The following is a 72,089-nucleotide window of genomic DNA, read 5'->3' as shown; positions in this document are numbered from 1 at the left end:
GATGTTTATCGAGATAACATTTCAATGTCTTTGTTTTATTGTAGAATGCTGTTCGGAGATGAGCTGGAACAATTGTTGAAGATGCTGTGTTCGAGACATGTTCTAGATATTGTTTTGATTTTATTTCTTTTATGTATTTGTGATATGAATGGTTATAAAATTCTAGTATCGACTTCATTTGGATATTGTAATTTTTTATTTGCTTGTTATAATATGGACTTCATTTTCCTTTTTTTAATTATGTGAATCTTTATTTGGTTTAATATGTTTTACACGTTTTCAGATCAAATTTTAAAAAATTACAAACGATATATTAAATTTTAATACTCCATACTTATATAGTATCTCCCGACATATAGAACAACCGCCGGGAGTTCGAGATCTCCCAACGCACTTTAAAACGGCATCGGGAGTTATGGGGGAACTCCCGACGCACAAACAGTGTCGGGAGTTATGGGCGAACTCCCGACGCACAAACAGCGTCGGGAGTTATGGGGGAACTCCCGACGCCTCGTCGGGAAAGGCTCTCCCGACGAATTTTCCATACTTTTCCGACGAAATGTGATGTCGGGAGAAGTCAGATTTCTTGTAGTGACATGCATATCCACAATTTGACCAAAAAATTATCTTCCTTTAGGCCGATAATTATCCGCATAAATTCATGAATATGCACATCTTATATTTTAAAATTAAATTAATCTAGATAACAGAGGTTACTTTGGTAACATACTATTTCGACCAACTCAATCTAAAATATAAGAGACAATAATATAATAATATTATTGTACAAAAATAAAGAGGAACACCAAATAGTGTTTACCAATATTCATTTAATAATTGCATACACATAATACAATTAAAGCAACAAAACATGTGAATATCGCTAAATATTATCCATCAAATTTAAATTTAAATTCACTAAAATATCAATCAAATTTAAATTTAAAGTTACCACATTATCGATCATATTTAAATTTAAACTATAGTATGATCAATTAATCTTGAATCCACAATGTGATTATTCAAATCTTGACTTAAATCACTAGTAAAACTTTAGATTCAAATTCACAAACCTTATTAATTTAAAAGCTAGATTTAAATTCACTCAATTATCAATAATCAAGATCAAGAACCACCGGCAAGATCAAACAAGATCATATAAGAACCGCCAGAAAAACCAAACGGATTGATTAATAAACTAAGAACATCAATGAAAATTCCTCCAAGAATAGTCTTTTCTATTATAAACATGTTTTTTTTTATTCTTTAAACTTCTTTACCCAAAAATTGAATCAAGATCCATGACAAACAAATATGAATCAACAATTCAACATGAAATCCATGCTCTGATATCACTTGTTAGCATAAATTCTTTATATCTATATTGAATAGATAAACCCTAGGATCATTCATGTCAAATAGTCAAGGATAATATATTGGATTCTATTGCAAAATTGATGATAGCTTCAAGATGATGATGGATGACTATGGTCTTCCTCAACCAAAACTCCAAATGCCCTTAGTAGGGTCTCTCTCTAGATGGGATTCAAGAAAGACTGAATGTTTATTGTTTTGGTATATTGGGAACCATAGCCCTGGTCTCTTTATATACTAGTTCAATTAGTGTTCCCATTAAACCCTAATTATCTAGGAATAGGCTTCTACCATTAAGTTCATACTCAATTAGAAATCTAGGGCCTTAATTAATTAGATCACATAATAGGGCCCAATCTAATAAGATAAATTATTAATCCACATCCATAGCCCATACTTTAATTAACATATTATTATTTAAATATGTCTAACAATGGGATGATGTTTCAATATGTTTTTTGCACAAAACACACAAACAATCAAATTGGACACCTTTCGAGGCCAAAATAGACCTAGTAGGGATAATATTATTAATTATTCTCCCAAATCTTGGTCTTAGGAGGGGCCTTAGCTTTCCAAAAAGCTTTCCAAAGTTGCTTATAAGAACTATCATTGGAAGAACTAGCAGCAAGCACACTGTCAAGACAATTTAAACTGAGAAAATAAGCACTTTTAACAGAGAAAACTCACTTTCTGTCAAAGATTCAGATGATCTCGTCATACCCAGAAAATCTGAGTATGACCTCAGCCTCCTCTTGAAGAAAACTTGACTAAATCGCAACTTCTCATTCCAACGCCCTAGTTCAGCAATTAATGCAACAATAGAACACTTGTAAGGCTGAGGGGGCATAAGAATAGGAGTGCAACTTTCGATAGCCATGCATGAATAATTTCCTCCCCCACAGGATACTTCGCTACCCATAAGACAGGTTACTGCCTAAACCTGCACTAAGAAAATTACTAGTTGTATTAGTATTGAACCAAAGTATGAGTTCAATTCAAATACTGGGCTTACCTCATTGCTAGGATCACGGATAAGACCCTTTTATAGCTATTTTTCTTCTTCAGCATGTGTGCTATGTTTGTGCATGCTCATTACTTTTGTCTCAACACAATCAGCTACTTTAAATTTTGAGATTTATTATACATATTATAATATACGTGTAATATAGATACTCATGCTTAATGTCTAAAGATCAAATGCCCTTCTCCCACTATCCTATGTGTATTAGTACATATTGATATGTATCCAAATGTGTCACATCCTACTTGTCAAAATTCCTATAAATAATGGTCATATTTTGAAAATGAGAGAAAAATTAAAGAGAAATTTCTATCTTCATTATTTTACTTACTTAATTAATAATATCTATATATATATATATAAATAAATTATTTTAAAAAATTTGACAAATATTTTTAAAGTGTATTTTAAATTCCATAGATTTTTCATATTAACATTTTATTACAGTTTGAAAATATTTTCTGACCATTTATGACAATTTCCCTTTGATGTTATATATATAGTATTTAGGCGTAGAGTTTCGGACTGATGAGCGAATATCAAGGGCAGGCCTTCGCCGGATCGCGCTGAACTTGGGAGAGCAAAGCAACGGCGGAAGCGAGCAACGATGACGGTGTTCCATTTCTTCAACTGTGCGATTCTCACTTTCGGTCCTCATGCTGTCTACTACTCTGCGACGCCCTTGTAAGGATCTCCGTCTTCTCTTCTCCTATCGTTTCATCTTTCTTGCATCTCCTTCTACTTCTTTAGATCTCCTCTTCCCAATACTGCCTTTTCAGGTTCACATTGATTCCTTCTCTTGAAATTCTGCTCTCTTTGCTTTGTTTGAATCCGAATTCGTTTTGAACTATATATCAGAGTCTCCTTTTTGCCGGAGTGATTCTTTCTGTTGAAATTCCCTTCTCTTTGCTTTGTTGTAAATGATTTCTTGATAGTTTGTTTGGGCTGTTTAATTTTTTAGTTCCCATTCGTATGGAACTGTATATCAGAGTCAGATTAGAGAATCAGTTTAAAAAGAAGTCTCAAATCTTGTAAACCACGGAAATGGATTCAAGATTTGAGCCGGATGGCCAATTCTATTTTTTTGATGACATGAAATTGCAGTGATTAATTAGAGTAGTAAAACGGTTTGTATTGAAAGTGCAACATTCTGATTTCTCCCATGTCCGAATTGGGCGCCATAGCTTCCAAAATAAGCAATATACGTCAGTTAAGACAGCTTCATGGGCATCTTGTTCTCAATTCCCTCCATTCTCACAACTACTGGGTTTCTCTGCTTCTCATTAACTGTACCCGTCTTCACGCTCATCCTGCCTATGTAGCTTCTATTTTTACCTCCTCGCCATCCCCCAATGGTTCTGTTTACAGTTGTATGCTCAAATATTACTCCCGCATGGGTGCGCACAATGAGGTAGTTTCCCTCTTCAGATGTATGCAGTCTTTAGATCTCAGGCCTCAGCCCTTTGTTTACATATACTTGATCAAGTTAGCTGGGAAATCGGGCAATTTGTTCCATGCTTATGTTCTGAAGTTGGGTCATGTCGACGACCAATTCATCCGTAATGCTATCTTGGATATGTATGCAAAATATGGCCAAGTCGATCTTGCCAGGAAGCTGTTTGCGCAAATGGCTGAAAGAACTTTAGCAGACTGGAATTCAATGATTTCTGGCTGTTGGAAATCAGGAAATGAAACTGATGCGGTCATGCTTTTTAATGAGATGCCTGATAGGAATATTATTACATGGACTGCCATGGTTACTGGGTATGCCAAGATGGGGGACTTGGAGACTGCTAGAAGGTATTTTGATGAGATGCCAGAAAGAAGTGTAGTCTCATGGAATGCAATACTATCAGCTTATGCTCAAAATGGATGTGCAGAAGAGGCTTTGAAATTGTTCCATCGAATGCTGAAAGAAGGGATCACTCCTGATGATACAACATGGGTTGCTACAATTTCATCATGCTCTTCCATCAGCAATCCTACCCTTGCTGATTCAATTCTAAGAAAGATCAACCAACAGCATAACATTTTGAATAGTTTTGTCAAGACGGCTTTACTTGACATGCATGCAAAATTTGGTAACCTTGAAATTGCCAGAAATATCTTTGATGAATTGGGAGGTCAGAGGAATGTTGTTACTTGGAATGTCATGATCTCAGCATATATGAGGGTAGGAAAACTTTCATTAGCTCAAGAGTTGTTTGATAATATGCCAAAAAGAGATGTCGTTTCGTGGAATTCAATGATAGTTGGTTATGCACAAAATGGAGAGTCAGCCAAGTCAATTGAGCTCTTTAAAGAAATGATTTCTTGTAACGACATACAGCCAGATGAGGTTACCATAGCTAGTGTTTTGTCTGCCTGTGGACATATTGGGGCTCTAAAATTGAGTTACTGGGTTCTAGATATCGTTCGAGAGAAAAACATTAAGCTGGGGTTATCAGGATTCAATTCTTTGATATTCATGTACTCTAAATGTGGAAGTGTGGCGGATGCCCATAGGATATTCCAAACTATGGAGACAAGAGATGTTGTTTCCTTCAATACGCTGATTTCAGGATTTGCAGCCAATGGCCATGGGAAGGAAGCTATCAAGTTAGTACTAACAATGGAGGAAGAAGGCATTGAACCAGACCATGTTACATATATTGGTGTTTTGACTGCATGTAGCCATGCGGGGCTGCTAAAAGAAGGTAAAAACGTCTTTAAGTCAATTAAAGCACCTACTGTGGATCATTATGCTTGTATGGTTGATTTGTTAGGAAGAGCGGGTGAATTAGATGAAGCCAAACTATTGATGCAATTAATGCCGATGGAACCTCATGCTGGTGTTTTTGGCTCTTTGTTAAATGCCAGTCGAATTCACAAAAGAGTTGAGTTAGGAGAACTTGCTGCTAGCAAACTCTTTGAGCTTGAACCTCAAAACCCCGGAAATTATGTTCTACTTTCTAATATATATGCCTCAGCTGGAAGATGGGAAGATGTTAAAAAGATTAGAGAGAAGATGAGGGAGGGAGGTGTGAAGAAATCGGTTGGGATGAGTTGGGTGGAATACAAGGGTCAAGTGCATAAGTTCATTGTAGGCGATAGATCACATGAACGATCAAAAGATATTTATAGATTATTGGCTGAACTTGAAAGGAAGATGAAGACGTTTGGCTTTGTAACTGATAAAAGTTGTGCACTTCGAGATGTTGAGGAGGAAGAGAAGGAAGAGATGCTGGGAACTCACAGTGAGAAGTTGGCCATTTGTTTTGCTCTCCTTATAAGTGAAGTGGGAACACCAATTAGAGTGGTAAAGAATTTGAGGATTTGTTTGGACTGCCATACAGCTATTAAAATGATCTCGAAACTGGAGGAAAGAGAGATTGTAGTCCGTGATAATAATAGGTTCCATTGTTTTAGTGATGGGATATGTTCTTGTCGTGATTACTGGTAAATCAGCAAAGAGCAATTTTATGGATAAAGTATATTTTCATAAAGAGAGATTGTAAGCCCAACCTGACCTCCAGGCCCTATGGTAATGCATGAGGATTGTCATACTTGTCTCCACCTTCACTTTTTAGCTGAAAAATATTTCTTAATTAGGTGAGCGAGGATCAATATCAAAGAGCAGTCATCTTTGTGACGTACCTACAAGAGTTGTACATTAGGAGTTTTATATTTTTGTTTTTAATTGTGTTATTTTGCACTTATCCATTCATAATGCAATGGAGCCGACCAGTTTTATCAGTGCATAATAATAATAATAATATAGTAATAATAATAATGATAATAATAACATAAGATATTGACCAGTAGGAATCTTTAAAGACTTTTGGATGAAGTATATAAGATACAATTGTATATTGCCTTGTTCATGGAATTGATGAAGGCTTATGCTAATGTATCTGGTTCCGTCAATTTTAGATTTATCTAAAAGACACAATTTCATTTTCACTAAGAACTCTAGCCATGCAGATCTGAGTATGATACACTCGGAACATCAGTCAAAGCTGCACTTGTTTATCTTGGAACTGCCTTAGTAAAGGTTGGTGATTTCTGAACACTCCCAAGTCCAAAGTGGATTTGAGACCTTGATTTTCTTTTCCTTATTGTTTTGGTATATTATTGTTATTACTAATGATACTTCTTCGTGAATCTAACTGATTTCTTTCTCTGCATGCTCATCAGCTTGTATGCCTTGCAACCTTTCTTAACGTGTCAGAGAATGACTCCTTTGACCTGTATCAGGTATTGACATTCTTTTCACTTTTACTTGGTGAAAGATCATCAGTATTATATTGCAGTATACATTTTGATTCCATCAATTATATTGCCTATTCCTGAAAAAGCAAAAAAGTTGCAATGCCTATTATCTTATAATTACAATGATGCTCTTAAACTATTTATGATCATCTACATGCGTGTGTGCGCACATATATCTATCTATATTATATATATATATATATATATATAAATGGCTACTACAACATCATTATACATAAAATTGATATAAAACTTCATAGCTCAAAGATATGTATTTTGGCTCCTTTTGCTCGTTTAAATTCTACGAGTAGAAGGATTGAGTTAGTCTATTGTTAAATTGTTATTTACTATCATGTATATGGAATTTCTGTTTGTATAGAACATGAGTTAATGTCATGTCATTGGAATGAAAAGAGTAATGCATCCCGTTTCTGGTATTCAGAATTTGACAACTCAAATCAAAATAGTATTACAGAACTGTTCTTAGTGTCGAACTGAAAAGGGATTATTTGGAAAGTAGTGGCATGGCTCTGTTTGGTGAACTAGCCTTGTTTCTTCCTCTTTTCCTATCTTCCATCCAACGGTCATATAGCCAAACTAAATGGTATCGTTTTTTAATTAGATTCCCATATCAAACGTACTAATACTTTCAAGTTTCAACTTAATCCACCCTATTTGTAGGAAATTTCATTAGAAAGTCTCTGCATGTGCTTATAACTTTAGTGATTGTTAACAAGGTATAATTCTTTTACCTCAGGAACTGTTGAAAGCGCTCATCGGTTTTATTGATGTTGCTGGACTTTACTTTGCTTTGACCCAGTTGACTTACCGGAACATATCTCAGAACCATAAGTTTCAGGCAGTTGGACTGGGTGAGTTCATAGAGTCAATTGTTTTTTTTTTTTGAAGAATTTATAGAGTCAATTAATTAAGGCTCTTTTAGTCTGAATGTAAATGTAGACTGCATGACCGGTTTATGCTTGTTTATTTCCATCATTCAATATTTTTCCCAATCTTTAATCATCGCATGGCCTTGTTACTCTATTCTACTTGTGTGCAGGTTGGGCATTTGCTGATTCTGTTTTGCATAGATTGGCACCACTTTGGGTCGGGGCCAGAGGACTGGAGTTTACTTGGGATTACATTTTGCAGGGCCTTGAAGCTAATGCAAATCTGGTTTCCATCTTTCTTCTTCTTTACTTCTAAATATTCTTAATTTGGTTAGTTTAAGGAGGCATTCAACCGTTGATATGATCCTATTTCATTTACAAGAAATTCTTGGGTTCTTATATCTTGCATTCTGGTTGAAGTATCCCTCAACTGGGCTGTTGCTTCTCTAATTTCTGCTCCTCCGCACTTAAATTCAGGTGTTGAGTATATCTCTTGCTGCATTGGGATCTTTGATGTGGCTTAGGAAGAACAAGCCCAAGACTCTAATTCCCATGATATATGTCTGTGCATTGATCGTAGCTACCATGCCATCCATCACAAGGTATGCAACCTCAAATTTACAAGAAAATTTGCCACATCAACTTATCTACCTACCTGCTTTTAACTATCTGAGCATCAATAGGGCAGTAAAATAATAAAAGTTGTAGATTAGATTCAAAACTTGCAATAAAATAATTGTGTTTGCAATTCCAGCTACTTAAGGCGAGGAATGGGTTGGCACTTCCCAAAGGTGGTGGGATTTGAGCTCTTCACCTCTCTGGTGATGGCTTTTATTAGTTGGCAGCTTTTCTCTGCTTGTCAGAGACCCTCTGTTTAAGGGTGAGACTCTACTCTACTGAGGATATGTTAAGAGGCTGGACGTGAATTTTGGACGTGAACCCTTCTGCCTAATTTTGTTATCAATTGCAATATTTTAGTGTTGTTTAGTTTCAGATTTCAGATTTTAGATTTGGAATGAAATGGAAGTAAAACTTAGCTTGCTCTGAGACAATGTAATCTTCTATGTTTTTCTCCCTCCAGATTTTTTAACAAAGGAATATTTTGGTCTTTTTCAATTCTTCTACTAAGGAAAAAGGATTTAAAGCAGCTAGAGATGTTCACGAGCGGGACCGGGGATGTCATTTCCCATCTCCGTCTCCGTTCCCCATTTCATTTCCCATCTCCGTGGAATTTCCACGAGGATTGGGGCGGGGATTCCCCATAGAGAATTCGCGGGGATCGGGTTTCCCGCGGGAAATTTTTCCTTTTTTTTTTTTTTTTTTGTAAAAAGTTAACTAATTTAAATAAATAATATGAGCAAATTTTAATCAAGTAATTAACTTTATCACTAAATTGTTTATTATGGTTTGTTTTGAATGATAATTTGAATTTAAAGATAAATTACTCAAAGTTTGGCCTAAAAAAGCTAATTAATTTTTTTTAGTAAAAAGAAATAAATATAAATCAAATTATTTACGTATACAATCTAAATTTAAACATATTCATTATCTTTCTCGATAAATAATCAATTTTGAAATTTAAATGTAATATTTATATAATAATAATAATAAGATTAGATAATTATACAATACTAAATAAATATGTAAATGCTAATTGGGGCAAGGTCAAGGTCGGGGCTGGGTCCCCGTCCCTGTTTGGTTCAAGGGGAATTTTTTCCTCCATTCTCCATCCCGACGGGGCGGGGCCCCATGGAGCTCCCGATAATTTTAGCAAACGGCTACCTTATATCATGTCCCGCGTCTTATGATTTAACCTTTTATAATTTTATTTTATTTTATTTTATTAACTTTTGGGGAAAATATAATCTAATTGTGATATTATGTTTATTTCATATTTTTACTGTTTTACTCTTTGAGTTTGGCACTTGGAGTAGAAAACCCAACCATCTAAAGTACAAGTATCGAGAATGTTTTAACCTATTAATTTGTTTAAGATAATATGTTTAAAAAGTCATTGAAATAATATTTAACATATCAAATCATTTAAAAAAAAAAGTATTTTAAAAATGTCATCGTTGTTTTGATAGTATTCAATAGAGTTTTAAGATATAATAGAAATATTGTGAAAATAAGATAGAATTAGAATTTGCTATTTCAGCCCTTCTTTCGGAGCTGTTGGAATGTGGAGCTTTTCATTAGAGCTCAAAATAGCGAAATAAAATTAGTTGTACCTAACCAATTGTAACTATTAGGTCGCTATTAATAATCTCCTACTTAAAATTTGTAGTACACAGAAAAATGTGAACATTTTCATTTTCTTAACATTGAATAAAACTTATGGCTTCTTACATAGTGGATGTAGGTTTGATTAGTTGTAATAGTGGATGGAGGTTTATTTCCAAGTTAAACTTCCAAATATGAAGAGTTGCAACTCTTCCAGAATCAAATAATACTTCCAAGTTAAGCTTCCAAATATGAAGAGTTGCAACTCTTCCAGAATCAAAGTCACCAAGAGACACAATAAATTTGGAATTTTAGATTCATCCACATAATTAAATCTAGAATTTTAGATTCAACATAATTAATCTTACATGTATTTATTTAATTTTATGTATTTACATTTATGAGAGTAGTTGAAAAGGTATGAGATGCATATAGCCAATATGGGTGAAATGTTGCATCATTTCATGGTGCCGTTTCAATTATTTTAAATAGGTCTGTAATCTCCACATTTGAAAGGAAGACTTTGAATTTGAATAAAATTTCTTAGACTTTATTCTCTCATGTTTTATGTTTTCTTTGTATTCTTGTGTTTAGAAGACATATTTTTAGAACTTTCAATCTAGTTTAATCAATTAGATTGTGGAGAGTTCGAAATCTTGAAGTTAGGAACAAATTCTCCTTTCTTCTTGAACATCGATTAATCTTTCAAACCAAATTTGTTTAGCTTTCTTAAGGTTGCTTACCAATTAGTTAGTCGGGTTATTCTTATTACTGTTGTGGGGGTTCACCTAGAATAAGGGGAGTTTTCAAACATGATTGAGGTAGTTCCTTTTATCATTTGGTATAAGAGCTTTGGCTCTAAACAAATTATATCTTGTTTTCCTTTCCATGCCAACTTTCTTTCTGTAAATCAATTCATCTATTTCCATCGTTATTGTGACTTTCATCTTCTCATTTTTCTTGTTTTATTCGTTATTATGTTTGTTGGAAGAAAAAAAAGTGAAAAAAAGTGACTTTATCATTTTCTTGTGACATTTCATCTACTTTCCTTTCCTTCATATTACTTAGTGTGCTTGTTGGAAAAATTAGAAAAAGAAATTATCTTTTGCATCTTTACCTAATTTGTTTAAAAAAACTATGATTTTGTGACATTTCATATTCTATACTATATTGAAATTTTCTTGCATGATTTTCATAAAAATACTATAAAGATTTGGTGAAGTTTGAGATATTAGAAGTTTTATGATATGTCTCATACAAGAAGAAATTATCATGCAACTTACGACAGTGATGATAATTTTTTGAAGAGTCTTAGGGGGCGTTTGACGCGCGATAAAAGTAAAGAGTTGAGTTGAATTGAGTTGGTAATCATTATCTGGAGAGTTATATTGTCTGTGTTTGGTGTGCAGAGTTGAGTTGAGTTGGTAATTATTGTCTGTGTTTAGATGCAGAGTTGAGTGAGTTGAGGTATCTGGTGCTATTTTTGCAAATGAAATTGATCTTGTCTTTTTTTTTTTTTCTATTGTTGATTTTATTTTTCAACTATACACATATTTTTCTAACTTTTCTAATATAAAACCAAAATAACTTTCAATTTTTTTCTATTCTCAAAACGTAAGAAATTCTCTACAAAATACTCATATACAAAATACAAAATTTTGAATTCAATTTTTTAAACATTCAAATAGATGTGATTATTTCATTCAAAAACCCAACTTAATCATTAATTACCGTACAAATTAAAAAGAACTAGTACCATCAAATGAAACTATTGACATTGTTTTATATAGAAGGGATGACACTTAAATGTTAATCTTACAATTTAAATCATAAAACCAACTATTAGATAGTTTTTTTTTTTTTCAATTTGTGGAATATGGATTTACCTTTTTCTAAAATGGGTGAAATGAATTTAGAAATGTTGATGTCTATTTTTTCTACTATTATGTTGCATCACTGTACAAAATATCTTTAAAATATATATATATAAAACACTTGAGCCATAATTTTAAATTCCACAATTTTAAATTCCACTATTTCATTAGAATTATGTAATATTTGAAAACATCAAAGGATAGGTTGTTTAAAAACATATCGTTGAACTTTTGTCTAGTTAAACAATAATAAGACGACGTTGTAATATTTTTTAGATCTAAGAAAAAAATGAAATAGAAGAAGAATAATTAAATCTAAAAGAACATTCATAGAAAGAAAATCAAAAAAGAGAAAGGAGGAGTTGAGAAAGTAAAGGGAAAATAAAATCCATACGAGCCAGACAGAGAAAGAAAAGAGAAAATAAGAAAGATGAACCAGACGACGAAAGAAGAAAGAAGACGAGAGAAGGGGAGTAAATATGAAAAGAGCATGAGAGAGAGAAAAATGACAAAGTAATTTAGGGAGTTGGGAGAGTAATGAAAACGCACGGGAAAATGGGTGAGAGTGTGAGTGAAAAAATGGTGAGTAATTAGACCTACTATTTTATTTTTATCAGTGGTCATTGAAGTTGGGCACACAAATGTGGTAGGCAGAGTATGTCGCCGAAATTTCTTGTGCGAAGGTAGTCGTTGGAGTTAGTCGCTAGAGTTGTCATCGGAGGTGGTTGGTGGAGCCCAAAGTTCTTCGTCGAAGTTGGTTATGCGAATGTGGAAGTCAGAGTTTTTTTGTGCCAAGGTGATTATCGGAATTGGTTGTCGTAGTGTCGCTGGAGGTGGTTGTTGGAGCTCAGAGTTGGTCGTCGAAGTTGGCCACCCGAAGATGGTCATCAGTGTATGTCGCCGGAGTGTGGTAGCGGTAATCGCCAACAGAGACCAAAGGTGGAACCATTAAAAACATTGGAGGAAGGGAGAATTGAGGGGGAGTTTAGGTGAGTTGGTAAAATAACCAACTCAACCCCACCAACATTTAAAGTTGGTTGTCAAACTTTGGGTTGGTAAAAAATACCAACTCAACCCAATTCTCTTTGGTTATCAAACATTCCGAAGTTTTACTTGTTAGGGATGATGCCCTAAAGTCTCGTGTCCTGTAGTTTGTAAACAATTTGTATGAACGCTTGTGATGTATAATATATGATATTTTCTTCACTACTTGACTTTACACATTGGATATTTAATTTGCTTTACCACAAACCAATAAAGTAAAATGTCTGGTTGTCATTATGTAACTTAAGCATGTATGTGGTGACATACAAGTGGATCATGTCTTAAGTGATAATCAAAATGGTCTGTAGTATATGGATATAGGAGGGAAACCTTATCCTAGTAACGCTACGGATGTGGCTTGCTTTATGGAATAGTTACAAATGTTGTGACTTGCTACAGATAGTCTGATCCTGATCATTCGTGTGGGGATATGCGAGCGGGAGCGTCCTATACAAAGAGTTTGTATAAGACCTGACCACGAAGTGTTAACGTCTCGTTATATAACGTCGTTCATGACAGAGACTTCACTTCAATAGGATGACCATAGGTAAACATGACCTCAATCCTGACTGAGTTGGGAACTCCTGCCATTGATGGCGGTCCTTTGATTTGCATGGGTGTGAGTGGCCAGGTCGCCGACTCAAACCTACCACTTTGGGGATTCCTCTGATTTGGGAGCTGGGAACTCAGCTACACAAGAAGGAATTCACTCCTTCCACGAAGTAGAGGTAAGTAGATAGATTGCTCCCTTAAGCGCTGATCCCGGTGCTTGAACGATGTGGCGCCACACACCTTCTCATGGCCCGAGAGGTGTTCACACATAGTGGGACTATGTTGTATTGTTCATTAGAGGGATCAATGGTATTTAAGAAGTTAGATGTAACTACAGAGGAAAAACGGTAAATTGGTCTAGCTGTACTTACGAGCATCTATGAAGGGTTATCGTACTGTTGATTGGTTATATCTGATGGATATAGAAATATATCTGTGGTAAGAAGAGTTCAGCTGTCAGTCTTTAGTGGAATTTCTGGCAGTTAACGGATAGTGGATCTCGTGACTAAAGAGTTTAGTCAGTTATTCATGTATTGTTCGAGCTTCGAGCCATAGGTCCATAAGGTCCCCTTGTAGCTTAGATTCAAGTTGAGAATCAGTTTTTGGGTCAGTTTGAAATGTTCAAATTGACAAGAGGGAGTTCGATTATATATGATATAATTGAACTGATTAATTATATATGATATGATTGATTGAATGTATGAGATACATTATTTGAAGGAAAATGGATATAAATATGATTTATATCTAAATGAGAAAATACTATGGTTAATATATGATATTAAACTATAGGTTAATGAATATAATATGATTATATTTTTTTTTATTAGGCAATTATGAGATAATTGACCACCGTTTTCTCCGTAGCCGTGCATTAGTAGGGAGTTCCATTCAGTTTTCGTAACTGAAGAATAAAATGAAAAATTTTTTCATTTTGCAAAGTAAAATTGAAATACACAATTAATTGCTCACAAAGGTGTTGGCTGCTTATCCCATAGTGAATTGAGATCCTATACGATAGCTTGAGTTTACTAAACAATCGTGACACACACGCACTTCTACTAAACGATTTCCTACCTTTTTCTAAACGATTGCTTAGCGCTTGAGCTTTACTAAACGATCATATAGACGATCGCTAGCCTTTTACTAAACGATCGTGTACATCACCTAAACAATCTAGCATCTTGTCTATACGATAGACGTTGCCTTCTCCCACTTGCTTGATCGTTGTATACGATCTCTTTTCCCCTTCCCTTCTACCAAATCTGAGCAGAGTTCACTCTTTGGATTCTCACTCCAAGAATACTAAGGGTTCCAAGTGGTGGTGTCGTCCCCATTCTTCGTCTGTTCGTGTGGTGTTCGTTCGTGGTAGACGACCGGGTGTTGGTGAACGAAAGCTTGTCATTCCAGCGAAAGCGAGAGCATCCATTCGTGGAGAGAGCAAGATTTTGCTGTAAAGAAAGTCTTCAACTGGTAAGTTCTCTTGTTCTCTTGGTTGATTTAATCTTTAGCATGCCGATAATTTACAGTATTATGCATATCTGTTTGTTTGAATGTAAATGTGATAATTCTGTCACAATGTCTTTAGAAAGATCCACTTCCACTCATAGGTACTCTTGTATAAGAGTTCCTTCAAATATCAATTATATGAATGAGATTCATGTAATTAAATATAAATATGGTTTATATTGAGAGGAATAAAATATTTGGCTATGATCCAAATATTATTTATATGGATGAGAATCATATAAATGAATTTAATATAAATGTAATCTATATTAAATGTCACTTATAGTTAAGAGAGAATAAAAACTATAGTTTATGTTGTATTTGATGCAATATACAAGTATAGGCTATATGTTATATTGATATAACATATAGTGTATATATAATAAAGTAGTTATTATATATTTGTTATTAACTTATCTGAAATTAATAAAAGGGAAGGAGTTATAACTCTCTCCTCACATTCTCAAAGAAAACTAACAAGTGATAAAAGTGGGTGGATGAGATTCATCTTGTTCCAAGAATTCATATAGATAAAAGTTCTCTGAGAAAAACTCTCATCTCTAATCCTTTTCTTTTCCTTCCCTTTACAAAGGATTCAAGCAAAGCCTACAACTCCTGCTTGAATCCTTTAATCCCAAAAGAGAATACAGATGGTTCTCGATTGGTAGTGTCCGTGCAAGAAGAAGAAGATCCAAGAGGAAGGTGTTCCATTCGTAATTGTTCGTGGGATTCGTGAAGAAAGGTTCTTCAAAGGTGATATCTCTTGAACTTATTTCTTTTTCTAAAGCATGTTGTAATTTATTGTTAAATGCATATCTATTGTATGTTTGCTGTAAATTTTTGTATTCAATAATTAATAGAATTTGGACGATTTGCTTCTGCTCAAGAATTTCCTCATGTTGAGATTTTCTTCAATTGGTATCAGAGCCAGATTTTAGTTCCGATTCCAAATTCGATTTTTGTATTGAAGTTATTTACAGTTCTAGTGGGTTTTAATTTCTGCATTGAGTTTATGTGATAAATCTTTGCGGATGTTAGTTGATGGATGTTTATAGGATAGAGGTCTCTGTTTTATGGCTTTCTGTTTATTTTATAAAGTTAATTTGTGAAGGCCCCTACATTTTTGGGCAATAAATTGTAATCGAGTCTATATTCATTTAGTTTTGAGTTGCTCATGAGGTTTCAGAAGAAGAGCTGCAGTACGTTTCAATGGAGAAGACGAAATGAAGGTTGTCGCATCGTGTAGCTGGAGCTAGACGATCATTTAGATTTTGATATGCAATCATGTGGAGTTTACTACACGATTGTGTAGCATTTGCTAAACGATCGCATAGCTAATGCTACATGATCGTTGTTAGAGTTTGCTACATGATCTGTTGCGTTGGTTGTATGATCGCAAAGGCGCTCGATGGGTAGACGATCGCGCAGTATATGATACTCGACGATTGTGTAGACTATCATGCTCATCACATAGTCATTAGCTACACGATCGCATAGTATGAGATACTTGATGCGTGCTAAACAATCGTGTAGAATATCATGCTCATCGCATAGTTATTAGCTACACGATCGCATAGTATACAATACTCGGCGCACGTTATACGATCATGTAGACTTTCATGCTCATCACATAGTCTTAAGTTACACGATCGCATATAAATGATCGTCTATACTCGATGCCTCGTTGCTTGACGATCAGGAGTTTGTTACACGATCAGCTGCAATGGTTCTTTGTGGAGCAGTTCAAGACCTAGTTCATTTGTTTCGAACCGATGGACTCCTTTTGTAATAGTTAGCCATTTATTTATTTATTTTAGTGAATTTCTATCCCGGTCCATCAACTTTAGTTAAATATACATGTGATGTATGTTTATATTATATGTCATAATGTATGTCATATAGTTTTAAAACCCACCATAGGTTATACATTTATTCTCATGCATCATTTTATATTATAAGTGTCATAATATATTAGTGTTCATGACTTAAATTACATAAAGCATGCTCATGCATCATATAATATAAGAATTATACTATATGTATGTATGCATTATAGCATATCCCTGCATCATTTATATTATAAATGTTATAATATAAGGTTGAATGGTTGTATGGAATGTATGCTATGGTTTAGTTCATTACTTAGGTATATAAAAGTTATATATTAGTAATGAATGAACATTGCATGAAGCATAACACTACCTTAGGTTAATTTATAATTGTTATAAATAACTTGTGTATGTCTAGCTTGCAACGATTGGTTTTAATTGTTTCATTTACTTTATAAGAGTTATAATTAAATGAAATTAGAAATTAAATTCAATAACCAAGAGTTGCATGCAAACTTAGGTAAAAATCAATTTTTAAAATAGTTTTAAAATATGATTGAGATATACCTAAGTTCACAAATTTCTAATGAGATTAGAACTTAGATTAATCTCTTAAATCGATTTAATACTATTAAATTGATTTCAATAAAAGATTAAATTTGTAGCAAATATATATATAAGGGACCTTTTGTCTAAGGCGGGTTTTGCCTAAGCTGGGGTATTTAAGCAAACGAAACGTCCCTACCTAGGAACCTACCTGGAAAGGTGAATTAGATAGATTTGCTACAAGCATGCAATTGTTGATTAATATTTGTTAAAGTGTTTAATGAAGGTTAGTCAAAATTGTTTAACTTTCTTAGTACATGTTATTTTTGGGCAAACTTAAACAATCACTTAGTAAAAATAATTAACCGTATTTTTCCTAAGTAAAATTAAACCCTAGGTTGTTAAAATACTCCGTGGGAGGAAAAGATATATATGATATGTCATTTTTTCACTCACGTTTCTCCCTTAATATTCATACCGTGAGATTCATGTTTGGCCTTGAGGCGCCTTGGGAGCGTCCCCCTTCGGATGGTATTTGCATGTGTCAATATCAAAGTGAATGAAAAGAGTGTTTATAGTAAGTGGGAGAAGGATGTGTGTCAACATGTCTTACGGTCTCTTTCATTGGTTTGCACTGGGAGAGCTTCTTGCACAGCCTCGAGGCGTTCTAAGAGAATCCCCCTTCGGATGATTTGTGCAGTTGGTCAATATCAAGGCGAACTCCAAAAATGGATAGGGTCACTTTAGTTTTTTTCCCCAATCGATTTTTTTCTTCGGTTAGCTCATTGGGATGAAACTCTTGGATCTAAAATGAAAGGCCACGCTTATGGAAAATTATTAAGTAAGTTAATGATTTCTTGACCAAATAAATGATGACTAATCATTATAGGAATAAGAGTTATTCTGGTGTAATGATTAGTTGAGAGTGTCTCATTTCAGTGAAGGGAGAAATTAACTACCCTTCGGTGAATTTTGTCCTAAATCACGGAAGCGTCATTGCAAATTAGATGTTAAATAGGGTTCATTTAGGTTTTGTTAAAACTGATTGGATTTTTTTTTTATAGAGTTATGCTAAAATCTAATGTAGATCGATATGTTTGTTTTTCAGCAAAAATGTCAAATAGTGATTTTTCATTAGTTTCCTTTTCAAGTTTGACTAGTTTTAATTACATGACGTGGAAAGAATCTATTAAAGACTCAAGAAGAATCCATAAAGACTGCCTTTTGCTTCTTAGATTACCATCACCTTTGCTTCCCAAGTCTTAGGTAGAGACCTAAGAATTTTCCTAACATTTTTCAATGTCGTATAGAATTTACCAAGTCCTTTCAAAGCATTGATAATATCAGTAAATCTAGTAAACATATTCGTTATAGACTCATTAGCATCTATCTTAAATATTTCATAATTATGAACAAGCATGCTAATTTTAGACTCTTTAACTTAATTTGTTCCTTCATGAGTAATTTCAAGAGTATTCCAAATTTCTCGAGCGAAACAACACATGGATATTCTATTAAATTCATCTTTGCTCAAAACACAATACAAACAATTAATAGTTTTATCATTAAAAGAACACTTTTTCATTTCATTTTCATCACTCTTCTAATTTAGGCTTATCAACATTATCAACCTTTTTCATGGGTATATAAGGATCTTTAGCAACAATTAACCACAAATTAGAGTCAATAGATTGCAAATAAATTTTCATTCTAGCTTTTCAATATGCATAATTGGAACCATCAAAATAAGGAGGTCTAGATTTGCTATTAGGTTTGCCATAATGCTTTAACAATAAAGTTTATAAAAAAAAAATTAAATTTAAAGAGAGCAACCCAGGCTCTGATCCCATTTGTAGGAGTGAGAAACTCAAACAATGTGCATCAATCTAAAATGATTTATGGAAAATTTTATCACAAATAAGAGAGCTGACTCTGATACCAATTGTTGGACCGGTATGGAAACCCTAGAGGGGTGAATAGGGTTTAATTAATTTTTTTCTTAAAATATACTTAGTTTGATCTAATTAGATATTTTTAAATTAAATTGATAAAAAACTCTAATTTATGCTTAATAACAAGATTGATAAAAATTGTGTAACGATATACTCAATCAATCTCAACCAACAAAAGCAAGCAATTAAAACTAAATGCAAGAATAACTAGGAAAGAGATAGAGAAGAAGACATCGTGATTTTTATAGTGGTTCGGTCAAACACAACTTACATCCACTTTTCCAAACGCCTCTTGGGACTTCAATTAAAAAAAAATTCTTTTGACTCTTTTTATGGATGAGAGTCAAACTACTACCTTGCTCTTTTTATGGGTTCAAGAGCAAACCTGATCCTTTCCACGGGTGAGGATCCAACCGTTATAATGTTTTGAAACTTTAACACAATGCAACTCTCTAAAAAGAATGGGTAACAAGATTGAGCTCACACACTTTAATCCTCACAATACAATAGAAATTTCTCTTAAGAATAAGATGAAAAGAAAGATATTGGAAGCTTATAGAGAATAACAATAGTGGTTTTTTTTTTCTCTAATTTTGAGGATTGTAAAATGTGAAAAGTTGTTGTAGAAATTTGGAGAATAAGATGAGTTTAAATAAAGAGGAAAAATTTTTAGAAACCACATCTAATTTGGACCATTGGATTTTGGAAAGGAGAAATAATGGTGGAGATTTTAAACTAAACTAGTTGTTAGACACAAACAAAATATAATAAATTATTTTTCTTTTGAAATTCATTTTCTTTTTAAAATCAATCCAAAAATAAAGAACATACCATGTGTCAAAAACTAGCCGTTTGACACAAACATAAAATAATTAAATTCATTTTATTTTTTTTTAATTCATTTTCTTTCTAAAATCAATCCAAAAATCAAAAGCCCACTATGTTTCACTGGTCTGGTAAACTTGTTTCGGTCATATCTTCTTCGTTTGAGCTCTGATTTGAGCGACTCAAATTGTGTTGGAATTATTATTTTGAGCTCTACGCAATAGGCATTTCAAAATACTTAAATTGTTATTAATAAAAGCAGGTTTGTTATCATCAAAACATTAACTAATTAAAATTAATTAATTTGGGATTAGGAAAAAAATTCACGAAATGACCCGAAACCCAAAAACTTTTCTACCAATGACCTCTTTCTAAAAACTTTTCTACCGTTGACCTTTTTCTCCATGTGAAATTTCAAAATTACCCCCAATTTTTAAGCCTTCAGACTGCACGATGAATGCGTCTCTATGAATACTTTAAGTGAGCATTTAGATATTACTAAGTGATCGGATAGATATTACTAAGCGATTGGAGAGAGTACTAAGCGATCGTTTACTATCCACTATAGTTTTTATTAAGCGATCGTGTAGAGAATACTAAGCGATCATCTAGCTATCCACTATAGTTTTTATTAAACGGTCGTTTATAGAATACTAAGCGATCGTCTAGCTAACTGTTCCGCGATCGTTCAGATATCCATTATGCAATCGTTTGGCTAATACTAAGCGATCGTTTAGTTTGTACTAAGCGATCGTTTAGTTTGTACTAAGCGGTCGTTTAGTTTGTACTAAGCGGTCGTTTAGTTTATACTAAGCGATCGTTTAGCTAACTGTTACATGATTGTTTAGATATCCATTACGCGATCGTGTACTAATTTATAAAACGATCGTTTGGCTAATACTAAGCGATCGCTTAGGTTTTGTTATGCGATCATTTAGATAATACTAAGCGATCGTTTAGTTAATAATAAGCGATCGTTTAGCTAACTGTTATGCGATCGTTTAAGTATCCATTATGCGATCGTGTACTAATGTATAAAGTGATCGTTTGGCTAATACTAAGCGGTCGCTTAGGTTTTGTTATGCGATCGTTTAGATAATACTAAACGATCATTTAGGTTTTGTTAAGTAGTCGTTTAGATAATACTAAGCGATCGTTTAGTTTTTGTTTAGATAAATTTGTGCTAAATTTGTAGAATACAATTGGTGTTGTACATTTAACTAAGCAAATAAATAACTAAGCGATCGTTTAGATAAATTTTTGCTAAAATTACATATTGTACAATACAATTGGTGTTGTACAGAATATAATTGGTGCTAAAATTACATATTGTATAGTGAATTTGTACAGAATAATTGGTGTTGTACAGAATATAATTGGGATTGTACAGAAAATTTGAAGCGAAAGCGAAAATTACATATTGTTTAGCTAGATGGGCCAGTGCCAGGTGTTATCAACGTTTGTCTGCACGTTTTCTTGTAATGTCCTGTCTGATCACATCGTGTACACTCGTGTATTTGTCATGGCTCCTCTCCAATTGAAGGTATCTTGACGATTTGACATCGACCTACACTTACTACCTTTTGCGGTGGTAGAATTAGTTCAATCTCCATCCCATTCTTGACTGTGTCCGACTGGGAACATTGGTTCGGCGTAAGCAACAAGCACACACTCAACTGTAAACCTAGTCATGAGGTATTGTGACGAGGTTGTCATACGATAGACCCTCTGATGGTCCAGGTATATCAACAAATGGTTCGGGTGGAATGCATAAGAACCGAAAGCATCACAACCGATGGAACGGGAGCAGGTGGGGTTGGAACATGGATGTTAGGTGTTGAAGAAGTTTATCCATATCCATGTTCAGTATTGAATTGTGAAGTACATCTAGGTTCACTGTTCCGACCAAACCAAGCTTCACTTCAGTCATCCCCCAAGTTACATGGCTCAATATGATCATCAATTGAAGACATGGTATGCATTAGATTGGGTTGATTAGTTGGATTGCAATGTTGTACTCCATGACTGTTAGCAGGTGTAACTGATATAAATAATGGCATCTAGGATGTCTCACTGCCTTCTAAAAAGAAGCTAAGATCTTCATCGTCGAGTAGTCAATTTGGAGAGCTGGGACCAACAGGTTGTAGCAACATTTGATGTGTATATCAAACATATCCAGATCGATAATCAGTCATTGGTGCATCATACTCACTAATTCACGGACTGTTATATCATTTCTGACTTTCAGATCTTTCATATGACCACCAACATAATTTCTTCCGGACTCATCCCAATCTCCATCAAATCATACAAAGATACGAAATAGTGTCATTGATCTACAATTAGATAAACAGATCATTGATAAGTAAGCGATCGTGTATAAATTACTAAGCAATTGTGTATAAATTACTAAGCGATCGTGTATAAATTACTAAGCGAATGTGTATACATTACTAAGTGATCACATAGTAATTTACTAAACGATCGCATAGTAATTACTAAACGATCATTTATATTTTACTAAACAATCGTTTTAATTTACTAAACGATGGTGTATAATTACTACTCATTGCATATATTACTCAACGATCGTTTATAATTTACTAAACGATCATGTATAAATTACTATACGATCGTTTATAATCTACTACACGACACTTATTATGAAAGCGATTTGAGAGAAGAAATCGTACATTGAATGAAGGGTTGAAGAAACCATTGAAGGAAGAAGAAATGTGGATAGAATCCGACGATGAAAGCTACCATAGAATCCGACGATGAAAGCTACCAAAGAATCCGAAGGGCTGAGGAAATCTGAGAGAAAGCTACGAGATGAGAGAGACATTCGACGACAGAAAGTGAATAATTAGAAAGAAGTTCCATTCTCTTCAGAATATTAGTTGGGAATAAATGTTTTGGTGGAATGTTGGTGGTGTATTAAATGCACATTGAATGAAGAGCCGAGGAAATCGTAGAAGGAAGAAGAAAAATGTGGCGGTCTGAAGGCTTTTTAAAAATTAGGGGTAATTTTGATATTTCACATTGGGAAAATGTCAGTGGTAGAAAAGTTTTTAGAAATAGGTCATTGGTAGAAAATTTTTGGGTTTTGGGTCATTTTGTGAAATTTTCCGGGATTAGGGGCCAAAAATCTAACAATCTCCCCCTTTTTATGATGACAAACCATAGAAGAAAAATAACTTGAAATGCATATAACCATAGCAACACATATGACCAATAAGTAATTTTAATATCAAGTACACATATCATCACAAAGATCATGCTTAAAATTCATTCAAAAGAATTAACTTTTTCCTTTAACTAATTTTCCCCCTAAATAATACATTCAACGTAATCATAACACATTTTTCTTATACTTCTCCTCCTTTGGAATCATAAAAAAAAATAATAAACATATAAATGCTCCCCCTAAAATTATGATATATATAAAGATTTCAATTCTCCCCTATCAATGGTAACTATTTGGTTTTTGGGTTTTGGTTTTTAAGCATATTACCTCTCTAACTCTTACCATGATTTGCATATTTCTTAATTACAATAGTTAACTTTTTAGTCAAATTCTAAAAACAAAAATAAAATTTTAAAAACTATATTTTTTTAGTGTTCAACATTTGGATTGATTTTTTAAACCATTAGTAAAAAGTAAATAACAAAGGAATAAATTTGAAAGTGGAAGTCATGTCTATAGACTTAATTTTTTAAAAACAAAAACTTAAAAACCAAATCGTTAATGATATATCTTAACAATTTGAGTTAGATTCATATTGGCAATGTAAATATAAACTCTTTCTAAGAAGGTTCATTGAATAAAACAATAATGTAAAAATAGTCATGTAGCTAAATACAAATGTATTTGGAAACTTTACATTTTCAGATGTATATTAAATGAAATGAAAAATCATCCAGCTTTCTTAAATTCTCATCAATTTTACAATTCTTTGGATTTTTAGTCTCTTGCATCATCGCAATTTTCTTTTCTTCTACAAATTTTTCTACGAGAAACTTAATATGTAAAGAAGCAATTCTTTTTATCAGTAATTACATTAGATGATTAGAACAAAAAATTAGCACAGCAGATTAAGAACGAACATATTCACTAGTTCCATTTAAGAAAATAGCACAAGGGGCAGAAAATAAAGCAAAGTACGTACGAGTGGGGCAAATCTGATTGAACCTGCCATTCCTTGCAAAGGGTTAGAGTTTACAAAGCTCGGTCCGAGTCGGGTTATGATTGAGAGTCCTCAGGCCCCAATTGGGGGGAAAAGATGACTGATGACCTTATATAATAATAGCAAAGGAATATCTAGCAATTTCTAATACAGGCAATTAATTTTTTCATTGAGAAGAAATGAGCAAGAGTACCAACCTTACAATAGCTAATTCACAGAAGGATGATTGCTTGTCATTGGTACAATAGCTAATTCACTAGAAGTTGCGACTTCACTGCTGAGGTCAAACCCTTTCTTCCCGACTCCAGTTATATGTACAAACAATTCACACTTGCCGACAAGTTCGAATATGCAGACATCCCCCATCTGGATACCATTGTCACGAACGAACGACATCCAACCACCGCAAAAAGTATGCATCATTCGCCCCATTGAGTCTGGTACTGAGTTCACAATCCAACATCCCCCATTTGAACTGCGCAGTATAATCTCAGTTCTGCTGTTGGGGAAATGTGCTGAAGAAAACCGATGCGGAATTTTCTGCAACATAGAATGCCAATCAATCCTATGAACTTGAAGCAAAGAACATGCCGAAAAGAACTATATTGACAAACAATACTTGGATCTAAAACCTGAAACTTAACAAAGTGCATCAGCATAACAGTATTTGGATCCAAAATAAATGATTTACCAGAGTATATGAACCACTTGTGTTGAACTTTTTCATAATTCTGACAAAACTTGGAAAACAAGAAACAAACGATTTAGCTGCCCTTTCTTCGTCACGTGCCAACATTGCTCGCAAACCAAGTCTAGCTGGTAATACAAGATCACCTTTGACACTGGTTCTCCGATTAACTAGCCATAAAAATTTCAAAAGTCATAATTCTTGCATATTATAACCTATTCAGACCAGCTATGAAAAAATTATGGAAACATAATAGATACCCTAATACACAGCAATCAAAGTACATAGATAAATAGAAAAGTAATAAACTTCATTTTTAAAACAACAGATCGTTGGCTTCATGACATAAAAAGGGAACCATAAGAGCCTTTTTACATACTTCTAAAACCCTTACTTGCTGATATAGCAGAAACCTTACCCAAACGTTTAGACGGTTTTTTTGACTGAGAACAAGCCATGACTTTAGTAGAGACCATTTTGGCACTAGAATGTTTCCTAGCATCATTGCAGAAAGGTTCTTGCCGAGAGTTCGAACACTTTTTATCAGGTATTTCGATCCTTTTGGAGCGTTTTGAATGAACTTTATGGGAGTTACCATTCATTTTCTTTGGCAAACCCTTGACAGCTTTACGAGGAATTACTGCATGGCCAGCACCTAGTCTATTTAAAGTTCCTTTTCCACTCTGATCCTCAGTTATTTCCTTTCCAACCCTGAAGATGTGAACACGCAATTCACAATCCCGGACAAGTTCAAAAACACATATATCTCCCATGTTGATGTCATTCCCACGCACAAAGGCCATCCATCCTCCACAGAGAGTGTGACTTGTATGCACTCTCGTTGTAGGAACAGAATTCACTGTCCAGGATTCCCCTTTCAAATTGTGAAGGACTAACTTTAATTTGCAGCTAGGAAGATGTGCCATTGAAAATTGATAAGGGATATTCTGCATCACAGGAGAGGACAACATCAGGCTAGTTCAACTGACATTCAAATGAAGGCAAGCTGCTTTACGATCATCATGAAAGAAAATGACTTTTTTTTCTTCGTTACTACTTTTTTCTTTCTTTTTTGGGTTTTTGGGGGTTGACTCACCAATGTGTACGAACCACAAACATTAAAGCTTTTCATGATTCTCACAAAATATGGAAAATTGGAGCTAAAGGACTGGGAAACTTTCTTTTCATCCTGAAATGACAGTGGTAAGGCCAGAATTTTATCATGCGTAGTTATGTCATCAACTTTACCGATCCCATTCTGACCAGCTACACTTTTATGGTCCTCAGCAGTTCTTATTGCTGGAAACAAAAAAGTATGATCCAATTAGATTCTAATCACACGCTGATAAGTAGCTGACACTCTGCACAACTATAGATAAATCACTAGAAATAATTATTTTTTTAAAGTATTCCTATTCTCTTCAAATAATGAATCTTTTCTTCCTAATTTTAAAATTAATTATGGAACTGCAATGTCAACAGAAACGTGCATTCCTCTACGTTTAAATCAAAGCCCAGAAGACTAGAACTCAACTTACCTGCTAGGTTCTCCTTAATGCATTCTGAATGAACATCAGAAATGCTCCTCATTTTCTTTGCCACGGCTTCCTCGCACGTCTCTGGGGATGAATGGTCTTCCTCCCTGTCCCTTTTATAGCCTGTGTTATCTTGACTGCATTGAGAATGAAATGCACCTTCTTTCTCACATGCACTCTGATCAAAAACTTGCACATTGAAGTGCAACTCACTATCGTATCTAAAAACCAAAAAGTCACCACATTCTAAGGTGTGATCTCGTGCAAAAGTTGGCCATCCGTCACAGAAGAACAAGTTATCATTCTCCTGGATCAAGTTAACAAGCCAAGTTTGGCCGCTAGGACCAATTAACGCAACTGATCGGCCTATTATTTCTTCCAAGTGTTTGACAAATTTCAAAGGAAGTTTCTGCAATAATATGGAAATTCAATCAGCACAAGACAATGCAATAGATCACCACAAAACATAAACGTCCCTACATATTCATCTTTGACCTGAATACAAAACGGATGGACATGGACATAGAACAGCTATTCCTCATAAGATCCATCTCAAAACTAAGCCTCATTTAGTTTTTTGTTTTTAAAAATTATGCACATTTTCTTTCAATTTCTTACAATATTTTTTTATCATGAGTTGAATTTTTAGCCAAATTCTTAAAAAAAAAAAAAAAAAATTTAAAAACTTTTTTTTTTCAGTTTTCGAAACTTGAGTTAGTTTTTTAAAGCATTGGTATAAGAAAGCAAAAAAAAAATGGAATGAGTGTTGTAGGCTTAATTTTCAAAAATAAAAACCCAAAAACCAAAGGAATGATGTAAAGACGACTCCATTGTCACGTGGAATGATTTAAACCTCTCTTCTCAAAGAGATATCTGCTTCCTCGCGGTACTGAACTATAAACCTCCCCAGAGACCAGAGACAAACTAAGAGAAATCGATCTCTAACTTCTTAAATAATTTTTTATTCCTGATTGAGCAAAGAGAAACATATTTCAGGATTAAGTCCAATCTGACCACACATGGTGCAAGCTGACAAATGCATGCTCGAGTTAACCTAATTTCTCAGACAATGAGAGGAAGCACAATCAGAAGAAAGCGGAATCCGAAGAAATTACCAGTCGTTCTGAAGAGAGAGTAGAGGAATAGAAAGTATAGAAGCAAGGCCGCCTGGCGGTCACCATCTCCCGGCGAGACTCCGTCTCCATCATCAAATGGCATGAACAGGCTCCAGTCAATAGGGATTAGGGAAATATATTGCTGATACAAACGACATTGAAGAAATTTTCGCCACAAAACAAAACATTGATAGGAAAAGAAAGAAGAAAAGGCACAAGCAACCCTACGAAGAACCGAAGATTAATGGAGAAATCATGGAAGTTCCGGCAGCTTGCAGGAGAGATTTCAGTTTCGAGGGATTCTGGCAAATGAACCCGATAGTGGCCAGCGCTTCCGCGACTGCCACGATCACACGTGTCAAGTGTGTCAGTAACCGTACGTGCTTACTTTGGCTGTGACCTTTTTTTCCTTTATGCTAAATTATTATTTTTTAAAAAAAAAATCCTGAAATTTTTGAAAATTTCAAAAATACCTTTGAATTTTTTAAAAGAGTGCAAAAATATTCATTTTATTAGTTTTTGATAAACAACATTAGTGTTTTATTTCAAAAATAATCCTGAATTTTCAAAAATGTCTTTAAATTTTAAATTATTCAAAATACTTTAGTATATAAATAGAAACCGTTAATACTTCGTTGCAAAAATAACTCTAAATTTTCAAAAATAGCATTAATACTCTTATGTTGTGTTTTGGATTACTTTTGGGGGTTTTAAAAGTGATTATGAAAAAATCTTAATTGTATTGTGTGTTTGATAAGATAGATTGTGAAAATTTTATTATACTCGCTTCTTTAAGATTCATTTAGATTGACTTAAAAATATATATATATTTTTTTAAAAAAAACTTATTTTTATTTAAACATATTTGATAAAAATTGATTAAAATACACTTCAAAAATTATTTTGAGTAGTTGTCAAACACACTAATTTCTTCTAAAATAACTCATTTTTTAGATTGAACACTTGAAAATATAATCAAACACACTCTTAATCACACATTCATTCTCAATACTTTTAAAATCTATTTCGTACTAGCTTAAAAAAAATGTAGAATTAACAATTACTTCTGAAAATTTGTCAATTTTATTTTTTATAAATTAAAATTAATTTATTATATAATTAATACATTCTTAACAAAACCAATTTTGATGTCCTAAATTTCCAAATTAATTCAATGATGTCTATTTTTTCTTTAAATAATATCATATAATTCTTTTATTGAATAATGCATATAATTGTCTCATATATCACAAATAATATTCTTATACTTAAGAAATAATATAAAACTTGAAAATATATATATATATATATATATATATGATATAACATTATAAATAATAAGAAAAAAGGGAAATTATTTCAAATAGTAAAATTGTTGAAAATATTTATAAGATATAGCAAAATTTTAGAACTATCAATGATAGATACTGATAGAAGTCTATCAATGTCTATCAGTGTTTATCATTGATGGTTCTAAAATTTTTCTTGGTACATATTTTGATTGATATTAATCACAAAAATATAACATTATTTACCAAACACTATAACTTACTTTTTCAAGTTTAAAGTTGAAATTCACCAAATATTAATTAACTACATTTTACAACTAATTTTTCTAGAACTGCAATTAACAACAATTATTTTAAAATTTACAGCAACCCTAAACTAAATCTTAACCGTTAAAAAAACAATAAAAATGCTCTTATCGTTAGTATAGTGATTAATTTGTTTAATGCTTTCTTGAGTTTGAAAAGAACTAAGTTTAAAACAAATTATATAGATATTCCCTTATATATATAAATATATAGATAGATAGATAGAAAGATATACTCTCATTTTTATTCTATTTGTCCAATTCTTACACTAATTTTTTGAGCAATTAAATATAAACCAAAACTTTAAGTTTAAATATAAAATCTCACAAAATTCCAAAGTCAAAATCTTCTCTTAAAACTTACTAAAATGATAAATAGCCAAATCTAAAAAAAAAAAAAAACCGTATTTGATTACTAAGACTTACTCAACTAATAACATACAACCTTGTTAAAACACTCGGTCATAAGATCAATAGTCTATATACATTAACTAAAGTGGATTTTTTAGATAAAAATGTCAAATAGAAGAAAAAAGGAAGAAAAAAGAGGACAAAATAAAGGAGAGAGTATTAACGGTTTATGTTAATATACTATCAGTAATGGTATTTTCTTGGTTTTTATTTTATTTTTTTTTAGTTTAAGGATACTTTTAAAATTTTGAAAGCTCATGGGTATTTATGACACAAAACAATAACGGTTTCCATCCAAAACTAATGATAAAGATATTTTGAACTTTTTTTTTTTAAAGTTTAAGGGTATTTTTTAACTTTTTTTTTTTAAAAAAAAAATTGAGGGTATTTTTTAAACTTTTGAAAGTTTAGAGGTACTTTGTCACAAACTACAAAGTTTAAGAGTATTTTCTATAATTTAGCTTTTCTTCAACATCTTGCAAGGATCCGAAATGGTAGAAAACAATTTTGGCATCTTCTTTAGGTTAAAATATTATTTTTGTCCATATACTTTGAAATTTATTCAATTTTACTCCATATCCAATTTTAGTCTCTGTATTCTCAAATGTCCCATTTTAATCTATGTACTATAAAAAAATCTTAAAATTTAGTCTCTACCACTTGTTTATTGTTGATTTTTTTTCAAAATTTGTTTATTATTTATTATCATTTTCACTCTAAATTTTGAAAACATATTCACATATTATATTTCTTTGCATGAAAAATATCATTATTAGTTAACAAATTTCTAAAAAGTTTAATTTCGACAGACTAAATTTAGAATTTATTGAAAATACAGGACTAAAATTAGACATTTTAAAGTTCAGAGACTGAAATTGATAGGGACCAAAATGATATTTTAACTTTTTTTTTTTATGTATTAAGGTTTTTTAATCTAAAATGGTAAAATGTAGAATTATTGATAAATATAATATTTTACATTATAAACTTCATTCTTAAATTATAATTTACATATGTAGGATATAATATATTGTAAATTATATGATCTATTTGTTGAGGGTTGCCTCATATAAGACCTAAAGTATATGGGTGGGCCCATGTCCAAGATAAATTAGGAGGCGACATGGAGAAATATGCGTCTCAGAAGAGAAAAGTTAGAGCCTCAAATTTTGGGTCGATTAGTCGAGTTAGTGAATATGTACAAATTAGGAAAAAATAGAGTCGTGCTTGGTCTGGTGCCATCTAGCCTTGAGTGTCGTAAACTACCATGACAATGCCAGAATTACATGTAACCACATGTGAATGTTAGAAGGATAACAATATAAATAGTCTCATTTGTAGACCCAAGAGAGAAAAAGTAAGTAATCTTCCAAGAAGATCCTAATCTTACTTTTGTGTGCTCAGTTTGGCTATACACTCTTTGTACTAACTTAGGCATAGGAGTGTGGTAGAGTCGTCGTCACAAGTGCAAGGAACTTTCATGTAAGTCAGCTCGAAAAGAGAGACTAAAGTAGGGAAAGTAGGGTGGCAGACAATCCCATGAGAGGCTCCCGATGACGATGAACGCATGCGAGTTTCCTACATCAACACTATTTATTAATAATTGTTATGCATAATTTATAACAGCATACATATACCAAAATTAATTAATATTAATAATTAGAATTCAACCTTTTATGATTTATAAATATTTTTACATTTCTATGAATTTGACATTGACATAAGAGGTAAGACGACATTTCTATTATAATTTTAAAAAAACCATGAAACACAAGAAACGTGCAACAAAATTTTGTCAATTAATAAAATAATAGACATTTTAACCATTTAAAAAAGTGTAAATATTTATTTATTAATTTAATTATTTTATTTTTATAATGTTTTAGAAATTTTCATCGATGTTGACATTTTATTTGAATGAGAAATTTTGGACTAATCACAAATTATCGCATCATTTACCAAATTAATGATGAAATTACAAATAATTTAATTTGGGGACTAATTAAAAATTAACATGTGTCCTAAATTGAAATTGAAAACATAAATTGGCAAGTCCTAATGATGCCATTTATTTTCATCATGGCCATTGGATTAGATGAATTTATCTTGGTCCAATTTGGTATTATAATTTGAGCTAAGATCTAATTAAGGCTCAAATTGGCCCAAACGCCAAAATTAGGCCCAAATCCAATTAAATGGACCTAAAGGACAGGTTCATTGATCAACCAAGCTAAGTTTACCTGAGAACTCTATAAATAGAAAAGTTTTCTTCATTTGTGAGAGTCAACAATTCTACGTGAGAGCTTCAAGGAAATTCTCTACCATCAGAAGACTCCTTGACTCATGAAACTTACTACACTTGAAGATTGAAGTCCTTTGTAGATACAAGCATTCTCCCAAGACTCCAACTTCACACTCCGCTTCCATAATCAAGTGTATGTAATCAACCGAGAGAGAATCAGAAGTTAAGTACTAGAGATCGAACCACGCTGCATCAAATCTACATTAACACAAGTTCAACTCTACGAAATATATTTCTCCAGAAGCCTCGTGCGAACATTGATCCTCCGAGAAGATCATTAAGTCCAAAGGTTGATCATCAAAGAAGATCATCAAGTCCAAAAGTCGATCATCCAAGAAGATCAATAAGCCCAAAGGTTTATCATCCTAGAAGATCAACAAGCCCAAAGGCTGATTATCCAAGAAGATCGACAACCCAAAGACCAATCAAAGATCAATAATCCAAGAAGATCGACCAGCTTAAAGATTAAAGTTTATTTTGCAAAAATCAAAGGATTATGTATTAGAGATTGTACTCACTATACTGAAATTAATACAAAAACCAAGTTCAACTCCACAAAACAAGTTTCTCCAGGAACCTCGTGCAAATAATTTCAATGGACAATTTTATATAATTAAGACCTCGATATTTTTGTTTATGACATATAAAATCTTGATATTATCAAATATGTATTTTAATTAATTTTATTCATTAAATATAAGAAAATGTAAAAGCTTGAAACCCAACTTTTGTGTTTTAGTGAAGAAGTTGTTTTAAAATTTTTTGTTTCTAGATCACTAACCAAACATACCTTAATCTTTTGACCGAAACTATATAACTTTATCAATTTAGTTATACTTAGTTTGGTATGTAGATTTCTCAGGTAAAATGTCTTAACCACCTCAAGTTGTCAAAAGGATTTAAGAAACTCAAATTAGTAACAATTATACTTGTTAAGCCAACTTGAATGTTACCAATCAGTTAAAATATATAGTCCTCGACCAAACAGTCAAAGATTCAAATCGTCCTAAATTTTAAAAGTAAATAGTGAACAAACAATTATACTCTAAATTTCTTACTAAGTAGAAAATAACTTCAAATTAGTGCATCTTCATTTCATCTTTATTTGATAGAGGATTTTAAAGGCAACCGGATACAAGTCAAACTAAGCATAGTTCAAACGATTATATTGTTGGGTTGTATGTCCTAAAACTCGCAGTTTGTAAAATTAAACATATTCTATTTGCAATAAAGAAATTATTGAGGTTTATTCAATAAAATTGTTATTGAATATGTAAATTGCACTTATAAAAACTAATTCTCATAAACTAACATCATGACTATTACATGAGTACTTGGACTTTATATAGAGACATAAGAATGGATCAAGTTCGAGTAGATAGCCAAAACGGTATATAGTATACGGATAAGACTGGTACCTCATTCTGGAAACACTATCGGATGCGGCCCACTTTGTATTTAGTACTAACGATATGATCCTAAATCGTTATGTGGAGACATGCGAGTGGAGGCATCATACGCAATGAGATTGTATAAGATCGGACCGAGAAATAAGTCACGCTTAATTTATGACATTGTTTAGTGTTTAAGACTGACTATTTCAAAGCGATGACCTAGGTAACTTGACCTTAAACCTGAGCTAACTATGAACTCCTATTTATTTTTTTTATCAATTTTTCATCCTTTTTTTTCCTTTCATGATGCGGGCCTGGACAACTTTTTTTTATCAATTTTTCATCCTTTTTTTCCTTTTTCCTATTTCCTGCTTAATTAATTATTTTGCCAATCAATAATCTTTTATGGCATCCATAAATTCTAACAATACTGAAAGGACTATACTTCCAATTACTAATCACAAATTAAATGGAAGGAATTACCTACATTGGTCACAATCAGTTATGATGTTCATATATGGAAAAGGAAAGGAAGATTAAGCAAAAATTCTATCCCAAACCAAGCTGATCGAAGATACAAGACATGGAAAGCGGAAAATAATATGGTTATGTCATGGCTAATCTACTCCATGACGACAGAGATTGGTGAAGGTTTTTTACTCTTCTCAACTGCAAGTGAAATTTGGGAAGCAGCTCGTGAAACTTATTCTAACCAGGAAACTGCAGAGTCATTTGAAATTGAAGGTAAAATTCATGAGCTACGGCAAGGGGATATGCAAGTCACTCACTATTTTACTCAACTATCCCGACTTTGGCAGCAACTGGACGTATTTGAAAGCCATAAGTAGGAATGCGTTGTAGATGAAGCTATATTCAAAAATACAATTAAAAAGAAACGAGTGTTCAAATTTCTTCTTGGCCTTAATAAACAACTCAATGAGATACGTGGTAGAATCTTAGCTATTAAACCATTACCTAACATTAGAGAAGTTTTTGCAGAAGTGAGAAGAGAAGAAAGCAGGAAGAAACTAATGTTAAGAGTGACTGCCAGTTCAGAATCTGAAGGATCAGCCTTACTTGCTCGAAACCTTGGTAATGAGGTACGTACAAATACTCATGAACTACACAGGAACTGAGAATCGAAAACGAAAACCAAGACCATGGTGCGAACACTGTAAAAAACCAGGACACACTAAAGAAGTGTATTGGGATATTTATGGAAAATCTCCAGATTGGAAGCCCAACAAAGGTATAGGAGACAGACATGGAAAGGCCTACCAAGCAAGTACATCATCAAAAGGTAACGTCAACCCTAAATATAATGTGTTTACTAAGGAGCAGTTGGACCTTCTACAAAAACTATTCGGCCAACCGAAACCTACTCAAAAAACATCAAAAACCAACGTAGCAACAATGCTACAATTAGGTAACTTTCTTTGGGCCCTTAATGCAACCAAAGAAAATGGTAGTACTTGGATTATTGACTATGGTGCATCAAATCACATGACAGGTGACATCTCACTTTTAACTGACTACACACACTGTAACAATTAAATTACTGTAAAGATTGCTGATGGTACCTATTCTAAAGTAATGGGAACTGGAAATGTGTTTGTATCTAAAGATCTAGTATTAGAAAATGTGTTGCATGTCCCAAATCTTAAATACAATCTTCTTTCCATAAGCAAACTAACGTTTATGAAAAACTGCAGTGCAACTTTCTACTCACATAATTGCATATTTCAGGATTTGAATTCGGGGAAGATGATTGGCAATGCTAAGGAAACCTCGAGTCTCTACATACTAAATGCTCTTAAGCCTTAAGTCAAGGAGTTAGGTCTTAGCAAATCTCGTTTTATTTCTAAAGACTATTATGATAGTACATCTAGTTCATCTAATTTTGTTGTCTCTAAAGATGATTATGTTAGTACATCTACTTTTGTTGCTTCTAAAGACAATTATGATAGTACAATAATGTTATGGCATAATCGTTTAGGACATCCCAATTTTCTATATTTAAAACGAATGTTTCCAGATATTTTCAATAAAAGTTCTCAGGTGTTTCAATGTGAGTCTTGTGAAATGGCAAAGTTGGCTCGATCCTCATATCCGGTAAGCGCATATAAACCCTCTTATCCCTTTTCTATGATGCATAGTGATGTTTGGGGACCTAGTAGAGTTCAGAATGTAACATGAGCTAAATGGTTTGTTTCATTTATTAATGATCACACTAGACTTACTTGGGTGTTTTTAATGAAAGAAAAATCTGAAGTTACTTCCATATTCCAGAATCTGTTTGCCATGATTTTCAATCTCTTTAACACCAAAATCCAAATTCTTCACACTAATAATGCTAAGGATTATTTTAACACTTCCTTGAAAAATTTTCTAAACGAAAAAGGTATTGCCCACCTGAGTACATGTCCTAACACTCCCCAGCAAAATGGAATTGCGGAGAGAAAAACAGACACCTCCTAGAAGTTTCTAGAGCTTTAATGTGTCACGCTAACACCCCCCACTTTTTTTTGGGGAGAAGCGGTTCTAACAGCCACCTACCTTATTAATAGAATGCCCTCTCGAATATTAGGCTTCAAAACTCCCTTACAAAAACTTAAGGAAGTATTTCCACATGATAGATTATTTTCTCAGTCCCTTTAAAAATATTTGGTTGCACAGTCTTTGTCCAAGATCATAGACCCAATAGAAGTAAGTTAGATCCTAAGGCAATAAAATGCATCTTTCTCGATTATGCTCCAAGCCAAAAGGGATACAAATGCTACTCACCAACTACAAAAAAGTTCTATACATCCATGGATGTAACCTTATTTCAAAAAGCAACACACCATTGAACCTTCCACCCTCATAGAAAACTGAAAACTTTTGGAAAGCGAAGAAACCCAAAAACTAGATCTCTTTGAAGAGAGTGCTCCATATGTTCCTTATATACATGAAATAGATATTCCCAATCAAGGCCCACCAGAAAGTAGGAAATACCCTATAGTCTATACTAGAAGGAAGAATACCCTTGAACATGCGCCAGTACTCAATCAAAACCCAACCAAAATACAGGAAAATCATGTCTCCAACTCCACAGCTGAAACACTTAATGAAGACATTGATCTTCCTATTGCAAAACGGAAAGGGGTAAGAACCTGTATGATGCATTCCATCCAAAACTACCTGTCCTACAAAAACCTCTCTCCCATGTTTAAAGCATTCACAACCACACTATCCCAAGTTTACATTTCGAACAATGTCTATGAAGCCCTCAATGACATTAATTTGAAGCAAGTTGTATTAGACGAAATAAAGGCCTTGGAAAAGAACCACACATGGGAAATAATAGACCTACCTCCAGGAAAGAAAACAGTAAGATGCAAATGGATCTTCACCATCAAGTACAAGGCTAATGGAGAAATAGATAGGTTTAAAGCTAGACTCATCACCAAAGGATTCACCCAGTTCTATGGCATTGACTATCAAGAAACATTTGCCCCGGTAGCAAAATTAAATACTATTCGTGTCCTGTTTTCCCTAGCTGTGAATAATGATTGGATTCTTCACCAATTAGACATAAAGAATGTCTTCCTTAATGGAGATTTAGAAGAAGAAGTGTATACGGATATACCGGCTGGTGTAGAATCTACTCAAACCATAAATAAGGTATGCAAACTAAAAAAATCCCTATATGGCCTAAAACAATTCCCTAGGGCGTGGTTTGATAAATTCTCAAGAGTGGTAAAGGAAAACGGGTACTCACAATGTCAATCTGACCATACTCTCTTCGTCAAACATTCTTCCATAAGTAAAATAGCAATTATCATTGTCTATGTAGATGACATTATCCTTACTAGAGACCATGAAGTAGAAATAAGAAATCTAAAACTTCTCTTAGCCAAGGAATTCGAAGTAAAGGACTTAGGCAACCTTAAATACTTCCTAGGAATGGAAGTGGCCCGCTAAAAAACAGGCTTGAGCATTTCTCAAAGAAAATATGTCCTTTGACCTGTTAAAGGAAACGGGAATGCTTGGATGCAAGCCTGCTAATACTCCAATTGACACTAACAATCACATAATCAAAGAAAGTAATCACAAACTAGTTAACAAAGATCAGTATCAAAGGCTAGTTGGAAAATTGATTTACCTAACTCACATAAGACCTGATATCTGTTTTCCAGTTAGCTTTGTAAGTCAATTTATGAACAGTCCAACAGAAGACAATATGCAAGCTGTATACACAATACTCAGATACTTGAAAGGAACTCCAGGAGAGGGATTATACTTCAAGAAATCTAAGAGAAGAAACATCGAAATCTTCCCAGATGCCGATTGGGCAAGTTCAAAAATAGACAAAAGGTTAACTTTCGGATATTGCACCTTTGTTTGGGGAAATTTAGTCACCTGGCGAAGCAAGAAACAATCTGTAGTATCCAAAAGCAGTGTCAAAGCAGAACTAAGAGCTCTAGCTCAAGGAATATGTGAAGGAATGTGGCCCAAAAGCATTCTATCTGAACTTAAAATCAAATCAGAAGAACCAATGGAGATACACTGTGATAATCAAGCTACTATCAGTATCACCAAAGACCTAGTCCATCACGATCGCATAAAACATGTGGACATTGATCGGCACTTTATTAAAGAAAAAATTGAAAACAAAAGCATCTCACTCAACTACATACCTACCAAGAGGCAAATTGCTGACATACTAACAAAGATCCTTTCTAAGAATATGTTTGAAGACTTAAAAATCAAGCTGGACTTAATCAACATATATTACCCAACTTGAGTGTTGAATATGGGAAATCACCTCTTACCTTATACATATGATTTTATTCCCTGTAATTTGTATTTACTTTTATTCTTTTCATATGTACATTTTTTTTTACTGTTATAAGGTTTTCCTTAATTAACTATCATAGGTGTATATATAAAGGATGCTCCCTCTTGTAAAATAATCATAAGAAATATAGAAAAAGTTCTGTATTACAACAGGATATAATGAGTATTAATCATTAGAAAAACATAAACTTTCCTAACAAACAGACATTTAGAATAAATGTCCAATGCAGCTAACCAAATCCGGAAAAAATACTGTACACATGTCCAGTTGACAAGATGGGAAAGAATGCATTGTTTTCCGATGTACCCAATATTTTTGCCACCAATTCCATGCCAGTGGCAAATTGTAGTTGGACTACAAAAACATGGCTCTAGCCAGTGATGCACCCAAGTTTTTTCTATGTAAATAGAAGAGAAATCTATTGACGACGAATTTGCATCCTTAAACAAAGAAATACAATCAAAACAGAAGATCAAGGAAAAAACAAAGACCAGAGATTCTATATCTGTAAGTAAATGCACAAAAGATTTACAATCTCAAATAAGTTTGTAAATTAGCTGTGGGCGAAGTTAAAAGCACCAACTTACCTAGCTTGCAATCTTGTATATTCTAACTAAGAAGATCAATCAGTGACAGAGGTCAGCCAAACCTTTCCTCTTGTCTTTTTTGTTTCAGCAGAAGAGATCCGGTTCACATTCCACAGTAGATAGCCACAATGATAGTTGTGACAATGCACAGATGATAAAAGAAGCTTGAGCTCTCTTTTGTTTAAAAATGCTTCCTTGAAACAAACCGTGTGTTCGTCATCTCAGTCAGTATGAACTAATTCTCATCTGCTTAGCAGGAAAAGTTGGACTTTTAGCAGGCTGTGCTGTACGTTGCAGCATCTCCTGATAAATGAGTTCAACTTTCCAATTTCCACCAGGAGAATCGCGCTCTAAAACAGGCTCCGGTGATAGGATTCCGAACTCTCTGGGACGGAAGACAAAGTATTGTTTTCAAGAAATGATGGATTTAGAAACTTGGCTATGAATGCCCACATTTTATAAACATCATCAAAGTTGGTAAGGAACCCAAGGGATGCTGTGACAACCTCGACTCGGAAAAATAGTTTCTTTCTGTTATGGCCATTACCCATAGGTTTGCACAACGCCATGTCTTCGAGATCATACTGTCCAGAATTCTGCTTTGGAACGTCTACCACCCGTACATGGCTGAGAATGCCAACTCCAAGAGATATTCCATTATTTTCAGCCAGTTTTTGTACAACTTCCGGATGTATTAGCCCTCTTCCATTGCTCTCTTTTACATTGAAAGCAATAGCAGCACCTCTTTCGTACTTGATCTTTGGACCATACAGTTGTACAAGGTGAACTCCTACGTCATCTTGACCAGGTAATCGGAGTTGTAGCAGCGAAGTGACGAGCCAGTTAATGAGATACCTTTGTCGGAGAGTAGTCTTGTTGAGGCCCAACATATCAATATGATCAAGATGCCGACAAATCATTTCAGGCTCCCTCCTTCCCCATTCTTGCTCATCAACATATTCTCCATCACTCGTTGATTCCTCATTGCCAAAGGCTGCATTAGATGCTTCACCGAGCTCGAACATCTCGTTCAAACTTTCTTTTTCATTATATTCTACACTAAATGATACTCGGCGACCCATGCTTATCGCTCTATCTCCCTCTTCCAAACCAAGGAACCCACGTTCAGAAAATCTACTCCTTTCCCTCCTACCCAAGAGTCTGAATTCCCCCTCGGTCTCCCTTCTTATAGCATTTTCCTTCAGGTCTTTGAAGGCTCCACATGTTGTGGAATTTGAACGCTTCAGTTCCTGAAACTCAGAAGTATCATTCGCAGGACGAATTCCATTTGATGCAACACTCAACCTAGCCGATTCTTCTCCAGTTTCTGAATCCTCTTGAATCTCACTAACAACATGAGAATCCTTTAAACTTCCTACATTTCCACAGCAAGAGTCTTGTTCTCCAGATTGTTCTTCTTCAGGAATCCCCTTCACACAGCCGAAATCCTGTGACATTGATAATACAGCTGCATCAAAAGACAACACCGAATCTTCATGCTGCCTTGAATTCACCCGCTTATCATCACCACACATCGGACTTTTCAAGAACCTAGATGCCGGTTTTGGTGAACGTTGCCTATTGTTCCTCTTTCCAGAAAACCAAGATGGTGGTAAGGGTGACCATGTTTTTTGCTTGATAAGATGGCCAGAATTATCAGAACCAAATGGACTCTGACCCAAATCAATCCAATATGAATTGTCTGATGACTCATCCTCACTGAAGATTGGACTCTTCATAACCTCACCAATTGAGATGCTCTCAGCTTCCTCAAAAATGGTACTAGCCCCATCCCTGTCCGAACTATTATTATCATGCTCTATCTCAGTTTCAAACACATCCCTCACCTGGTTCGACGTAAACACACCCGAAAAAGCAGGCATTCGTGACTCCTGATGCTTCTCAGTTTCAGAATCCTCCTGACCATTGATTGCATCATCTTCAATCCCAGCCAAGACATCCAAACCATCAATCGAATCACCAATATACTGTGGAAAAATGGGGAGTATCCTCACCATTCCTGTACCAGTCCGCCCAGATTGATTTTGCAAGCTCCCTATAACGGATTTTTTAATCAACAGACAGCCAAACCCAGTTGGATCCGACCCAAAAACACGATAAAACGAGGTGATGATAAAATCTGGCCTGAAGAGGGAAAGCCCCAAGGAATCCATGTCCTTAGGACCGAGTGAGCCAGCATCAAGCAATACATGCCAATTGTTCTGCTGAGCAAGAGCCATCCATTGGTAAGAATACTTTGCCCCTGTAACTCTGGACTGAACAGGAAACACAAAAAGGCCAGCAACAGAATCCTTCTTCCTCTTCCTCTTGTTTGTAATCTGTTTCCTCAGCTCCCTTGAACAGAGTCTTAATGTTGGCCACTTAAACCATGCACTGTAAACTTTTGCACCTCTCTGTTTAGCACTCTGAGCCATCCAACTCACAGATTGACTCTCATGATCAAACATAGTTAACAATTTCTTGTTAGTATGAAAAGGGTAAGACTCAGACAAGAGCTTAAAGGCCGATCCCCTACTGACTGTAAAAACAAGCCCATACTCATTCTCAGAAATGTTCAGATAATCCATAATCCTAGTCTTGATATCATGTTCAATCGTACCCTTCTCAGCGCCGCCGTATAGCGCATGGTTGCTCAAATTGGCAGTGATTTCAGAGAGAGTAAACGAGGACGATTCCCAAAATTGTTGTGTTTGAATGTGAGAAAATAAACCAAAACCACAGTAATCAAGACATACCTTCGAGAACGACTCTGAGAGATGTTCATACTCTTCTGATCTCAACTGATCGATTTTTTCCGACGTCTGAAATTTTGGGTACATAGTGAGGAATTTGGTGAAGGCATCGAAGAGATTCGGAATTAAATCCTCTGTGCAATAGGTCCGGTCGGCGGCGAGTGCGGTGGCGCGTAGAAACTCCTTTTGAGCGTGTAGCCGAGCAAGAGATCTGGACCGTCGAACATTCCTGTCGTAATTTGGCGATTCACAGTCAATGTCTCTAGATTTTGCGAGAGACCCATCTTCAGAAGCTTCTTCCAGTGCCTCTCTGAGCTTGTTTTCTTGCAATTGCCTGAGAATGGAGGATTTACGCCTCTCCGTTACACCAGAGCCATGTCGTCTTCTGGTTTTCTTGTCCATGATTAAAGCGGCGCAATGGGACAACGGCTTCCATAATGAAAGATGCATCAATTCTTCAACATAAAGCCAAAGCCAAGGAAATTGTACAGCTCTACTTCAAGAAACTCGGGCTTTAAACAGAAGAAGCTACCAATTTCGAAGTTCAAACTAGAAAGCAAAAAGAGGGTTTCTGATTTTAAGAGAGAAAAAGAAAGTGGAGGAATCAGTTGCTTCTCTTTTCTTTCTCTTTTGGTTTTTCAATTGAATTCCCATCAGGTCACATTGCTAACTTTTGGTGCATTGCAGAGAAGCCTTTACTTTATCACCTACAACAGTTCAATCAAACAGCAACAACAATTAATTCCCTCCATTCAGAGCTGGCAAACTTTTACAAGATCAAAATCAGTGGGTCTTAAAGAGAAGGTATAAATAAAGGAAAAAGATGTCAAAGAACAACAAAAGGGAAAGGGTCATCAGACTAAGCGACATTACCTTTAATGCGATCAGAAGAGAACCCCTTTCTTCTTCAAGGGCCCGTAACTGAAGATGGTTTTATTTCAAATTTTCAGCTCCATCAACAACTCATTCAAAAATTCAAAAAAATAAGAAATCTAAAACAAAAAAGATGCAAAACCCAGATTCAAAGTCATCTCAATCAAATGACTTTTGCTTTTTTGAACTGAGAATCCCAAAGATTACAGAGAATCCCAGATACCCATTTTCACAAAGCTTTGATAGATACCACTACAATATCCAGAGAGAAGCCCAGAAAGCTTATAGTAAGAAGAACAAAAACCATCAAACAAAAAAGGAAGTTGACAAGAGAATGGGAGAGAAGGAATATAAAAACAAAAGAACATTGTTGGATTAAGGCATAGGACGAAACATAAGAGCAGAGAACAGCATCCAACAACTCCACCAACTACTCCCCCACTTTGTTCATACATTCTCTCATATGGAAGTAAATGCAGAGCAAAAACAAAAGAGAGAGATGAAATGAAAAAAAAAAAAAAAAAAAAAAAAAAAAAAAAAGAAAAGGGTTTTTGAAAATCCCATCAATTCCCATTTACTATGCCAGTCAATACAAACATGTCTGCATTGAATGCTTGTTGGGTGTTTCTTTCTTTCACATCCCCCACCATTACTACGCCTCCGCCCCCATTAAAATCCACCTCGACCCCTCTTGCCTATTTTCCCCATGGTCCACTTTGCTTAATTGGTTGCCCTTTTGTTTTTGTTTATTTCATTTTGGATTCAAAATAGAAGCTCTCTCTCTTTCTTTCTCTGTTCTTGGCTTAGAGTGAAGGAATCAAAAGTGTAAAATGCAATTGTAGAATGTTTGGGGGCAAACGGTCTTCTTCGGCTACGCTAGAGTCATATTGACTCAGAGTACTTGTTTGAGACCTCGAGATGACTCTGCTAAAAGGAAGATGGAAAATTATTACATGTCAATTTATAAATAAATGTAAATTTTTCATTTATTTTCTTTCTGGTTTTATACTCATGGTCGTATGATAATTGGTTTGTTTTGTTCTTTCTTTTTTAATTATTAAAATTACGCTTCTTTCTGTACAATTTGCTCGGGGTGATTTTGAATCAAAGGTTTAACATAAAATACCAAGAGAAGTAACTAGGTTAGAAAACAACAAGTTTTGGGCTAAAGATAGTACCCTAGATTCGGGAGAGGGTCAATACGTGTCAAAGCCCAGATTAACGTGCTCAACCTCGACCAATCCTAGCTAAACAAGAAATAAAACACGCTCTTAACCTGATAAGTTTATGAATATCCTAAGCAACTTCAAAACCATGAAATAATTAAGGTCAATCATCTCTATAAATATGTCATTGTAGTTTTATACGAGGTAACTTGAATTCTAATGTCAAATTCTCTAGCTTCCACAATATTCTACTCTCTTACTTGTATTAAGATATGTGTGACAAGCATACACTTCCGTGTATATTTTCTCTTTTGCAAGTCACGTTCTTTTCTTTTTGAAACAAATTTATTGTTTATATCATATGATGGTTAGATACATTTTCTCTGTTTGTATTTTGACATCAACACAACTTTTTAGTAAGTTTTTTCACTTTTCTTAACAAGGAGTGTAATAAAATATCAAAAAACTATATATATATATACATAAATATGTATGTAGTGATTATAAGTTTGTTATTTAAAAATACAAAACAAAAAATAAAATAGTCACTTTTAAGTTGTCTAATCAACCATGTTCTATATGATGAGTAAATAAATGTATAGGCTACTTGAGTTGTCCTCTTATATGGTTTATAATGGATTTTCAATATGCTTAAATTTTACTACGGATTTCAAATGTGGTTAATAACAAAAAGGTTAATGACAATTATAATATAATAACAACCAAATTATTACCCAAATAATTTATGTAGTATGCTAGTTTGAGTATCGCAAGATGGTGTACAATGGAGAATAGGGAATTTGAATTACGAACATCTTAGTTGCTAACACAACAGAATGATGTTAGTTTGTTTTAGTTAGGTGATGGATTCAAATCTTTATTTCTATTCTTGTGTTTAAGATGAAAATCATAATTAATAATAAGGTTAAATTATAAATCATTCATGTAATTTATAAACTTTTCTCTAAAAAAACATTCATAAACTTCGAAAAATATCAAATAGGTCTTTCAATTGTGTTTTAATTAGATTTCTAAACTTAAGAATATGTTTAATAATTTTTTAAACTTTCAATTTTGTATTGAATAAGCTCTTGATCCATTCGATATGTTATAAGATTCAAGAAATTACTAGACACAAAATTGAAGGCTTAGATATTATTAGACATAAATTTTAAATTTATATCCAATAGAATAATTAGTATTTCAAAATTCAAATATGTCATAAAGCTATTAAACACAAAAATTCAAAATTCAAAACTTATACTAGACATTTTTAAAAGTTCAATGGCTAAATAAGTAGATAGACACTCTTCAAAAGTGCGAAATTAAACTTATAATTTAACCAATAACAAATTATTCTTTTTTCAAGAACGAATAATAGAGTATGTCCGAAATACATTTTTAAGTGTTTAATTTAAAAAACAAATCATTTTGGAATAAAACAAGATGTTTGGCAACTACTTAAAATAACTTTTCAAGTTTATTTTAATAAATTTAACAAAAGTATTTAAATAAAAATGATTTTTTGAAAAACATTTTTTTCTCGAGTCAATCTAAACGGACTTATAGACTCATCTTATTGAATAAAAACATTGTTAAAAAAGCTTTTAATTATTTAATATATATTTTGTTTAACAAACAATAGTGAAAAGATGAGGATGGAACTATCAATCTTCAAAACGATAATAAATACATCAATCTACTTAATTATGTTAAATTAAAGACGTATTTAAGAGTCATTTTGGAACGGTTAAAATCACTTTTGTTATCGAAAAAAATTGTATTTAAATTAATTTTAATTTTGAATTAGTAATAAAAAAAAAATCATATCTCACAACATAAATAGGATAATAGAGTGATTGAGATGTGTCATTGTCAGAAACCTAAAAGTAAAAATATCTGATATCCATCAAACAGCTTTGATATATATAATTAGGAAATATAATTAGGGTAATCATATTCATAACCTTTAATCTGCAAGCACACCCACCATGCATGCATGCCAATGACAACAAATTATATGTCCCCACCATTCCTCACCTTTTCTATAAAGCGGTCAACTCACGATGATTCCTTATTTTACATTAAATTTTCTATTTATTCCTATCTATCAAATTATACCTTCTAAATTTAATTATTTGTTTAGCATTTCAACTTTAAAATTAGGGTAATCACAATGGACAACATTCTTAAAAATAATAACTAAATGTATAACAATATTTTTAAAAAATTACAAATATAGTAAAGTTTATCAACAATATATTAGTGATATGATTTATCACTCATAGACTCTTACCAACAATATGATCTATCACCGATAGACTATCTAAATTTTTTCATATTTGTGATTTTTTTTACATTATGTTATATCTGGTAATACCTTGATCCTGATTGTTATATTTGCAACTGTCCTTTTTTAAATTATTAACGCTCCATTTATGATCCGTTTAATAACGTTTCTATTTCTTGTTTCACATTTCTGTTTTTTTTTTTCAAGAAACTAACTTATTTGATAATCGTCTCATTTCTTATTTCTAAAATTTGAAGAACGTCTATGAAAATAAGACCAAATTTGAGAAACTACAAAAAAAAAATAATAATAATAGTATGTCTGTTTCATTTCTATTATATTTATTCCGTTTCTAATTTGTTGAAAAAATTAGGCTTGGTAAATTGGTAGATGGGCACGTTCGTGGGTTGGGTTGGGTTGAATGACCTTTTAGACCCAACCCACTTGTTCGGGTTGTAAATTTTTTCAACCCAAATAACCCTCATTAAAAAATGAACCCAACCCAACCCAATCATGAAATATTTGGGTTGGGTTGGTTCAGGTTACTTGGGTCATTTATTTAAATTTTTTTTTATAAAAGTAAAATATTAATATGTAAAAATTCGATTTAACTATTTTCATAAATGAATTAAGATTAACAACTCAATTTCAATTTATACAATGTATAATCTTTTTTTCAAAGTGCAAAAAAAAATAATAATTTTAAGAGTTGTTGAAAAAAAATTATCCAAAAATCTGGTAAAATTAAAAAAGTTAAAATAAATATATGTATATCTAATTGTACATAAACAAAAAAAAAAAATACATTTTAAAGTTAATAATAAGTTCGGGTTGGTTTTAGTTATTTTAGGTGACTCGTGAACCAACCCAACCCCATAAAATTTTCATTTATTTGAATCCAACCCAACCCAAAAGAATTCATAACCCGTCCCAAACCGAACGGATAGGGTTGAGTTGATCGGTTTTTTGGGATCATCGGGTTTTTTGAACACCCCTAATGGGCGCGCCTTAGCTGACCATCGTTCTTCAAGTTTTGTTATATTTTTTATATTCTTTTATTTCTTTTATTTTTCTTTATTATTTTTTTATATTCATACGTTACTTTAATTTTGAATTTAAATTTATAATATTTAGATTTATATATTTTCTGATTTTCAAATTTCAAATTTTCCATAGATATATTAAATATATTTTGAATTCTAAATTTTAAATTATGTAGTATGCATATTAATATATTATTTTAATTTTAAATTTTTAATATTTATTTTTATATATTATTTAAAATTTGTATATTTAAATATCTTTTAAATTTTAAATTTTGTAGCATATTTATATATTTTTTGAATTTTGAATTTTGAGTTTTGAGTTTTTTTTAGAACATTTGAAACCAATTAGGATCTCACAATATATAAAATGCTCACTAAGCTTTACTTTCAGTATTTTATAACTAAAATATTTATATAACAATGTAATTGAACTGGATTTGAGTCGACATCATTCAAGATGAATGATTCGTGTGAGAGTTAATATTGCAAATCAAATTTAAGTAACATTTGAAAGATAGAAACAATTGTATTGTTGTTGTTAATTGTGTACCGAAATTTATTTGTATTTTATTGCAATCATTTTTTTAATATTTTAATGCATGTTATGTATATACATATTGGAAGAGTATGTTTATATATATATACACTTTTTAATTTAGGATAAATTGCAAAAACCACCTCTTAAGTATGGTGGTAGTTGCAATTACATCATCAAACTTTTAATTGTAAAATTTGGGCAACTAAACTTCTAAAAGTGTTAAAATTGGACCCTCAAGCTTGCAATCATTGTAGAAAGTGGACGCACAAATAATAAAAATTAAATACTTAAACTTAGACAAATGTTACAATTTATACAATTGTGTAAGTTTGAAAATCCAAAATTAACCCAATTTTAACACTTCTATAAGTTCGAGGGTTCAATTTTTAAGATTAAAAGTTTAAGAGTATAGTTGCAATTATCACCATACTTTAGGGGTAGTTTTTGCAATTTTTCCTTTAATTTAATTAAATTATATTTAAAGTATAAAACAAGAAAAAATATGAGGAAAAAAATACAAGAAACAAGAAACAAAAAATAGTTATCAAACAAGTTTATGTTTTTATTTTCTTTTCAAGAAACGAAAACAAGTTTATGTTTCTATTTCTTTTTTCAAGAAACGAGAAATAGAAATAGTTATCAAACATATACTTGTTTCAAATTCTTAAAAAACAAGAAACAGAAAATAGAAAACAGGAAACAGGAAACAGGAAACAGGAAACAGGAAACAGGAAATGGGACCGTTATCAAACGACCCTTAGTAACCATTTGGTTTTTGAAAATTAAGCTTATTTCTTCACATTTTGTTTTTATAAAAGTTATCATATTTCTTAAATAAAAGACTTGAATTCTTAGTAAAATTTCAAAAAACAAAAGCATGCTTTTAGAAGCTAGTTTATTTAAAGCCCATTTAGGGACCACTTAGACCTCCTTTGGTAACCATTTCATTTTTTGTTTTATGCTTTTGAAATTTAAGTATATTTTCTTCAAATTTCTTACAATGATTTGCATCTTTCTGAAGTAAAATGGTTGAATTCATAGCCAAATTCCAAAAACAAAAACAAGTTTTTAAAAGCTACTTCTAATAGTTTTTAAATTTTGGCTTGATTTTTTAAATCATTGGTAAAAAGTAGTAACAAAGCAAGAAATTTAGAAGTAGAAATAATGTCTAAAGACTCGATTTTAAAAAACAAAAAACGAAACGGTTACCGAAGAGGGTCTTAGTTTTTAGTTTTTGTTTTTTAGTTTTTGAAAATCTGTTTTTGGTTTTTAGTTTTTAAAAATACAAAAACCATACATGTTTATTGTAACTTTTGGTTTTTTTTTTTTTAAACAAAAAATTAAAAATATGTTTGGTAATTATTTTTTTATTTATGTTTTTTTGGAAAAAAAAAATAAAACAAAAAATATGTTTTCATGAATTTTTGTTTTATACCTTTTTTTTTTGGAAAAATGAAATCAAACTATTTTTACAATAACTTTCAATCTAATAAACAAAGCTATAAAATTATAGATTTATTTTTAACTTTTTGTTTTCCTTTAAAAAATCCATATTGATAAAAAAAACATTATCAATATATTATATTCATGGATGGTTAATCACTATTCAAATGAAGAAAAATAATAAAAATAAACATATCGATAAAATACAAGAAAATAGTTTTATTTAGAATGCAACAATAAAAATACAATTAATCTATATACAATAAATTTATGTTGTTTCCTCAAGACAACTTTATATCTTCTATAGTAGTACTCAAAACGTCATGGATCGTCTCCCAACATAGGACAAATTATTAATATATAAATGAAGACTTTAATCCTATGACTTGATCAAGCTACAATGTGTAAATAATAGCAGTAATAGCACATAGAGATGAGAATTGGGGTCACAAATTTTTATGTTTTTGTGTGTTTTTAAACTGAAAATACATATTCTTCCATTAAGGTTGTTATCATTCATACAAAAAAACACACAATCTCATGGGGAGTTGTTATTTTATAAATTTAAAATAATAATAATAATAATAATAATAACAATAACAATTTTATTTATTTTTTCCAACAATTTTAACTTATTGTAGGAAATTATTATTCAATTTCATATAAAAAGTGCTAAAAGAAAAAAAAATGATACACTAGTGATGTAAAATTAGCCATCAAAGACTTGATGACTAAAATTAGTGTGAACGCAATTATGCGATGCATGTATTAGGTTATGCGTTTATACTCATACATCGGTGGTCATGCGTTAGAATGAAAATATGTGTTACTCTTATATGTGATGACCTTGCGTTCCTGTCACAAGTTTTCTTATGCCACGCCAAGTATAACGCGAACGCAAGTTTCTCGGGTGATCCGAGGTCGAACTCAGGGACTTGTAGCTAGATGTATGCGATGATATGTTTGCAGCGGATGAATAAAAGAATGATGGGGTTTGTAAACTAAGCACTCTCCTACTCCTAACTAACAGATTAAGCGGTGAGAATACGAATGAGAGGTAGAGACACGACAACTGTTGACGCTTAGTAAATGAATGGAAAAATAGATAAAATGTACAGATGTCTTCATTGCAACCCTAAGCTTGACCACAAGGGCAACTCCAGCCAACACAGACTAATGCAATCATGCCATACAGGCCTGCCGCAAATGCACGTGATTTGTATTAGCAAATGGAACTTATTCCTAAGTTTCCATTCTTGCTTATGGGATCTTATTCTAGCTCTCCCGAGCATCGATTCTAACCTAACTATCTCAAATCTTAGGTTCTTTCTTTAGACTCTCTCTCGAGTAACTCTAAAGGTGTGACGGACGTATACATAAGACAAGGTAACCGCAAAAGTCTGGTTGACGTAAGATTATTCCTATCTCAAGGGAACACTTGCTTACACTACTTAATGACCACTACCCTCCCAGGTAGTTAGTTGTGGCTGATTTTACTCATAGACAAGCATTGCGTCCACTTATAGACAAGCCTTGCTACAACTTCACACTAAGCAAATAAGGTTTTCTCACACACTCACGCTACGCACACTTCCCGGTGGTTTGCTACATGCTTCATATTCCTATGCTGCATGATCAAGTATGCAATACTCTAACAATTTCACTAAGTGATGCGATGAAAGTTAAGGATGCTAAGTAAAGGAAGATGGAGATGGAATCGAAGGAAATATAGAAATGCATTGATCACAAAATGTATTAATTCCTTAAGCCAAAACGTAATATAATACAATGTAAGGAAAGAAAAAAAGTGAAAATACCAGCTAGAAGCAATGTCTTGTTTCCAACAAATGTGTGTCAAGGCTGTCGGTGGTGCCATAGAAGGGCGGTAGAGCTGACTCTCTCGAGCTCTAGCTTCGGCAAAGGCTCCGGTCGTCACTCGGAATGGATGAAGGAGATGAAGAACTCTCAAGCTCCTCTCATGCTTTAGTTTGGATCACAAGGATCCGCCCTAAGGAGAGCCTCAGGCGAAAAACCTTAGATAAAATGAAATTCTTCTCAGCGGCTTCTATTTATAGAGGTTGATCGCTGACAGCGTTAATGAACCTACTTTGATTCTGACATTCCGGTGCGATGGTTCTTTTCTGAATCTCTGTTGCTAACGGCGTGGTAGGTGAAATGTCAACATCATCTTTTGATTTTTCCGAGATATGCATTTATGGTTCCATTCCACCAACTTTGTGTTCATCCCTCTATTATGGTTATCATGTAGCTGCAATCTTGTGATGACCGCATTCGCTTGATGACTGCAACTTCTATGCGATCTCCGCAATCGCTTGACGATCGCAACTCCTATGCGATGGACGCATGCGGTCGATTATCGCAACACCCATGCGTTAAACGTATGCGTTTGCCATTGCGATGGAGAAATTCTCCACATGCGGTCGTCTTTGTGATAGCTCGGTTTCCGCGTATGCGTCCGCTTCCTGCGTTAACTACAAAGATAAACAATTGAATGCATAATAACGCATAATAATGGGTTAGCTGAGATTCTTAATGCTGATCGACGCAAACTCATTTTCTCATGAATTTCTAACATATTCGCCGCATATTTCACTTAACAATCCTCATAATTCTAAATAAAAGGCCTAAGATGACGTGCATTTCTGCCCGTCATCATACACTACTCTAGGATTTGAACTCAAATTAGCTCTCAAAGATAACAACTAATAAAGCTAACCACTATGTCATAGTACATATTGGAAAATTATCTAAAATAACCCTTAAAGTTTTTCTCTTTAAAAAAATAGCACACTTTTTGAAAACACGTAAAAATATTTTTCTTGATCAATCACAGGCAAGATCGAGATCGAGATCGGGATTGGGTTATAAACATGAAAAACTTTAGTTCACCACTCACTACAAGAATTTGGACTTTTGCCGACGACGGAAACTATCGAAAAAAGTTAAAAAAAACCATCGAAAAAAGCTATCCCGTTAGAAATCCAATCGTCGTAACATCATTAGGACAGTGTCATTGGGAAAACCTTCCCCGACCCAAAAAACCTTGTCATAGAAAATCTCGACTGAACAAGGATCGGGCTTTTGCCGACCTTAAATGATACTGTTGGGAAAAGTTATTTCTCCCAACAATAAGAATAATTTTCCACCATCAGGAGAAGTCAACTTATACCGACGGTTCCATTTGGCGTTAGGAGATGGTTACTTATCCGGACCCTCTATCTATAATTCGACCATTGGCAAAAGTTATCTTAAGATCTATTAACATAAAATTACACCTTTTCCAACCACTATACTATTGGAAGATGAGCCTTGTGTATACAAGAAAATCATCAATAATTCAGTAGTTTTTCTAGTGTTATATGTAGATGATATCCTACTTATTGGGAATGATGTAGGTTACTGACTAAAGTTAAGAACTGACTAGCGACCCAATTCCAAATGAAAGATTTGGGAGAGGCTCAGTTTGTTCTGGGTATTCAGATATTTAGAGATTATAAGAACAAAATGCTAGCTCTATCTCAAACATCATATATTGACAAGATGCTTGTCAAATATTTGATGCAGAACTTCAAGAGGGGCTTATTGCCTTTCAGGCATGGAGTGATATTGTCTAAGAAACAATGTTCTAACACACCTCAAGAGGTTGAAGAGATGAGACAGATCCTCTATGCACCGGTTGGGGGCAGCTTTATATATGCGATGTTATGTACTAGACTTGACATCTACTATGTAGTGGGGATAGTCAGTAGATATCAATCTAATCCAGGATTAGATCACTGGACCACCGTTAAAAACATCCTCAAGTATCTATGGAGAATGAAGGACTATATGCTCGTGTATAGTTCAATTTGATCCTTACGGGATACACGGACTATGATTTTCAGAATGATAAGGATTCTAGAAAATCTACATCTGGATCAGTGTTCACTCTTAACGGAGAGGCAGTAGTATGGAGAAGCACCAAGCAAGGGTGCATTGCTGACTCCACTATAGAGGCTGAGTATGTAGTGGCTTGTGAAGCTACTAAGGAAGTTGTTTGACTCAGGAAATTCTTGACTGATCTGGAAGTTGTTCCAGACATGTCAAAGCTCATCACACTTTATTATCATAATAGTGGTACTGTGACTAATTCCTGAGAGTCTAGGAGTCACAAGCGCAGGAAGCATATAGAGCAGAAGTATCATCTCATTTGAGAGATTGTGTATCGAGGGGAGGTGATTGTCATGCAGATAGCTTCGGAGCACAACATTATTGATCCATTTACAAAAGCCCTCACGGCTAAGGTGTTTGAGGGTCATTTGCAGAGTATGTGTCTATGGGACAGGCCACATCTAGACTAGGGCAAGTGGGAGATTTGTACTGGACACATGTTATGCCCTAGTTTATTATTTGTGTACTTTGTATTTTGACTATATTATACACCTCATTAGTTTTAGGTCAAGTGGGAGATTGTTAAGGTTGATGAATTTCGTAGGTGTTGGGATTGGTGTCCTAATTCTCTCAGAGTCTCATTGTTTGTAGTATACACATTGTTTATGAATAAAATAAGTGTTATTTCATTCTGGCATTTATTCATATCTAATAAACAAAGTTCCATGGTTATCTTATATAAACTTAAGCATGTATATGAGATATACAAGTGGATCATGTCTTAAGTGATAACCTAAATAGGTCTTTAGTATAAGGATTAAGGAGGGATTCCTAATCCTGGTGACACTATGGAAACAACCCGTTTTGTAAGGGTTTGAAAGTGTTGTAAACTACTACAGATGATAGATCCTGACCATTCATGTGGAGACATGCGAGCAGGGTTGTCCTATACAAAGAGTTTGTATAAGACCGTACCTCGAGATGATTCGTCTCTGTATATAACGTCGTTGATACTGGAGACTTACATCTCACTTAAATGACCATAGATGACATGACCTCAATCCTCAGTATTTTAGGAGCTTCTCCCTTTAAGTAGTATGGGTGAGAATGGCCAAATTGCCAACTCAACATGCTTACCTTTTTTTGGGACTTGTCTGATTTGGGAGCTGGGAACTTAGTTACACAAGATGAAATTCACTTCTTCCCTGAAGTAGGGGTAATTAGATAAATTGTTCCCTTAAATGCTGATTCCAGGGCTTGAATATAGTGGTCACAGCTTCTTTTTAGAAGAAAGGACTCAGTCATAGTAGGACTATAACTTATGTTCATTAGAGGGATCTGTGGTACTTAAGGAGTTAGATGTAACTACAGTGGTCTTAACTTATGTTCATTTCTTCCCCGAAGTAGGGGTAATTTCTCTTGAGGGATCTTGAATATAAGTCTTCAAAGATTTGTTAATTTCTTCCCTTGATCGTTTAGTAAAGCATGCTGTAATTTCTGTTTTGCATATAGCCTGTTGTTTCTGTTTGTGACTGTAATTGTGTATGTTCATATATGATTGAAATTTGGAAAGATCCTTCCACTGCTAATGGAAATCCTCATGTCCGATTTCCTTCAGTAGGGTTCTATAGTTTGTAAATATATTGAACAAACTCATTGTTTATTTAATAAAATATATGATATTTTATTCAAACTCATTGTCTATTTAATAAAATATATGATATTTTATTCTTATTTTAGTTGCATTAACCACAAACCAATAAACTAACATCCAAGGTTATCTTGTAACTTAAACATGTATGTAGAGACATACGGGTGGATCATGTTTAAGTGATAACCTAAATGGTCTGTAGTAGGTGGATAAGGTTGGGTACCTTATCCGGGTGACACTACGAGTATGACTCACATTGTAGGTGTTACAATTGTTGTAAAGTACTACAAATGATCTGATCCTGATCATTCATGTATAGACATATGAGCCGAAATATTCTATACAAAGAAGTTTGTATATGATCTTCACCAAGATGACCATAGGTAACATGACCTGAATTCTAAGTGAGTCGTGAACTCCTACCTATGAGGGCGGTCCTTTGATTTGTATGGGTGAGAGTGGCCAAATCACCGACTCAACAAGCCTACCATTTTGGGAATTCGTCTGATTGGGGAGCTGGGAACATAGCTATACAAGAAGAAATTCACTCCTTCCCCGAGGTCATGGTAAGTAGATAAATTGCTCCTTTAAGGGTTGATTCTGGGGCTTGAACAATGTGCCACACCCTCTTCTAGCCGGAGAAGGGATTAATCATTGTTGGACTTTGATCTATTGTTCATTAGAGGGATCAGTGGTACTTAAGAAGTTAGATGTAACTATAGGGGAAAAACGGTAATTTTTAGCCTAGCTATACTTACGAGCAATTTGTGAAGGGTCATCATATTGTTGATTAGTTATATCCAATGGACACAGATATGTAGTGCGAAGAGTGCAACTATCGGTCTTTAGTGGAGTACCCGATAGTTAACGGATGGTGAATAATTTAATTAAAAGTTTGATTAATTATCCATATACCGTTGGAGCTTCAAGCTACAGGTCCATGAGGTCCTCTTGGTAGCTCAATAAGATTAAATGAGAATAAGTTTTTTGATTAATTTGAATTGTTCAAATTAATAGAGAGATTTAATTATATATGATATAATTAAGTTATTTTAATTATATGTGATATAATTATTATAATGTATTTGATACATTATGACTTTAGTGAGAGAAAATAAATATTCGAATATGATTAAAATATTAATTATATGAATTTGATTTAAAATTGGTTTATGTACTTTTGGCTTTAGGAAGAGAGGAGAAAGTCTCCTTCTTCACGAGATACACAGTGAGAAAGACAGAATTGGTTATGTGAAGTTTAGGTTGTTGGTGAACAATCTCAATTCTTGCTCCTATCTACTAAAAATTCCCTCATTCCAAAATAGCCAAATCCCACCACTCCTGGGTTCTCTGCCTGAGAATACCGAGGAAGCCTTCGTGGTTGTGTTCAGATCTTGATCGAAGGATTCTTGAAGATAGTCTTCAAAGGTATAAGTTTCTGAAACTTTTAAGTTTTTCTTTTGTTAAAACATGCTATAATTCATAGAAATGCATATCTTATTGTTTATTTATTGTAAAAATTTACATTCAATGAGACGATCTTGCTTCCTCTCAAGGTTCTCTCTTATCAAAGTTCCTTCAGGAAAAACTCTAATAAAGATTTTCCAACATTATTTTTTAAAATTGACCCTCTCCCGATGCTTGTAAAACCGTCGGGCTAGGTAGGTTCTCCCGATGGTCGTTTGAACCACCTTTGGGATAACTTTAATAAAATTTTGGCAACCCTTTTATTTAAATTGATCATTTCCCAACCCTTGCAAAATCGTCGGGCTAAGTATATTCTCCCAATCCTAGTTTGAACCACTGTCGAGATAACTTTAATAAAAAAATTTCGACCTTTTTTTTTTAAATTATCTCTCGACACTTGTACAACCATCGAGCGAAGTATATAATCCCAACGGTTGTTTGACCCACCATCAGGATAACTCTAATAAAAGTTTCCCAACCTTTTTTTAAATTGACTCTCTCCTGACGCTTCTACAACCGTTGGCCTAAGTACGTTCTTCTGAAGGTAGTTTCACCTACCATTGGGATAACTCTAATAAAATTTTTTCAACCTTCTTTTAAAACCCGATGTCTCATCTATACCGTTGGGATAGGCACTATCTTCCGATGTTGCAATTGTAGCATCAGGAAAGGTGAACGAATCTTTTTTCTAACGTGGTTTATGTCGACGGTCCAAGAGAATGGTGTCGAGAGAGTCGAATTATCGTGACGCTATTCAAATTTTCGTCAAGAGATTATTTTTTCTTGATGCCACAAAAAGTGTCGGGAGAAATTAGCTTTCCCAACGCTTTTTTCGACATCGGGAAAAACCAAAATTCTTATAGTGACCTGTCTGGTTTATAAAAATTAGGTTTTATCATTATGCCCCCATTATTATATCATTTTATTATTATTAATGAGTGAATTAGAAAATCTATACAATTGGCTTGCTCCACAAGTTTAGGGTCTCAAATTTCCTCTCTCGTTTTTTAAGGTTTCCTTCTCTTTTCAACACATTTTTTTTTTTCACAAAATCATAAGAACAAGGTATATATATATCTTGCTTTTGTATTTATTAAATAACTTTAAATCCTATTTTGGTCTCTGAACTTTGAACATTGTTATATTTTTGTCCTTAAACTTTTAAAATTATCTATTTTAGTTCCTAAATTTTAAAAAATGTTTATTTTGGTCTCTAAACTTTGAACATTATTTTATTTTGGTCCTTAAACTTTTAAAATTATCTATTTTAGTTCCTGAATTTTAAAAGATGTTTATTTTGGTCCTGCTATTAAAAATTTGTTAACTTCTTAATAAAATGACAAGATGATTTGTATTTTTGGATGACTAAGCTACCATAGGTTAACTACGTTACAAAAAAAAATCTATGGTTTCCATCTTGAATAAGGTGGTAAAGTGATTTTGCATAAGTTAATTTGAAAGTCATTTTTTATTCAAGATTTTGGTTGTTCACTATTCTAGCGCATTGATAATTGACATTTTACTTCATCTTCATCTTACTCAACACATTTAGAGCCCAAAAATACATGCCATTTCACATTTCCATTTAAGTTTTAACGAAATTTTAGCTTCAGTGACTAAAATAAACATTTTTTTTAGTTTAAGGGCTAAAACAAACATTTTTAAAAATTTAAGGACCAAAATAAAATAAGATTCATAGTCCAAGGACCAAAATAGGATTTAAACCTATTAAATATGTTTGTCTTCTAACATTCATGCTAATTATGTTTGTCTTCTAACATTCATGCTTTTAACCCCAAAGATAGTCTTTCGAGTATCTCTACGAAAACCCTCTAGTAAACTACAAAGTCACCAATCTCGCCTGAGAATCATATGAAGGACTAAGATTGACTAAAAATGATTAAATCTCAGGCGAGATATTGACATTTTTGGACCGAGATACATCCTTCTTCCCAAGATTTGTACATATTCTTGTAACTTTTTGTATATTTGTTTTGTTTTTTTACGCAATACCTCACATAGTTGTTTGTTTCGATGGCGAATGGAAAGAGAAGGGAAAAGAATATGTAGAGAACCAGTTGAAAGGTTTGATTGTAGATGTCGGGATAAAAGTATGAGGAATTTTTACCCTAACAAAGTTACAAACTTAAAAATCAAACCTTTAACCAAACCAACAACTAAGGGTAATGCGAAATACCTCTACTACAGTGAGTCGAAATCAAGTGAACCGATGCAATGATACTTGAAAAATAGCAAGTTTCAGGGAATAAAACTTGATGAAGAACTGTGAAGAAGATCGAAGAAGTTCACTGAAGAAGAAGGAAAAGGAAGGGAAACCTTGGGTTTTTTAGTCAGGGGTAGTTTGGTCCTTTCACATGAACCCAAAATATAAGTTGTAACGTCTCTCTATGATCTCGGGGCTCAAATTCGATCGGGATTGACCGAGAAAAATATTTTTAATAGTTTTTAAAAAGTGTACTATTTCTAAAAGAGAGAGGCCTTAGCTTTTAAAATTTGGGTTAGTTTATATGCTTAATTTTCAAAAATTAAAAAAAAAAATCATTTAATAACTATTTGGTTTTTAGTTTTTGGTTTTTGATTTTCTCTTTTTGGTTAATTTTTGAAAAATAAAAACCATACATATTTGGTTACTATTTTCTTAAAGATTGAAAAAAAAAAACATATTTAACTATTATGTTTTTGTTTTTTATTTTTAAAATAAAAAAAGTTTTGATTACTTTTTAGTTTTATATTTTTATAAAACTAAAATAATTTTCTTTTTACAATAATTTTCCATTTAATATATATAATTATTGAAATTTTAGGATGACTCGACCACCATATCACATTTATCAAAGTTGATGCTCAAACACTTAGTGTAACAACAATAAAATAACAACCAGTAAAACAAATAAAAATGCACACAGAGATTGGTAACCCAATTAAGCGATAAACCATATACGTTTGAGAGGTAGTATGCCTGGAAAAAATAATTTACTAATATTGAAAAGTTAAAATTTTACAAAGGAATACTTATGGTAAAGTAACGACATTGCACGTGTAGAGTCTAACTAATGATCACCTAAACTCCTCCTAGATGTGAGACTCTTTCTCAATGGAACTTAGACTCCCTCTAAATAAGCAATTATTAGTGAAGAACACTTCGACTCCCCTCAGTATATGAGAGTCTGAGACTCCCTCTCTTTAATGCAATCTTTTTCACTACAAGTGAAGATGATTCAGTGACTCCCCCTAAGTAGAAGAACTTCTTCACGCAACGATTAGGCTCCCCCTAATATAGAATTCCTTCTCGAAAGATAAGTCTTAGGCTCCCCATAAGACCATGAAAGCTTCTTGTTCAAGCAAAAATATCAAGCAAAGGCAATACTCAATCGTACTGTACAAACGACCGCCATGCAAAGCGACCACCAAAACAAAATATAGAAACAACAACTCTACAAATGCAAGAACTTTCTAATAAATAGGCACAGTGGAGATAAAGGCAAAACATCCCAACAAAAAACGGAAAACCAATGAGAAAGGAAAAAATCTATGGAAAAATAATTATGCAGAATATTCCACATAACGAGAAAATAATCTTGCACAAATAGCATCTTGTTTGACATCTTTTGTGACAACTTCTGTGACATCATCTTTCAACCACAAAACCAAAATCCTTAAACAAATATTCAGCCAACACCGGAATCTCTACAATTATAAAATTATCTCTATTATTATTATTATTTAAAAAAATTATATTGATAAAACAATATCAATATTTTAAAGGGTATTTATAATGAATAGCACTTTTACATTTTAAAAACAATTGCAGATAGACTCGTTCATTGTTGGACTCTTATAAGCGATATGATTTATCATTAATAGATTCCGAAAGCTGGCTGGATCTAGATTTTGTTATATCTGCAATTTTTTTTACATTATGTTATATCTACTAATACTTTGAGCTTGATTAATATATTTACAATTGCCCTTACTTTAAATGTACGGATTAATCACAAAAATTTGACATTTTTTCTATATGTAAAAATTTTTCTATTTGAATATTTGTGTCTTTCTAATTTTTAAAAGATGATAATTAATTTATATTTTTCAAACAGAAATTATTTTAAAAGATATTATTCTTAAAATATAAAATGAGAATTGATATGAAAATTAAGACCTATAGAGGCTGCAGGATTCAAATCCCTGCTATAGGTACCATGACCGCAAGAGAACCAATACATTAACATAACATAAAATCATCATTTTTTTTTTAATTTTTATTAAATATAAACGCACACCTTATATAAACAAAAAAATGTTTCTGAAAACCATTTTTAATGATTTTTTTAAGGATTTTAACATTTTTTAAAAACGTTTAAAAAACAGAAAACAAATAAAAGAATCACTACCAAACGAGTTCTTTTTTTCTTTTTCTTTTTTTTTTTTCTTTTTGAATTATCTCCAACTTTCTATTATGTTACTAATTAGAACCCTAATAATTCCATTTTTTCTTAAAACTTTTTATTAGGAGTGCTCGTGAATTGAATTAGATTGGATCGAAGAACATTTTAAATCCGACTCAATTCTACGGATTGTAAATTTTTTTAACTCAAATAACTCTCATTAAAAAATGAATAAACTCAACTCAATTATGATACATTTAAGTTGGGTTGGTTCGGATTACTTGGTCATTTATAACACTTCTCCTAAAAGAAATTAAAATGTTAATATGTAAAAAAAATTGATTTAATTATTTTTCATATATTGGATTAATATAATGTAATATCTCTTTCCAAAGTGCTAAAATAATTATTTTTAAAAGTTGTTGGATAATGAATTATCCGAAAAATTAATGAAATTAGATAAAACTAAAATAAATATATGAATATCTAATTGTATCATAAGAATATATATATTTATTTCAAGTTAATAATAAGCTCATATTGGTTTGAGTTATTTTAAGTGAGTGTGAACCAATTCAATCTATTTTTTTTTTATTTATTTAACCAAACCCATCCCAAAATAGTTGATGATTGAACTCAAACCGCCTGAATTGAATTGAGTTGATCAATTTTTTCAGGTCTTCCTGTTTTTTTAACACCCTTACCTTTTATGTTTTAAATATGAATTTTAATTTTATGTTTAAAGAACCTTTCTTTTTCTTTTTCTTTTTTTTTTGTTTGTTTAATAGAGACGTTGATTTTAAAAAATTTAAAGCGTAAAAACCAATAAAATCTATTATTATAAAAGTTTTGAGACTAAAAAGTTTATGAATTAAACGTGTATTTTAAACTTGATTTTACCACAGAAGTTTAAAAATTGTTATTAAAAAAGAGGGAAAAAAAAAACGAAGTAAAATCAGAGAGACCAAATAATCCGTCTCCTTCTTCCTCGCAGCAACGGTATGCAGTTTGTTGAAAGAAAATCACGGGCAGCCACAAAAACGAAAACTCAACAAACTCATTACCATTTCAATGGGAATCGACTATATTCGGAAAACGACCGTCAGCCACAGCGGAAAAGCCTCTCGACCGCCGAATCGGCCCACCCCACTCCGGTATAAAACCCCGCCGGAATCCCCATTCATCTTCATCCCTTCCAAACAGTCCTTGGTCTATCCAAGGTGGCGGCAATCTTTTAGTAAATAAATAAAACAAATAAACGAAAAATGAAGGGTTTAGGCTGCTGTTTGTTCATCTCTGTTCTTCTCCTCCTCTCTTCTCTTTCATTTTTGTCTTCGGCCCTTTCCGATGCCGAAGCTTCTTTCATTGCCGGCCGCCAACTTCTAACCCTTCATGAGAATCATGATTTGCCTGATGATTACGAGTCGAAAGTTGAGGTCAATGAAACCTTTTCCAGCCCCAGGCTCCGGCGGGCCTACATTGCCCTTCAAGCCTGGAAGCTCGCTATTTATTCAGACCCTTTAAACACCACCGCCAATTGGGTAGGCCCCGATGTCTGCTCCTACACCGGAGTTTTCTGCGCCCCTGCTCTCGACGACCCCAAACTCGAAGTTGTCGCCGGAATCGACCTCAACGAAGGCGATATCGCCGGTTACCTCCCCGTGGAGCTCGGTTTGCTGACTGACATTGCTCTGTTCCACATCAACAGCAACCGATTCTGCGGCATTGTCCCGTCTAGCTTCTCCAAGCTTACTCTGCTCTACGAGCTGGACATTAGTAACAACAGATTTGTAGGCCATTTCCCTGAAGTGGTTGTGAGGATTCCTAATTTGAAATATCTGGACATCAGATACAATGATTTCGAAGGTGAATTGCCTTCTGAGCTTTTCACTAAGGAACTGGATGCGATTTTCCTCAACAACAACAGATTCACCTCCTTCATTCCTGAGAGTTTTGGGGACTCGCCGGCATCGGTTATTGTAATTGCCAACAACAATTTCACGGGATGTATTCCGAGCAGCATTGGCAAAATGGGGAATACATTGAAGCAGCTTATAATGTTGAATAATGGACTTGTTGGTTGTTTGCCTAGTGAAATTGGGATGCTTGGAAATGCTACGGTTTTGGATGTTTCGTCAAACCAGTTGAGTGGAATCTTGCCGAAGAGCTTCGATGGGTTGAAGAATGTGGAGATTATGGATATTTCTTCGAATTTGTTGACTGGCGTTGTGCAGGAGGGTTTGTGCAATTTGCCTAAATTGGTTAATTTGACATTCTCTTACAATTTCTTCAATGGCGAGGCGGATAGGTGTGTGCCGCAGAATAGAAAGGATGTTTTGTTGGATGATGGTAACAATTGCTTGCCGGAAAGACCCAAGCAGAAGGCGGCAGAGACTTGTACCCCCGTGATCAGCAAGAGCGTTGATTGCAGTAAGGCTAAGTGTGGCGGAGGATCGTCGTCGTCGTCACCACCTAAGCATGAGGTTGCTGTACCAAAGGCACCAGTGCCGGAGCCTGAGGTACCAGTATCTTCACCTGTGCCGGAGCCCGAGGCACCAACACCTTCCCCTGTTGACGATTCTCACGAGCAATCACCAGTCCCAAGATACCGCCCTCCTCCTCCACCTGTAGTGCACTCTCCTCCACCACCGGTGCACTCTCCTCCACCACCGGTGCACTCTCCTCCACCACCGGTGCACTCTCCTCCACCACCGGTTCACTTTCCACCACCACCGGTTTCATCACCCCCACCACCACCAGTTCACTCTCCACCACCACCAGTTCACTCTCCACCACCACCGGTTTCATCACCCCCACCACCACCAGTTCACTCTCCACCACCACCAGTTCACTCTCCACCACCACCGGTTTCATCACCCCCACCACCACACAGTTCACTCTCCACCACCACCAGTTCACTCTCCACCACCACCAGGTTTTCATCACCCCCACCACCACCAGTTCACTCTCCACCACCACCGTTTCATCACCCCCCACCACCGGTTTCACTCTCCCCCACCCCCAGTTCACTCTCCCTCCCCCACCACCGGTCTCCTCGCCCCCACCACCGGTCTTCTCCCCACCACCACCAGTTTACTCTCCACCACCACCACCGCCTGTGCACTCACCCCCACCACCAGTCCATTCACCACCACCACCGGTGCACTCACCCCCACCACCAGTCCATTCACCACCGCCTCCAGTCCAATCTCCTCCACCTCCAGTCCAATCTCCTCCACCTCCGGTATTCTCTCCACCACCACCTTCCCCATCTCCATCTCCTCCTCCTCCGGTCGCATCTCCGCCGCCCCCACTAGAAGACATCATCCTGCCACCAAACTTGGGTTTCCAGTACTCATCACCACCTCCACCAATGTTTCCGGGATACTAAGCAGCAAATCATCGAACTCTCATCTCTATTTTAACATTTTTCATTTTTATTATGGGTAAACCATACTTTTGGTCTCGAGTTTAAAGTAAAGTTTCTATTTGGACCTAAAATTTGAGATTTAGTGAATAGTTCTAAAAATGATCATCGCGTGAAGTTGATAGTTGACTAATTGAAAAAATGAATAATTGAGGTTTCAATTCTTAAATCATCTTTCTCCACTTCATAAAAGGGAAGGGAAGGGAAAACAAAGAAGAGAGAGAAGGAGAAGAGAGAAAAGAAAAAAAAACATAAAATTAATAAAATATGTCATGATTTAAAAATTGACACCTCAATTATGTCTCATTTTTCTATATAAATCAACTTCACTCCAACCATTCAAAACGTATTTCTAAATTTTGAGGATCAAATACAAATTTATAATTTAATCTAGAGACCAAAAGTGTATTTTTAGCTTCATTACTATCCTATGTACCCTTGATGATGACAAATTGTAATGATCCCCTTCTTTGTGCAATATCAAGGCCATTGGAATTTTTATGAGATACATATGTGATATGTTGCTATAAACAATTGTCTTTTTTCCCCTTTCAGAATAATTTTGTTAAACTACATATATAAAATCATGTAATTAGCTACTATTATTATATCATCATCCATATAAACCTTACATTTTTCTGACATATATACTTCCATAGTTAAAATGAAATGAACCAAAATCTACCACATTTACTAAAAGTATTCAAATGAATTGATGACATGAAAAACAAAATGAATTTGAATCTACAACCTTCAATTAAATGTATAGGGTATTCGAATTAATAGATGTATGGAAAAAAATCGATTAATCCAAATCGAGTATGAATTAGATTGGGTATAAAACTTTAAATGAAAGTTCATAGATTTACTTATAAAAATTAAAGTTTTGGTTGAACCAAACCGACTAGTTTAAAAGTATTTTTTTCTCTACTTTATGATGTACATGTATTTATAATTCTTTTTGTATGATTTTTTCTCCAACAATTTTAAAAAAACTTTATGCCTCTAAGACATATATATATATTTATAATATGAAATTGAGTTACTAAATCTCAATTGTGTTGAAAAGTTAAATTTTAAAATATTAACATCTATAAAATACTTTTAAAAAAAATTAAATAATTTACTTTTGGCAAATGTTTGTTGACTATTAACCATATAGAAAAAAGAAACCTTATTACTTAAAATAAAGGAAAGAAAAACAAAATATTAACAACAAAAGTGTTAATTTATCAAAGGCATTTTTGTTTATAATAGACGAAGATTTAATAAGTTGGTGTAGATTGCCGCCAAGGAAAGAAGCGAACCATTGGGCCGAAAGTTTGGGCCATCACTCAAGTGTATGCAAGTCCACATACAAAAGCCCAAACCTGGTGGCGTACCCATCGGCCCATTCGAAGTTGTCCATTAAAGAGACCATACAAAATACCCTCTCACATTAGCTCCATTCCTATCATAAAATGTCACTACAAATTATAACATAAGGAATGAATTACATTCTTTATTTGTAGTACTTAGTTATCTAAATTAATTGAAAATATAATCAAAATCTTCATCTTATATATTTGTCTAATAAAAATAGAGATATATATAAGAATTATATCTCCATAAATATGACACCAAAATGAATAATTATATTATTGTAGAAATATATTGATGGTTGGCATATTAAAAGCTATTTTTTTCCCTTTTTGTTAGTGAGACTATGGGATCAACATGATTATTCTAAATTATTAAAAATATTTTTCTAACAAAAAAATTGTAGCTAAAAGTTTAGATTAAAAATATAATGGACTTGTATAGAAAAGGTAAAGTGGCCTATTTTATTTAGGTTGAAAAATAATTTTGGTACCATGCAAGTTACAATTTAGGGTATGTTTGGATTGACTTACGAAAAAAGTGTTTTTCAAGAAACTCATTTTTATTTAAATATTTTTTTTTATAAAAATTGATTAAAATATACTTAAAAAGCTATTTTGACTAGTTGCCAAATGCTCAAATTTCTTCCAAAATGACTTATTTTTTAAATTAAACATTTGAAAATGTATTCCAAACACACTTTTAGTCTTTGAACTTTAGTTGGTAAGAATTTAGTCTCTCTATACTTTTAAATTTATAAATAATTTAATCCTTGAATATTAATAAGTAACAATTTAGCCCCTAAACTTTATAATTCTTAAGGACTTAGTTTCTATAATGAAAATTGTTGTAGGATTCAAACATCCAAATTCCATAAATTGATTGGAGATCAATTTTTTTTCTTAATAAACTATGAATATAAAGTTATTAAATAATAAGCATTGACAGTTAATTTAGATGATTTTTTCATGGCTAGGGATTGAATTGTTACACATTTCAAAGTCATGAAGTAAATTGATACCTATTAAAGTTCAAAGATTAAATTGTTACAGATTTAAAAGTATAGTAACTAAATGGTTACCAACTATGTTGGGTTTTATGTTCTAAAACTCGTGGTTTGTAAACAATAAACTCATTCTGTTAATCAATATAGATGTCATTGACGTTGGATTCGATAAAATTGTTATTGAACATTTGAATTTCTCATTTTGTTTAAGAAATAACCTAAATTCAATAAACGAAAATTCATGGCTATTACATGAGTACTTGAACTTTATGTGGAGACATAAGAGTGGATCAAGTTCGAGTAAATCGCCAAAATGGTATATAGTATATGGATAAGGCTAGGTACCTTATTCTAGGGACACTATCGGATGCAACCCACTTTGTAGATGTTACAATTATTGTAAACTGCTACAAACGAAGTGATCTTGATTCGTTCATGTGGAGATATGCGAGTGGGGGCATCCTATGCAAAGAGTTTGTATAAGATCAGACCAAGGAATAAGTCACTCTTACTTTATAACGTTGTTTACTGTTTAAGACAGACTATTCCAAAGCGATGACCTAGGTAACTTGACCTTAATCCTGAGCTAACTATGAACTCTTGTATATTCATGATTATCCTTAGATTTGCATGGGTGATGATTGGCTTAAGAGTGCGGGCTCAATAAGCATTCCATTTTAGGGGTAAGACTGGGTAGATAGCTTAGGACATAGGGTGCAAGATGAAATTAACTCTTACTTGCTATTAGGGATAGTAGAGAGGTTGTTCCCTTAAGTGTTGACTCCGGGTCTTGAACAAGGGGCTTTGCCCCCTTATTGTCCCGAAAGGGACTCGGTTTAGTGATTGGATCACAAACTAATTGTTCATTAGAGGATAAGTGAGACTTAAGGAACAAGATGTAATCTCGGGGGTAAAATAGCTTTTGACCCAACCGTTATTACGAACAACCTGTAAAGAATTGGCTTACTAATTATGGTTATATCGAGTGAACACAATTATATCTACAGTGAGGGGAGTGCAACTATTGGGCTTTACTGGAGTGACCCGATAGTTAATGAATGTTGGTTAATTACATTAAAGAGTTTAGCCGGTTAATCTGGATCATTGGAGCCCATGATCTGTAGGTCCATTAGATCTCCCTACTAGCTCACAAACAGATTAAACCTTAGAATAGCATTATGAGAGAATTTGAAATGTTCAAATTCAAATTGAGGGAATTATTAATTAAATATAATATAATTAAACATTTAATTATCAAATTAAACAAAATTGGAGAATCGAATAATATTTAAATATGATTTAAATATTAATTATATGAATAAGAATTTATGTTTGGGAATTGGTATTTTAATAATTTAATATTAGATATAAAATTATTTTAATTAATTAAATTGTTTAATTAATTAAATAAATAAATTTTATTTAAAATTTGAGAATTTGACTTTTATGAAAATTTAAATTTAGAAAATTATTTTTTGTTTTAATTTAGTTTTTTTGGAAAGTTAAATTAAAATTGAATTGTAATTGATTTTAAATTAATTTTAAATAAAATTGATTTTCATTTTTGAAATTGAAAAAAAGGGGAAGTGGGTTTTTCCAACCCTTTCCACACATAATTCCACTTCCAATTTTAAGTAGGTTGTGTCAATTTCTTGTGAAGTATGATAGCATGCTAAAGAAGGATAAAACTCATCACTTTGAGTTGAAGTTGGATGAGCCATGCAACTGAATACTTTGCGTTTTGGATGAAGAAGAAGTTCTTCATCACTTCAACACCCAAAAAAAGTTGGCTTTCCTCTAAATTCCCTTAAAATTTCTACTCATGTTGGGTTCCACCATCCAATCTAAGGTCCAAGAGAATTGTAGGGAAGATCAAGTGGTGGTCTACAGCTTTTGGAGTGAAGTATCAAGCTGAATTTGTTGATTGAAGAAGGTCTTCAAAGGTAACTTCTCAAAACCATATTTTTCTCTTAAGAACATGCTTTCTTGGTTGCTAAAATTAATGAATTAGAGTACTTAATGATTCTATATGCTTCCGTTAATTGCATGCTAAATCCAATAATTGGTATTAGAGCATGATTTAAGTTCTCAATTCATGTTAATTTTAGCTTGGTGGGTGAATTTCATAGGTTGTATGAAAATGATTGCTGATATGAATACTTTTAGTTTTGACATTTAAATTCTCTTCAATAAAGTGTTAATTATTGTAATTGGCTCTTTGTTTATGAGTCTTAATGTATGATTAAGAGTATATAAATTTGTTAGAGTCAATAGAATTATAATTATGTTGTAACTGAAGAAAGAGCAAGAGAGGTTAGCTGAAGAAAACTAGAAATGAAGCTACTATAACACAGCATTACAATGCTGCCTGTAGAGCGTTGTAGCGCTGTTCTTCAAAAGCCCGTGGCATTACAATGCTTGGATGAAGCGTTGGAACATTGGTCATCCTAGTCCAGAAAGAACGCGTGCGACCCAACCACCGGTTCAACCAGTTCGGGTCTAGAAGGTCTGATTCAGCCCTATTTTGGTCGATTTAACCTGTTTTGGTGTTTTGGAGATTCGATTCCGGCGATTCAAGTTGGTTTATGAAGTCCATAAGCTATTAAAAGTCAATTTTGTTTATCACTGTAATAATTTAGGCTAATTGCTTGCTTGAAATGCTAAAACTGGTCCATATCAGTGTGTGTTTAATTATTTATGCATTGTGAATGTATGATATAATTAAATAAATCTTGTAAATGCATATAGTATGCCATGTACATTTAAAATCCAACCATAGGAAGCATGTTGCATGCATTGAAAGTATGTTATAAAGAGTTATAATATATAGTATGCATGTTTAGGGGTTTCAAGTATTTAATACAAAGTGTTATATTAAATCCCGAAATACCTGATGAATGTTATGGATGATCAACATGTCTATTGTTTTATAATTGTTATAAAAACCAGATTAGACATTTAAAATTCATAACAAAGATAAGATGCATGCTCACCTAGGGTTAACAAATAACAACTTATTTTAATAGTTAAAATAGGTTGTTATCTTGTAAAATTGTGGTTACAAACTCAATCGGTCTATATTTCTATCTAAGGTTGAAGGTATTTAAGTTGACAGTCTATGGAACACCTTCTACCTGGGGATTATAACCAAATAATTGAGCATTGTTAACCCGGTTTTATGAGCATGCGTAAGCGACGTGAGGTTTTAAAACTAATTTATCACCTAGACATCATAGGTTAAATCTAAATATAAACACTACACTTGGATAATCACCTAGACTTAGGTTGTTTATTAGCCAGAATATACCTAAGTAAATGTTTACCCAAAATAAATTGAATACTTTAGTGAGAGATTAATAACATATATGATATGTTGTTCTTAGCTCTCGCGTCCCTAAGAGTTCATACCTTGAGATCCATGCTCGGCTTTGTGTCACCCTGGAAGTGATCTCCATTAGGAAAGTATTTGCATGGGTCAACAACAAGGTGAATAAGAGAAGTAGTTCATAGTAAGCGGGTAAAGGATGTGTGTCAATGTGTCCTGCAATCTATTCTATTAGTTTGGACCATGAGATTCCTATGTTGTGTCTACTTGTCATTTTTGTGCGACATAAGCTACTCAAACTATAGAAATGGATAAGATTTCTTAGGTTGATTCCCAACCTTGACTCTTCAATTTGGTAGCATTATTGGGGCCAACCTCGGAGGCTTGAAAATGGAGCGTTACACTTACAAGAATTACTAAGTGTTAGTAAGTTCTTGACCAAAAACGGTAATTAAATGACTATAGAAATATGAGTTATTCTAGAATTAGTATTTAGTCAAGAATGTGAGTATTTGACTGCCCCTCGATAGCATCTATTCTGACTCACTAAAGTATCGTTGAAATAAAATAATAAAATTTGGGTACGTTATTTCTTTGCTAAAACATGATTGGATTTAAAAGCAGTTCACTAATAGAATTTGTTTATACTTTTAGAGATGATTAGCTCATTAATACAGTTACTGGCTTCTGAGAAACTTAATGAGGACAATTACGCTACATGAAAATCAAACTTAAATGCAATACTGGTAATAGATGATTTGAGGTTCGTTTTAACTGAGGAATGTCCTCAAAACCTCGACTCAAACGTAAATCAAATTTTTCAAGAAGCATATGACAAGTGGACAAAGGCAAATGAAAAAGCCCGAGCCTATATTGTTACCAATATATCTAATGTTTTGGTGAAGCAACACGAATGCATGCAAATCGCAAAATAGATTATGGAATCTCTATGGAGGATGTTTGGACAACCGTTCTTTTTCCTTAGACATGATGTCATCAAGTACATTTATAACTGTCGTATGAACGAAGGGGCCTCTATTAAAGGACATGTTCTTGACATGATGGTCCATTTCATTGTGGCAGAAATAAACGAAGTTGTCATAAACGAGAAAAGTCAAGTCTGTTTTATTCTAAAGTCTCTTCTGAAGAGCTTTTTACAGTTCCGCACAAATGCGATGATTAAAAAAAATAGAATATAACTTTACCACTCTTCTCAATGAGCTTCAGACGTATAAGTCGCTCTTGAAAACTAAGGGATAGGAAGCAGAGGTAAATGTTGCCACTACAGACAGAAGAGGATCATCCTCTAAAATAAAGTTTGATTCTTCTTCTTCTAAGAACAAAAATATTCAGATGAAAAATAGTAAGGGGAAAAGGAAGGCTTCTACTGACCGCAAAGGCAAGGCTAAAGTTGCAGACCAATGAAGAAGTTCACCTTGATATTGACCAACTGCACAAAACCATCTGAAGAGGGACGCTCCTAGGGCGCCACGAGGTAGTGCAAGAAGATCTCACGGTGCAAACCAATGAAAGAGACCGCATGACATGTTGACATACATCTTTCACCCATTTACTATAAACACTCTCTCCGTCCACCTTGATATTGACTCATGCAAACACCATCCGAAGGGGGATGCTCCCAGGACACCACGAGGCTAAGCATGAATCTCACGACGTGAACATTCAGGGAAATACGTGAGTGGAATTGACATATCATATACATCTTTTCCTCCCATTGAGTATTTTATAATCTAGAATTTAGTTTACATAGAAAAATCACAGCTAAGGATTTTAACTAAGTGACTTTTTAGGTTTTCCCAAAAGTAACTTTTACTTTGGAAAGTTTAACAACTTTTGATAATCATTCATTAAATTCTTTAACGAAGTCTTTGATCAACTGTTGCATGCTTTTAGCAAATCTATTTAATTCACCTTTCCAAGTAGGGATGTTTCGTAGCTTAAATACCCTAGCCTAGACAGAACCCCCCTTAGACAAAAGGTCCCTTATACATAGGTTTAATACAAATTTAACCTTTTATGGAAATCAATTTAATCCTATTAAACCGATTTAAAAAATTAAACTTAGGTATCTAATCTCATTAGAACCATGAACTTAGGTCTAACTCAATCCAATCTTAAAACCCTTTTAAAACATGAGTTTACCTAAGTTTGCATGCAACTCTTTCTTATTGATTTTAGTTCTAATTTCCATTATAACACTTATAAACGGAAACAACCAAAACCATCCACAATGCGAAGCAACACATACAAGACATTCATAACTCTTATAAACAAGCCAAAGTGTCATGCTCCATGCATTGTTCATTCATTGCTACTTTTATATAACATTTATATAACAAAGCAATGAACCAAGCATACATGTTTTCATACACCCTTATACTATAACTCTTATAATGTAAAGATGATGCATGAATATGCTTAATGCATGCATAAATATAACTCTTATATTTCGTGATGCATGCACATGCTCTCTTGTAATTTCATCATGCCAATTACTATATTCTAACACTTATAATATATAATGCGTGAATAAAATGCATAACCTAAGATGGGTTTGCAATCTATATGTCATACACTATGACATATAAACTGAAAGAGTTAAACAACATGCAACGGAAGTATCAAAGATCCATAAGCTTTCTAATTCACTAATTTTAGCAAAAACTAAAGCATGCTCTTCTAAAAAAGTGGGTTTTTAGAACATACCTTTGATGAACTCTCCAAGAAAGCGTCTGTTCAGCTGCTGTCTTCACTTGTTATCAACGTGAACCACCTCAAAGTCTTCCCTACTATGCTCTTGGAGCTTTAGGCAGAGTTGTGGGACTCAAGAACAGTTTGAAGATGTGAAGAAACTAGAAAATATTCACAGCAGCCCAACTGA

At 33.4% G+C, this 72,089-nt stretch overlaps 4 protein-coding genes and 1 pseudogene across 6 annotated transcripts; 3 read left to right on the top strand and 2 right to left on the bottom strand.

Annotated features, from left to right (window-relative positions):
• The first annotated feature begins 2,866 nt into the window (after positions 1-2,866).
• On the top strand, positions 2,867-8,655 carry LOC120086177 (seven transmembrane domain protein). Its single transcript, XM_039042688.2, has 7 exons — positions 2,867-3,082; positions 6,362-6,431; positions 6,575-6,634; positions 7,407-7,521; positions 7,710-7,825; positions 8,017-8,141; positions 8,294-8,655. Exons 1-7 carry the CDS (start codon positions 3,006-3,008, stop codon positions 8,415-8,417), a joined length of 687 nt encoding a protein of 228 aa, XP_038898616.1. The 5' UTR covers positions 2,867-3,005; the 3' UTR covers positions 8,418-8,655.
• On the top strand, positions 3,414-6,033 carry LOC120086176 (Pentatricopeptide repeat (PPR) superfamily protein). The gene has a single exon (XM_039042687.2). It carries the CDS (start codon positions 3,561-3,563, stop codon positions 5,838-5,840), a length of 2,280 nt encoding a protein of 759 aa, XP_038898615.1. The 5' UTR covers positions 3,414-3,560; the 3' UTR covers positions 5,841-6,033.
• Positions 8,656-21,124: 12,469 nt separating the features above from the next.
• Positions 21,125-27,840, bottom strand: LOC120086766 (B3 domain-containing protein Os01g0723500-like). 3 transcript variants are annotated; one of them, XR_005484321.2, is made up of 8 exons: positions 27,419-27,840; positions 26,307-26,712; positions 25,865-26,067; positions 25,187-25,715; positions 24,772-24,938; positions 24,278-24,620; positions 22,587-22,707; positions 21,125-22,229 (listed from the first exon to the last, which is right to left on the bottom strand). XR_005484321.2 is itself a non-coding variant. In XM_039043559.2 (7 exons), exons 1-6 carry the CDS (start codon positions 27,509-27,511, stop codon positions 24,288-24,290), a joined length of 1,731 nt encoding a protein of 576 aa, XP_038899487.1. In that variant the 5' UTR covers positions 27,512-27,840; the 3' UTR covers positions 21,125-22,229; positions 24,278-24,287. The 3 variants fall into 3 exon arrangements, 2 of the variants coding, with proteins under 2 accessions (XP_038899487.1, XP_090174526.1); XM_039043559.2 differs by lacking the exon at positions 22,587-22,707; XM_090318400.1 differs by lacking the exons at positions 21,125-22,229; positions 22,587-22,707 and adding an exon at positions 24,066-24,188.
• Positions 27,841-38,380: 10,540 nt separating this feature from the next.
• LOC120087021 (uncharacterized) lies at positions 38,381-42,817 on the bottom strand. Its single transcript, XM_039043862.2, has 2 exons — positions 42,173-42,817; positions 38,381-42,006 (listed from the first exon to the last, which is right to left on the bottom strand). Exon 2 carries the CDS (start codon positions 41,747-41,749, stop codon positions 38,897-38,899), a length of 2,853 nt encoding a protein of 950 aa, XP_038899790.1. The 5' UTR covers positions 41,750-42,006; positions 42,173-42,817; the 3' UTR covers positions 38,381-38,896.
• Positions 42,818-60,959: 18,142 nt separating this feature from the next.
• LOC120086774 (pollen-specific leucine-rich repeat extensin-like protein 3 pseudogene) lies at positions 60,960-63,827 on the top strand (annotated as a pseudogene).
• The last annotated feature ends 8,262 nt before the right edge of the window (positions 63,828-72,089 follow it).

This window comes from Benincasa hispida, chromosome 9 (assembly GCF_027475165.1).
Source record: "Benincasa hispida cultivar pf3 chromosome 9, pf3_genome.v1.1, whole genome shotgun sequence".
NCBI classification, from domain to species: domain Eukaryota; kingdom Viridiplantae; phylum Streptophyta; class Magnoliopsida; order Cucurbitales; family Cucurbitaceae; genus Benincasa; species Benincasa hispida.
This window is presented reverse-complemented; position numbering and strand designations above follow the sequence as displayed.

Bases quoted from the DNA above. Each gene is read 5' to 3' on its own strand.
- LOC120086766 (XM_039043559.2), bottom strand. From the start codon at position 27,511: ATGATGGAGACGGAGTCTCGCCGGGAGATGGTGACCGCCAGGCGGCCT. The intron at 26,713-27,418 runs GTAATTTCTTCG...ATATTATTGCAG, and splicing joins CTCTCTCTTCAGAACGACTG to AAACTTCCTTTGAAATTTGT. The intron at 24,939-25,186 runs GTAAGGTTTCTG...TTTTATGGCTAG, and splicing joins AAAACCGTCTAAACGTTTGG to TTAATCGGAGAACCAGTGTC.
- LOC120086176 (XM_039042687.2), top strand. From the start codon at position 3,561: ATGTCCGAATTGGGCGCCATAGCTTCCAAAATAAGCAATATACGTCAG.
- LOC120086177 (XM_039042688.2), top strand. From the start codon at position 3,006: ATGACGGTGTTCCATTTCTTCAACTGTGCGATTCTCACTTTCGGTCCT. The intron at 7,826-8,016 runs GTTTCCATCTTT...ACTTAAATTCAG, and splicing joins TTGAAGCTAATGCAAATCTG to GTGTTGAGTATATCTCTTGC. The intron at 8,142-8,293 runs GTATGCAACCTC...TTGCAATTCCAG, and splicing joins ACCATGCCATCCATCACAAG to CTACTTAAGGCGAGGAATGG.
- LOC120087021 (XM_039043862.2), bottom strand. From the start codon at position 41,749: ATGCATCTTTCATTATGGAAGCCGTTGTCCCATTGCGCCGCTTTAATC.